Source organism: Sciurus carolinensis, chromosome 3, assembly GCF_902686445.1.
Source record: "Sciurus carolinensis chromosome 3, mSciCar1.2, whole genome shotgun sequence".
Lineage (NCBI taxonomy): Eukaryota > Metazoa > Chordata > Mammalia > Rodentia > Sciuridae > Sciurus > Sciurus carolinensis.
The window spans coordinates 90,063,621-90,135,709 of record NC_062215.1 but is presented as its reverse complement, the minus strand read 5'-3'; the positions used below and the strand labels follow the sequence as shown (position 1 = coordinate 90,135,709).

Here is a 72,089-nt window from a genome sequence, read left to right as displayed (position 1 = left end):
TGCTATTTCTTTTTTATTTTTTACTTTTGTACTTTTTCCTGCAGTGGGGACCAAATTTAGGCCCTCACACAAGCTAGGCAATTTTCTATCACTGAGCTATATTTCCAGTCCTACAACAGATTCTTAATTGACTCCACAATATCTATGAATTATATCTCAAATTCATCCGTATCCCTCTGTCTTCATTCCCAATGACCGAGGAAAAGCTACCCTCATGTCTTACCTAGACTAGTAAAATGCTTCCAGCAGGTGCCCCTATGTTCACCCTTACCTTCAATACATGGAGAAAAAAACACCAGAACTGGTTTTTATTTTTTTAAAAAAATGCAAATATGATCAAATGCAAATCTTCAAATCCTTTAATGGCATCTCACTGCCTTTATAATCACTTACAAACTCAAGACCAAGGTCTAAAAGGCACTATAGAATCAGGTCTCCTGCCCCCAGTGCCAACCCTGGTGAGTCCAGGTCTTTCTCCTTCTGGCAGTCTGAACTTCCTTCGGTCTGTTCCCAGATCACTAAAAGTTCTTCCTTTGCTCCTGCTATTTCCTCTGGTGAGAATACTCTTTCCAGATCTGTTTAGTTGACTCTTTCTTGTCACTCAGGTCTCCAGTCCAAGGACACTTGCCTGAGGGAGGCCTTTCTTGACCTACTTAACTCACTCACAGTACAAATCACTGTCTGCAAAGTAATTTTTTTCCAGGAAAACCTGACTATTGAATGAACCCAATGTAGTGTATGAAAGCAAAGAAACAACTTTCCATAAACCTTGATCTTTCAGCTCAGTATCCTCTATGCTGGATAATCCCGTAGCTCCCTTAGTTCCTTTCAGTTATTACCAATCCAGTGAAACATCTTACACTTTTCATTTCTTTGACTTGCATTATTTAAAGCATTTTAGTTCCCCCAGCTTCAGCCTACCTCCAGCTGGAAAGACTGCATTGGACTAAGAGGGCATGATCAGCTTTTTACAGCTTGGAATCCCCTCCTGACCCCATGTAGTTGTGCAGGTTCTCTGGTACTCTGTTTTCGTGTCTGGAGCAAGGGCAGAGCTAGGTGATTGTAACTTGGCATCAGGGACTTCGATGTGTTGTATGCCTAACTGCTGATTCTTTCTCAAGCTGAGGATACACCCTATGCAGTTTTCTGACACGGCTAATGCCTGTGATGTTGGCTAATGACATACTCTTGAACTCCACATCTTATGAGGTCAACTCACCCAAATATATGTCCCTGTTCCAGACTCTACATCTGAAACAGGGAAAAATCATTCAGCTTCCCACTGTCAACACAGGACATCAAGACCTTCTGATGAAACCTGCCGCAAAGGTTCCACAAAATCTGCTGAAGGCTGTCAGCCCTGAGTAAGATGTCAGACCCATGTCTTCAGACTTCTTATCTCTGAGAATCAAATTTCAGAGGAGGAAACAACCTGCTCCCTGGCACCCTTAGCTGCTCACTGACAACACTCTGTCCATCATTCTATTCCCAGGCTTGTTTGATCTGCTCTCTTTATAGCCAGGAGGTAAGTGTTAGCAATAGACAACAGAACTAATTCTCTCCAATCTTCTTGCCAGCATAGAAGATATTACACTTTGATTCAGAATTTGGGGGTACTTTATGCCTACTGTTCTCATCTTTAGTGCCTCAAAATTGTGAGAAATGGAGTGCCCTATGTAATACCTTGTTATTTATTATTTGGTTTGTGCCTCTCACTAGAATATACACTATGAAAGCTCAAATCTTGTCCTTTTGTTTCTCCAATGAATTCCCCAGTACTGTGCCCAGTTCCTGGCAGTCTGTGCTCGGTGCATATTTACTGAGTTAATTACACATATACATGTGTGTGTGTGTGTAAACTTTTTTGCTTAGTTCATACATTTATTATATTTGTTTAAACCCTAACTCTTGGGGTTAAAGAGACAAGAGCAAAAAATATGCAGCATGCAGAGAAAAGAACGGCGACTGATGCTTAGATCATAACCTTTAATTAGGATCTGAAGTTCTCAGAATCTAGTATCAGAGATTTACATCCTCTCTCTGATTCTTCATGGTGCTTTTATAATATAGTAAACTGTTTAGTACTTCTTTCTATTCCAATTCATGATAAATTCTACTCAAGTCATTCATCTCCACATCTCCTCTTCTCAGAAGAGTTGTCAACATAATGTGGGCTGCTTAGATCTGCAAGGCACCTAAAAGAGGTCCTTTCTAAGCTCAGGCAGGTGTCAGTCCCCCCAGTGTTGTCCTGCTTAGCTGACCCTCCATCCCTCCCAGAAGGTCAGAGAATCACAGTCACACTTCTTCTATCTGTCTTTGTATTAAACAGAAAAAAGAGATTTACCTGGAATTTTTTTTCTATTATTAGGCGATCGATGCTTCTTAGTTATTACAATAATTATCATTATCATGATTTTATGATATGCTGGCAAGCCTGTATGCCAGTCTTTTATGTAGTGAAAGTAATAAACCTCTTTCCTTCACTACTTTCCTTTGTTGACACATATTGATACTATACTGGTTAGATAATAAAACTGGTGTACGTTTTCATGGTCAGAACATGCAATGAATTTTGAAAAAAAAAATTTTTTTTCCCCAAAAGAAAGAAGTACCAATAAAGAACAACTGAGAATTCCATCCTGTAAGCTCAGGCACCTGGAAAAATGCATCTTGCTTTTCTGAGGGTCTCTTTATGTATCAGGGAAAGATTTTGCCAGTGTCCATTGCAGGTGAAAATGCTTTGATTGGACCCTTAGGAAAAAGTATGTGGAAAAACTAGCATGTCAAAGAGTAAAGCAAAACAAAATAAATAGCAAGTCCCTTAATTAGATGAAAACACAGTCAAATGCTGAATTTTTGTCCCCTTATTCCTCCAAAACTAGTTGGAGGGAGAAGAAAGAAATGGAGAGTTATTTCAAAGGACAGCTGTGGAGAACATCAATCTTCTTATCAAATTCAGAAAATATCAGTACTTGTTTGATACCGGTGAGATATAAAAGAAGGGTAGAAAATTGTTGTTCTCCCACACAAAAAGTGGAGTTTGTTAAAATGAAGGTCTGTGAGTTCTGGTAAGCTATCTAGATGCAAGGCAGAACTTGCAGGTCTGGAGTCATGTCCTGGACTGGACTTTTCTCCCTGAAAAATATGTGTCATTGAGACTGCGTCCCTAGAGAAGACAGTCAGGGTTTTGTTCTCACTGGTGGAAAGAGTCTCCTTGATTCACATTTCTTTCACCTTCCATTGGTTGTAGCTATGCCAAGATACCTAATTCAGTGACCATTGATGTGCATTTACGTGACTGTTGACCCACCTCGATAAATAAAAGACTGTGAGTGTACCAACAAACATTCCTAACGTATGTCTTGTACCCTATTTTGTTTTCATGATAAACTCTGAATCTCACATTTTTCTAGATGCTAGAGAACATCTCCTTGGAACTTGATTGTCCAGACCTGTATCCTGATTATACCCACACCTCCAATGGTTGCCCATATGGTAACTTTGTGCAGATTTTTAAAAGGTATACTTTTCTCAAAGGTACTTTACTTCCTTCTATCAGAAAAGTGCCATAGGACACTATTTTCAGAATAATGTACAAAATATTTCCAAAAAATTTGTCCTACTCATACTCAATATGAAAGTCTGTAATGACCACGATGGAAAAGGTTGATGGGGTAACTTTTGCAATGTCCAACAAGCAAAACCATTATTATTATTTTTGTTGTTGTTGTTGTACCAGAGAGTATTATTGTTATTATTTATTTATTTTTGGTTACCAGGGATTGAACCCAGGGCTACTTAACCACTGAGCCACATTCTTCGTCCTTTTTATTTATTTATTTTTATTTTGAGACAGAGTCTTTCTAAATTGCTTAGGGTCTTGCTAAGTTGCCGATGCTAGCTTTGAATTTGAGATTCTTATGCCTTGGCCTCCCAAACTGCTTGGATTACAGGCATGTGCTGCCACACCTGACTGGGAGTACAATTATTTAACCTGTCTCTGTTTTTGCAAAATGAAGCCAGTAATAGGATTCTGGGAATTATATAGGTTAATACATATAAAGCACTTAGGAACCTGGTAATAAGAAACATTCAGTAAATAAAAATCATAATCATTACTACTGATGAAGAAATGGAGTTCTGTTAAGAAGCTTCCCCAAGGATATCCAGTTGGGATACAAACTGGATCTGATCTCTCTCACTCAAAGTCAATCTTCTTTCCTCTGCTTCATGCCACATCTTGCTCAGGAATGTGGTCTCTGGTCAAATATCAACAATGTTTGTCCATCAACAGTGAGTTGTAACTGAATGGAAAATAGCTATGAAATAATCTGATATTAGGAGGCATGTTATAGAAATGCATGCTGTTTTTACAGATAAATAAAAAAAAATATGAACTGTGCTTTCCAGAAAATCATGCGTTTCTGCTTAGTTTGCAGTTCCTTGCTGGCATCTAACTTCCTGTAAAATGAGTGTCCCATATTCACTTCCCTGTTTGGGACCTACTGTAAGCAATTATAGTCTTTATAATTTTGAATTTTAGAACAATGATTAGTGGTCCTTTTGCAAGTTTACAGATTCTTGAATATCAGAGCCCAGAAATTTGTAAATAGCTGTGAACACTGAGGAGGGAAGGGAAGGGTGCTGGTGCCTAAGAGCCAAACCAGATCTCCTGCCTGATAGTCCAAATAAAGACAGCCTTGCGGCATCTGAAGCAGCCTCAAAGCACTAGAGGCTCTCCTCTCATTCCTCTTCTTCACTACCCTAAGTTCCTGCCATCACTGCCCTCCAATAAAATCCCATCACTACACCCCAAGGTGTTAAGCATGAGCTTGCCTTTACTTTGTATCCTGAATTTTCCTGTAGACATCTTCAGGTCTTTGGGGAGGATTAATTTGACTGCTAGAAATGACCAAAATATCATCTTGTGTGCTTGTCCATGGAGCTTGTTTACCTTGCCGCTTCCCCTCGCTCTGTTGTGTATCACGGAGTGAGGAGACAGTAAAGGAAGAAGGTTGGCTGACTTCTGAGTACTGTTTTCCAGGGACTTATGTTATGTCCACAGGCACATATCTGTGTTTGGGTTTGGCCCAGGAAGTCACTAATAGAAGATTGGAGGTCAGAGGAAAGAAGGGAGATGTTCCCATTTTTATTCGAGGGGTGGGTTTCCATCAGTGTTGTTCCTCCTCTGTGTCTCCAGCAAACCCTGCAATGACCTACATTGGTTTCAACTTTCAATAGGTGACCCCCCACCCCAGAGCACCAACAGTAACACCCCTCTCTTGCTCCTTCAGACATAAGGTGGCAGGGGCTCTCTGTGGTTGCTTATCTCTGGGTTGCCTTTCTCCGTATTCATTAAGCAGCATCTTCTGTTTACCCTATATAACTTTGGTATCGATTTTCTGTGTTTTTTTTTTTTTTTTTTTTTTTTATACACTGAGACTGGTTTTTGTTTTTCTAGTGGACCCTGCCTGGTAGAGACTGATTTTAGAAAAGGAGGAAGTGGTGGTGTCAAAATAAGTATAAACTCATGAGTACGGTGTATTGGTTCATCAACACTGAGTTTTAAATCAACAGAGAGTAACTATGAAATGATCTGATGTCAGGAGACATACATTTATGTTATGAAAATAAGCTCAGATTGAACATATTTTGATCTGAAATGTTATGGAAAAGATTTTGATTGAAAATAAGGTGTTTTTGCCTCCTAACATGCTGTACTACAGGCAGGAAGGAAGTCAGTACACACCAACTTAATGATGGGGACACATCACATCCAGGGCCTTACCACATCAAAACCACAGGCTTTCTCTCCCGCAAGAACACAGTGCTCTCTCTGAGAGTTGCTTCATGCTAGCAGGAAAGGAAAGGGCTCCTGTCAGTCAGGTAGCAGCAGACAAGAAGCCTTGTCATACTCAGAATGGGAGATCAAAACAGCCACTCGAAAGAAGTATTTCACAAGGTGACAGTGTCCATCACCATAAAGAATAACTGCTTTCTTTTTTCATTCTATAATTGATGAATGCCTGCTGTGTGTTGTGTTATTTCAGGTACCAGGGTCAGAATCATCAGCAAATAAAAAAATACCCTGTCTTCATGGAGTGTATAATATGGGGGAGGGAAGGCAGAGAAAAAGAGACAATACACAAAATAAATGGTAGCATCAATATTCAAATGGTGATATATGCTATAGAGAAAGTGAATAGTGTTTGGAAGAGAGGGTTCAAATTTTAGATGGGAAGGCCTCACTTAGAGTAGCATTTACATGAAGTCCTAAAGGTGGTGAAGGAGAGAACCTCTGAGTAAAGAACATAGAGGCAGAGATGGAAAGGGCATCGTGTTAGGGAGGAAAGTGAAAAATACAGAGAACTCCAAGGGCAGTATGAGATGTCTGGCCAGAGCCTCTGGAAGGATGGCATTCTTAGTTGGGAAAGGGCAGCAATGAAGTGGAGAAGTTTTGCTTAGGGTTGGAACTGGGAAGATTAGGAGCTTAATACTTAGACATGTAAACCGTGAAAGACTATTACATATTTAAAAGGAGATGCCACATAGGCAGCAACCTCTACGAATCTGGAGTTCAGAGGGGAGGTTAACCCTGGAGATGTCAGCAAATCAAGAATACTTACATAGCATGAAAAGCACAAAGCAGTGATAGTGAGCATAATCAGGCAAGTAAAAGGTCAAAGATTGAGTCTTTGGCCCTCCAACATGAAGAGGTCAGGGAGATGAGTGAAACCTGAAGAGAAGCCTTGGGAGTGGCAGCAAATGAGCAGCAATGAGGCAAAACATGAAGGGATAGCGGTGTCCTGAGAGTTTAGCAAAAAGCAAGTGTGAATCAGGACAGAATGTGGCAAATAGTGCAAATAATTGGAAAAAAGATGAGGACTGAGGGCTTACCATCAGACCCAAGGTCACTGGTGATGCTGACAAGACCAATGGCAATAGATTGGCATGGATAAAACATTGGGCATACTTGGGGAGAAGAAAAGCAGAAAAATGATTGACAGTGAGCACAGAAGACACTTTCCCAGAGAGTTTCTGTAAAAGGCACGAAGAAATAATAGGAAAGGAAGGAGAATTAAGAATTTTCTATGGTAGAGAAATAGACACCAAGATATTCTATTGATGAGTAAAACTTAATAGTGAAGAGAGAATTATTATTTTGGGGGGGAAGCATTAACAGCGAGGACAATGTGTTTGAGCAGACTGGAGGAGTTGATTCCCAGTGTACAATCAATGAGTTGGTTAGTTAGGAGCATGCACAGCGACCCACTGCACCAAGAAGGAAGGCAGAGCATGCAGGTGCAGATGACCTAGGTGAGTGGATGTGGTAGGAGCTTGCAGAGCCCTTTTCTGTTTGCTTTTATTTTCTAAGTAAAATATGAAGCTGAGAAGGAAGAAACAAGTCATCAACTAAGGAGGGTGGGGTACAGGTGTTGGAGGTTTAAGGAAGAACTGGAAGTATAAAATACTTCACTAGTAGAGTGAGAGAGAAATGGACATGGAAATATAATTTTCAGTTAGTGTTAGAGCCCACTTGAGATTAGTGATCACAGATTGAAAGTGAGGCCATTCATCCTGGTTTTATGCTCTTCTCCAGCCATGTTCACTTGCAGAGTGGCAGGGCGTGAAGTAGAAAAAGAGTCCCATTTAACTAGGGCTGGGTTTTTGCCTAGGATGAAGCTAAAAGATGGCAAAGAAGTCACAGATATATACAAGGGAGGGTTTTAATTACTGGCCACCAGAATTAAGGTGGGTAAAAATGAGATTGAATCTGAGATGAGTCAGAAAAAAAGAAACCATTGGTAACAGTGATAAAATGTAGGTTTTGATGGGGTCAAGGGAGATTGGAGAAGTAGTACTAGGAGTGAACCTGAAAGATGGTAGATGTTGGTCAGAGAGGATGATTCTAGAAATAGAGTATATGAAGGGGGCATAGTTCAGATAAAACAAGGTCTATGATATAATCACAGGAGCAAATGACTGAGGAATGTAGATGAGAGGAAAAGAAGGAGAAAGGAAGTCACTGACTTAGAAGCCAGAGTACTACAAAGATCATATTAGATTAGAAGGATATTAAAATCACCAGGAAGCAAGCATGATATAAAACAGTGACAGCAAGCCAGGATTAAAATCTTTAAGAATTAAGTATGAGTTGTTAACTGCAGCCAGAACAACTGTGGTGTGGAATAACCTGGCAATCTGAGATTCAAAGCTGAGTTCTTTCATAGAGAAAGGACAAAATAGGAAAGTAGCAGCAATAAGGGGCCAAAAGGACACCATGCCTCCTATCAGCCCAGCAGCCATTTTCAAAATGCAGAGGGCTGGCAGCAGCCATTTTCAAAAGCCCTGGGGACATTCTCCTCAACAGAGAACCAAGTTCTAGAACATAAGGGTTTGGGAATAGAGACATTTTTAATTCTAATGGACTGGGAGTTCTAGAAGTCACAGTGGAAGGGTTTTAGGACTTTAGAATAGTTAGCTATGATCAGAAACAGACTTTATGGAGTTTAGAGTATGATGGAGAGGCTGGCAACCAGGACTTCTTATATGTCTTCCTTTTGTTGAAACTTCAACTTTTTTTGGCTACTGACTTGTAGCACAGTCTAATTATCCAGGGACATGTTTCTCCTCACAGGGCAAGGAGCACAGAGACATATGCACTGGCCTGTATTTAAGAGACAATCTTCACTGAGCTATGATGCACGATGCCTAAGAGATAATGTATGAAAATTGGAAAGCTCAGGGTAGTGAGTTAATTTCATACTTAAAAAAATTTGCATGAAAGTGGAAGGAGTTATAAAAATGTAAAATAACAGATCTGAAATTGGGGCTGTCTTACTATTATAGGGAATGCTTTTTCCACCCTTACCCCAAGGATAAGATGTCACACCCTGGTGTTGGTATAGATTTTGAGGGCATGGGGAGGAACAAAATAGATTGAGTCCTCACAAGAATCATAGGTATATATTTTGAAAGCTGCAAAAGCAAAATTTTATTTTATTTTATTTGCAAATCAGACTAGGTGTCACTTTCAGTCTCATTCCTTCCTAATGGTTAAAAAATAATCCAGTCACTTTCAGGTTAATTCAGACAAATAAGATTGTTCATTCATTTCAAGTAAAATCACAAATGCAGAAAAACTTTCTATCTGAGCATCAATGCCCTAAGTTTGGGGTTGGGGACATCTGACCTCATTGCTGAGAGAGAACTGGTGCTTAGGTCTGATCTGTACAGCAATAGTGCTATGAAAAATTAATGTGCCAAGATCTCTGTCAGAAGTGCTAGGTAATCACTGGTACTCTTTTGCTTCCAATCCCCCTATTCAGGCAGGCCTCCGTGACTGACTGCTCCTCGTAAACATGAGATCCATTGAGGATCAGTGGCCATCTCTCCACCCTCACACAACACTCACTTGGGTGGCAGCGAGTGGAGTGGATAGGATCTTTGGAATGTCTGCTCAGAACCTCCAGCCTATAGGAACACGGCTTAGGGTGTGGTGCCCTCATGGCTCTGTCTTACAGGCTTGGCTATGCGATGTTAGGAGTAATAGTTTACCCATGGAGAATTCTCCATGCAGCCTCTGTCTCCCCAGCTTCACACAAGATGGAAGACCCACATGCACCAGATGTTGTGGGATCTTCAAATTTAAAATCGATTTGTCATGAGGACATGGGATATTCGCCAGGCACGAAGAGCAAAACATTGTTATTGAAGTCATACACTGTACCCATGAAGAAAAGCATTTTTATGCCCTTGTTCTTTGGTTCCCCATGAGGAAGAACTTTAATACCATTGGACAAAACACTTGTTATGTTTTTCCTTTTTCCTATTTTAATTTTAGTAAAAAAACTTAAGCTGACAAATGAAATAATTTGCACAGCAATTGTATTTTTTCAAAGAAAGTTGCTATGTAAGTGGAGAATAATTGTTTTACATTCCTGAGAATGAGAAAGAGAGAAAGAGCAGATGGCTCCTCATGCTTGTGTTGGCTTAGAGGCTGGTTCCAAATGGCAAAGTATTGCTGGGCAAATATTTGGAATCACAATGACCCTTTACTATTTCTTGAGAATATTTCAGTACTCTGTGTACTCTGCAAGTCATGTTCACCATTAGGAAAAGACATAAAATATGAGTGGGGGCATCAGTGATTTATTAAAGCATGAGAATGGAATTTGGGGAGAAAAAGCCAGTGAAGGAGAGGATATCCATCACCAAATGGCAAATGCTAGCAGGAAGGAAGGACTCCAAGCACATTGTGGAATTTGAGGTTAAGGTAGTGTTTTAGTCAGCTTTTTCGCTGCTATGACTAAATGACCTGACCAGCACAATTATAGAAGAGGAAAGGTTTATTTGAGGGCTCACGGTTTCAGAGGTCTTAGTTCATAGAAGGCCAGCTCCATTCCTCAGGGCTTGAGGTGAGGTTGAACATCATAGCAGAAGAGTGTGGCAGAGGGAAGCAGCTCAAATCATCAGGAAGGAGAGAGAGAGAGAGAGAGAGAGAGAGAGAGAGAGAGAGAGAGAGAGAGAGAGAGAGAGAGAGAAAGAGAGACACTCCACTCTCCAGACACAAAATATATACCCCATAGCCATGCCCCCAATAACTACTCCCTCTAGCCATGCCCCACCTGCCTCTATCTACCACTCAGTTAATCCCTATAAGGGGATTAATTCACTGATTAGGTTAAGACTCCCACAGCCCAATCATTTCTCCTCTGAATCTTCTTGCACTGTCTCACACGTGAGCTTTGGTGGGACACTTCACATCCAAACCATAACAGGTAGGCAATACTTTTATCCAGGCATGGACAAACTAAATGTGCTTGATTCTTCTAGAGATCAGAGCTAATATCAAATGAAAAGTGGATCTCAAATTATTGATTCTGTTCTCTGAAAGTCAAAGGCAACATAATTTAGCTTTTACAGAGCTATTAGTCTGATAATTCATTATTTGACTTTTAGTTAAACTCATTAATATTTTGGAATATCTTTTGACAATAAAATTAAAGTACAATGATGAATGTCTGAAAAATATCAAACTGCTTAGGCTTAAAAAGAAGAAAATTTGAAACATGCCTGGTAATTTGTAGTTAATTTCAGGGGGTGTGAACTGACTCACTCAATACTCTAGTCTTTTTGAGAGTAATAAAGAGCCAGAAGAGGTGGGGAGCTGGTATAGCTCATGTAGTCAGATGGGTCCCCAGTTTCCATTTCCACTGTGACACTTAATATCTGTTTGATAATAGGTAAGTCTTAACCTGTCTTAGGTTCTAGAGTTTATCTAAGTGTTAGTTTCTTCTGGAAAAAGAAAAGAAAAAATATATTTCATTATTTACAAGAATGAAACACATATTATGTCACTTAGCATAGTGTCTGGGATGCAGATCTAGAACTTTGTATCTAGTCCCTCCTAGTAAATTTGTTATTCAACAAATTGAACTAATATTGCCTGAACTATTTGATTTTTCTTTGAATGCATTTGGGAATAAATTTAACAGAACATGTTTGCTTTGCTTTATATCCCATAATGATTGAAAAACAACTGAAGGGCTGGTGTTGTGGCTCAGTAGTAGAGCACTTGCCTAGCATGTGTGAGGCACTGGGTTCAATTTGTAGCACTGCATGTAAATAAATGAATAAAAAATAAAGGTCTATCAACATCTAAAAAATATTTTAAAAAGAAAAAGAAAAAAGAAAAACAACTGAAAGTCCATTGTCCCATTGGAAGGAGGCTAGAAAGATCCAGATTCCTTGTTTCCTTGAAGTAAATAGATTTATTTCTTCAGCCATGCTTTGGTTGCGCCCATTCTCTCATTCCTCTTCTCTATGCAATATGTACATTGAGGTATAATTTCTATTTGTCAGGATTAGAAGTTGGCAAGTACAATTTACTCTACCCCATCCCAACTAATGCTCATTCCTGTAGTAGGAATTTATTTTTCTCTTCATGCTGTGATATATTCCAGGAAAGGGTTTTGCCTTATGGGGTGGGACAAGGGGGTCTCTAAAAACAGATGGAACTCTTCAAGATCCTGCTCAAGTGTCTCATCCATGAAATCTGTTTCTTCATGTCTCTAGTAAGAATTCATTCCCTCAAGCAGTTTCTACAGTACACTTTTGCATTCATGTCTCACTCTATCTTGAAATATAGTTGTTTCTCACATGTCAGTCTTCCTTCATACTCAGTAACATCTCTGGGTGCCAGCACCAGTCTTCTCCTTCACTGGTATCCTTCCCATTGTACTCAGCATCTGATTTTGCACACGACCAGTGTCCAAACAAGGTGAGTCCCTATCCATCAGTCACCCTGCACAGAGTCCCGAGATGACAGTTTTGGTTAACTGACAGTGTACACATAGAATTGTGTGGAAATTGGGGAATTTGTTCAGGTAACTAAAATTATCTGTAACTTTATTTTGAAGTAAGTAAGTAAGATTGAAGATGTGGAATCAGCACATCATGTAATATAGAAAGCACGTTCTGGTCCTGCTGGCTTCCAGCTCCTTGGCTGAGAAATGTCACAGACTGTTAAAGCTTGCCTCCAAGCCAAAGGCACATCTATTTACACAGTTGTGACTATTTCTGTTTCAAATTTACATCTGCTTCTCAAATGCCCCTCTTCCTTCACAGTAATATTTTCTCACTGCTCCATGTAAATTCTCCCATTTTTCACATTATTGATCAGAAGGGGATGGAAGGAGTGGCTCTTGCAGAAAGGAAAAAAAAAAATCACTTGGCATGTGTAGTTGCCTTAAATGCCTGACATTTACATCTAGTTCCCCTTCTGAAAATTAAATAATGCCCTTTTAAGGCACAAAAATGGAAATGTTATAAACTCCGATTTTAAATAGCCGTAGGTATTCTCAGCCGAATTTAAACATATTTTTCTTGATGGGAAATGATTATGTCTTACAGATCCCTCCAACACTATTTTGCTCAAGCCAGCAGACCTCTGTTCTTTCTGATTGGAAAATGTAAATCATACTTAAGAGTTGTTTCAAAAAAAAGAAGTCTCGAGCTGAGTCCTTGGACGCAAAGTTGCAGCTCACTGCAGATTCTACAGCTGAGTTACAACTCACTGAAAATCGGGGATTTAAAATGGAAGCACTGACAAACCTTCAAGCCAGGGTAGCACAAATGGCGCCTTGATAATTTATAGTCTACAGGCAGCTCTTGGGTTTATTATCACAATGACAAATGCACTGTCATTGTTAATAGGATATTTCCCAGCAAGGACTTCTTGTTATGCAAGCCAGGTTCGGTATGTCATGCAGCATGATAGCAATAAAGTCTACAAGAATTCGTAATGAACTTCAATTACTAATAGATTATGGTTAATGGGAAATATGTGCAGTAAAGATATGAGTTTTTATATGCGCCTTCTGGTATTCTATGAGGCAATGATTTATGCTACAATTTGTTAACATTTTCCACTATGAAAAGGCCCAATTTGGTAGAAAGTCACTTCATTTATAACATATATTTAAGATAATTTTGCACACAATATAAATGAAGGCATAAAATTAGATATTAATCTATTTAATTCTAGCATTTTTATTTTCATTGAAAATGAAGACCCTTTTCTTTTCCGAGTAGTGGCGTTGGTTAAAAATTCCTACTACAAAACAAAGCATGAGATATATTGTCTTTGAGTTAAATGTAACATGTTGTATGTTAATTTATTTATTTAAGTTCCTTCTGTAATTAAGGACTTGTTAGAATTTGATAGACACTGGTGTCTTGCTTATGTATTATTTTTAATTAAGAAAATCTACATGTATTCATGTTAAATTAAAAGATGAATTTATAACCCACATCATGCTTCCTCTAAATATAGAGATCCATGGCTATGGTATAAATGTGGTGTGTGTGTGTGATACACCTAGACAGACAGATAGACAGACAGACACACACACACACACACACACACACACAGTCTCTATACATACACACAGATGAAAACTGACAAAATTGAAAAATGCTTACCCTAACTCAGTAAATGCAGGCAAAAAAACAAAAACAAAAAAATTCAATTATAACAATTAAACAATTCACTTAAAGATTCTGAGTTGTTTTTATGAATTAAGAATTATGAGAATTTTAGAGCAGTCATACAGTATTGCATACCTGAAAGCAACTTTACATATATAAAGTGTGAGTATAAAATAGCTAAAATAAATCATAAAAAGTTAATTTTTAAACTAAAAAAAAAAAATCATGCTTTTATGCTTTTCCTCTTCTTCAAATTTTCAAGTTCATGTTTTTTCCCCCATGGGTGCTACATGATGTCTTCAAATGGCAAGTGCAAATATAATGAACACCTATGAACTTATTATTTTTAATACTTAATAGTCATTGAACCACAGTTTTTCTTCTTTTTTCTTTTTCTCCTCCTCCTCTTCATCATTTTGTAGTACTGAGGATTGAATCCATATGTGCTTTACAACCAAGCTACATCCCAGTTCTTTTAATGTTTTGTTTTGTTTTTCATTTTGAGATAAGATCTTGCTGAGTGGCTGAGGTTAGCCTCACACTTGTGATCCTCCTGTGTCAGCCTCCCAAGTCTCTGGTATTACAAGTATGAACCGTAACACCCAGAAAACCATGGTGTTTTCCTGAATGATGATGGCTCTAAGAATCAGAGAGGCCTTAGAATATACAGTTAAACATTTGAACTTTGAAGGGAGACAATTCCAGAATACAGCTTTATTACTTCTTAGTTTATGCTGTGTGCAAGTCTACCTAAATTTATTATACCTCAGAGTCTTCATCTAAAAAATTAGAATAATTTAAAAACTTTTTATGATGAAATTTAAGTGAAACAAAACATCAAAAATTTTGCATAGTGCCTGAAACATACTCAATTCATTATAAATAGAATTATTATTAATAGTAGTAGTGATAGTAGTATTAGTAGCATTTGAAGAAATACTGGTCTATGTAGGTCAGTAAATGATATTATTACAAAATTCATTATTATTACAAAATTCCTTATATAAGTCTCAATATCTTATAGGTTTAGTGAACCAGAAAATCACTTGGTCTATTCATAAAGTCAGATCCTAGGTTCAGACAGCACACATGGTTCAGATTTGGTATGGAATGGTGCCTTTTGCACATCTAAAAGGTCTCCCAGGTGATTCTTCAACCTACTGAAATTTAAAAAGCAGTACATGGATTCCATTTGTAGAATCTGTTAATGCTCATCTCTCTATCTTGTTGAAACAGACTAAGTCATCTGTTGGGTGGGTACTTGACATTGTGCAGATTAAACATCTAGAATCCAGGTGATTGACACCATGGAAACACTTCTCATCTTGATATTTTGGGCCTATTTGAAAAAAAAAAAAATTCCTTCAACATCTCTAGTAACCAGAGAAATGCAAATTAAAACAACTCTAAGATTTCATCTTACTCCAATTAGAATGACTTTTATCAAGAACACAAACAATAATAGATGTTGGCGTGGATGTGGGGGAAAAGGTACACTTTTACATTGCTGGTGGAGTTGCAAATTGGTGCAGCCACTCTGGGAAGCAGTATGGAGAATCCTAAGAAAACTTGGAATGGACCCACCTTTTGACCCATTATCCACTCCTCTGTTTATACCCAAAGGACCTAAAATCAGCAAACTACAGTAACACAGCCTCATCAATGTTTATAGCAGCTCAGTTCACAATAGCTAGATTGTGGAACCAAACTAGATGCCCTTCAACAGATGAATGGATAAAGAAACTCTGGTATATATACACAATGAAATACTATTCAGACATAAAGAAGAATAATATTATGATATTTGCAAATAAATGGATGGAATTGGAGAATATCATGCTAAGTGAAATAAGCCAAGCCCAAAAAACCAAAGGCCGAATGTTTTCCCTGATAAGTGGAGGATGATATATAATGGGGGTGGGGGTGGGTAATGAGAGAATAATGGGGGAACTTTAGAATATGTAGAAGAAAATGAGAGGGAGGGGGGTATGAAAAATGGTGGAATGAGACAGACATCATTACCCTATGTACATGTATGTTTACACAAATGGTATGAATCTACATTGTGTACAACCATAGAAACAAAATGATGTACCCCATTTATATACAATGAATCAAAATGCAGTCTGTAAAAAATTAAAAGCTAAATAAAAAAAAAGGCACCCATTTTCCTAGCACCAATGCAACCAGTGTTATATTTTCCAAACTATTACTCTTATCATTCTCAAAATGTTTTTGTACTTTATAGGTTAGAAAAAATATTCTGAGAAAGTTGGGGAAGACTTGGGTCAGAATAACCTAGCTATGGTAGTTAGGATATGAATATAGTTGCTATTACTACAAAAAAGTTAACATAACACATACAAGGTAGAATGTCATTTCTCATGTGGTAGTCATAGGACAGCAGCCCACACTTAAAGCTTCTCCCACATGTCCAGGGGCTTGACTTTTTCTGTCACATTGATCCATATTTTCTAGTATGTTGCTGTCTTCGTCTGTATGGTCTGAGATATCTCTCCCTACCACATCCACATTCTAGCTATCCAGGAGAAAGGGAAAAAGGAGAATGGATTTCTTCCACTATCAGTCTATCTCACAAATTGTGTTGCTGCTTCTCAGGTACTATTGCCTAGAACTTAGTTATATTCATAAACTTAAGAGAGTATGAGAAATGCATACCGGGCAGTCATGTTTCTAGAAAAGAATTAGACATTTCATTAGCAAAGAATTGTGTGGGGGGGGGTAGTACTAGTAGGAATAACAAGTCTCTGCCACTGGGCCTCACACATCTGGCCAGTTGGAGATATACAGGTTTTAATCAATTTCTTGATGAAGTCTCTTGTTATAGATACTCAGTTACTGAGGATGTTTTTGCAAGGTCAAAATAATAGATCAATTCCCTGGGATTGCCTTCCCCTACCCAAGAGGCAAGTCCAGTCACACAGGAGCTAATTTTTTAAGATAATGCATTGTTGAGCCAAAGCTGATCAAGTCAAACAGGTGCTATTTTCATATCAGAGACCCCAGCTGAGCTCAGTGCCTAGGAAATCAAATGAAAATTTGGAAGCTAGGAGATAATTCCTTTATGAATATTGAAGAGAGATAGGGACAGAGAATCAACAGCAGTACATTAAAAGCCACAAGACCCAGTGGTTATGAACATCTTTGGGGTTAATTTGTGTGGGTTGGAGCCAGAGTTCCCCAAGATTTAAGAACATGGAGAACATTATATAAGCAAACCTTGGTTTCTTTCTTTGTGAATTTGGAATAAAAATACTAACTCAATCACTCATAAACTTGTACAAGGATTAGATTATATAATGCATATAAATACTTACAGCAGTGCCTAACATCTATTAAAGCCTCAATAAATATTAACTATTGTTAATGTGGAGACCTTAAAATTCTCTATGGTCTGCTTTATTTAGCAGAGGCTCTTACTCCATGATTAACTTTTTTTGAAGCTGGAAATCAGGAAAGGCCAAGGAAAACAGGGAGAAGCAGCCAAGCAGAGGAGCCAGGATTTGCTCCATCCCTAGGACACACAGATGGGAAACTCGTGAATTGCCAAGTTTCCCAATAAATCCATCCTGCAAGTCTTCTCATGGAGTAGTAAGCCCTAGGTAGCTTCCTTTTCCAATTCAGTTTCTAGTAACTTTTAAACAATGAGAAAGAAGTCCAAACTCTTCTCCTAATCAGCCCTGAAAGAATAAAAAATAAAAATTAAAAAAATAAATAAATAAACAACTCCCAAAACTGTAAGGCATCTTCCATTAAAGTTATTGTGGGGTAGATGAAGCCTCTTAGAAATGTGCAGAATAGCAATATCTTGATAAATAAGCTATGGCTGCAATGTGCTTGTGCTGATAATAAGTAGCATGGAACAACTGCCTCTTCTACAAAACCCTGGGATTTATGTCCAGTCTGCCTGCATTGAAAACTAGAGAATTAACTCATGAAACCCATACATCAACACGTGTAGAAAAGGGAATCACAGTATAGAAATGAAATTAGCATGAAATTAGTTAGCTGTAGGACATAAATAGAGGTACTGACATCTCTGCGTCTTCTGTATCCAATGTCTTTGGAGAACTCACCAAGCCTGGACTGCAGTTGATGGCCCCTGTGATTTATTTCAACATTTTCTACCCTAGGCAGGTTGTTTGCAAAGTCCTTCAAGTATCATTAAGACGAATCAGGAAACACAGATAATTCTTCAGGAGAAGAATATGATCATGGGAAGACGCTGCTTATACAGAACATCCACAATGTGTCATTGCAGCCTCCAGAACAGGGCATCACTGTATTTATTAATCTATTGCCACAGAGATTACCACAATCTGACACAGAGCTCTAATGAATTTTTGGCACGTTTGGAAATTGTGACTCTTGTTGTCCAGGGAGCCTCATAAATCAACCCCCCTTTTACTGCAGTTGCCTTTTCATGGTGTATATCACACTGAGAAATGGATTACATGATCCGAAGCTTTAACTACCTTGCATTAGTTGATCGTGTACTATGGGTGTATATTACACAGTATATGAATCATAGGGGAGCCAGAATATGGGTGACAGATAATTTAAACATGAAATTGGTGATGCCTGCAACCTGGTTGAAATAGAGACAGAGATATAAAGGCAAAAGTCAAAGTGAATGGATGGGAGAACCCAGGTATTTGCTGCTAGCTTAACACACACTTATCAGTAAAGCGTGGTGTTCAGAAAGAGTGCTATTTCACAGTTCAAGGAGATGATTTTTCTTCATACTACTCTTTGATCCTCCGATTGCTGTTTTGTCCCTTCTGTAATCAGACCCTTTCAGTTTACTAATGGACATTTGGCAGCATAGATGATTTATTTTTATGAAGTCTTAACTCTACATCTAAGATGAAAGATGATCATAAATTTAATTTGCCCGATATATCGATGCACCGTGTGGAGTCAGAAAGCCTGGAGTCTAACTTACTTCCAGTTAACCAACTTGCTTTGAGATCTGGGCTGTTATTTAGCTTGTATCTCACCTGAAAAGCAGGATCATTAACAACTGATCTTTCTAACTCATTGAGTAAAAATCTAATGAGATTTTATATTTGCTCTAACTAGGGCATTTGGAGAGCAAGAGGTAGACACCCACATAGATCCCACCAGGGAAAGGGTATCTGTTTTCAGGAGAACCATAGATAGGAAGTGGAATGGTGAGGAGCATTCCTGAAACAACCAAAGCTCATTTCCCCTTCAAAAGTCATGTCATCTTAAACTCCTGGCATCTCTCATTCACTACACAAGACTGGTGCACTCTTGTTTAAATTGTGGCTTCCTCATATGATCCTCTTGCATGGGCCCACAGTGACCATCTGGGCTGAATCTCTAATGACCAGAGCTCAGCTGTTATAGGAAGTCACAAACCTCATTGCTGCTCTTCAGACACATCAGGCTCGTTCCCACATCAGGGCCTTATACATCTGCACTTACTTCTTCAGAGACTTTTGTTCCAACAATTGGCAGGACTTGTTCCCTTTCTGCTGCATTCAAATCTCTGCTCAGATGTCCCTTTTTAAAGAGACCTTCCTTAGCCACTCCACCTGATTCTATACACTGTAGTATTGCTTTCCCTTTATTTACTTTTATTTGATTAATATTGCCTCTTTTGACATAAATTTATTTTTATCTATTTCACCCATTATAGGTCAAGTCAATAATGTCAGAAACTTTTATTATTTTTAATAACTATCTTTTTCTTAGAATAATGACTCACATCTAAAAGGTAGTCAGCTAATATTGGAGAATGTATATTTGGTAAATAAATGAATGAATGCCTGGCTGTTCCTGATTTATAATTCCAAATTTTTAAGGGGAGAATTTAATGTATTCATTTCATATTTTTCAAAAGAGAACGCTCTAATCAATTTCTGGCTGATTTGTGAGTTGTCATTCATGGCCAGCTGCCCATCCCTTGGTCTGATTAGACAGGGTGAGATGAAGTCACTTCACATGGCAGAGTGCAGGCACATAAAACACTAGGGCTAAAGGGAGGCAGATGACTTAAGATGGACTTTGAACAGCCCAGCCCTGATGGTAGTGTGAGCTTCTTAGAGTTGCTCTGGCAGAGAGAGAGGCCATATGACTTTGACTAAGAATCACAAGGTTGGAAACTAGGTTGTCTCCTCCATGTACCAACTCCCTGTCCTGTTACAGCTTTTCTTAATATTAATTTCTTATTTGCTCTGTATTTTATATTAAACTTCTATGTGTAACTAATAATAATGATAGTATTTTTAATAGTCCTTATGAGTCTGGCACTTTATGAACATATTTATGTAGTTTAACTTTGGGAATCCTCATGGCTATCCTCTGAGGTAGGCATTATGATTCTCTTCATTTTGTGTGTGAAGAAATGTGAAAAAAAGAAAGTGTGTTGTCTGAGGTCATTTAGAGAGTGAATAATGCAACCAGGATTTGAACCCAGGAAGTCTGGTTCTATAGCTTCATCTAACTAGAATATTTTTATCCATTCATTCCACTGTGGAACTTGGCAAGAAGTCAATATTTTCTTAGAAATAACATTCTGATGAGGTAAATACATAGAAAAATATTTTCAAAATAACAAGATATTATTAAATACACATTTAAAATACATTAAATGTACATTTTGTTCTGTACAGTTTCACAGACCTAAGATCTAGTACTCTCTGATCTTCCTCTCTTTTTATGGATATATAGTGGATATTACTTAATTTGGGGGCCAAGAATGGCAGAATTGTCAATTAATGAAGTTGCCAATTTTTGTAGTAAGCAAATATCAAGACCCTAGAATACTTTATGCTTTATGCCCCATATATGCTTTCTCTTTGGATACTGGCATTACTCTTTAATGACAAATATAAAATATGACATGAGAAATAGTCCAAAATGAGTTAAAGTGCACACTAATGCTATAAGCAACATATATTCTTGCTGTGTTTGTTTCTATTTTCTTTTGCTGTCTTGGTGATTTAATCTAGGGCAACACAACATACCATGCAAGCGCTCTACCACCAAGCCACATCCCAGACCTGTGTTAGGTTCTTTGAGCTATGCTTACAATAATAACATCAACAGATAAGTGTAGGATAGATGTTTGAAAAGGGAGGAATTTATCTGTTACCTTTTTCTTATTTTTTCCTTTTGGTACTAAGGATTGAAACCAGAGGTGCTTTATACTAGCTGTACCCCCAACCCTTCTTTTAAATGATTTTTTTTTTCTCAAAATAGGGTCTTGCTAATTTGGTAGGCCCTTGGTTAGTTGCTGAGGCTGGCCTTGAACTTGTAATCCTTTGTCTCAGCCTCCTGAGTCACTAGGATTATAGGTATTTGCCACCACTCCTGGCCTATCCATTATCTTTTTCTTAGCATCTACCATATGCAAGGAACCATGGCAAACACTAAGAGATATACAAGATATACAGAACATTCTAAGTTTATGCATATGAAGGTTTTTTTTCAGAACCACAAGAAAAAAACTTGAAAAGTCAATATATGACCAGACCAAATCCTTTGTAACATCATGCGTGCAGGAACAAGCCAATAGTTCAATCCCTTGAACCTAGAGAGCTTTCAGTCACTAAAAGGGAGGTACTCATGGTCATTTTTCTCTTAAAGAAGGCTTCTGTATTCCCACTGCATTAAACTGAAATGGGTAAGAATTTATCTGTCCTTGTGTTTCTTAGGAAAGGCCCTATGATGAAAAAATAGTGATATTTATAAATGCTAATCTGTGCATTTCTATTATTTTCCACTTTTAATAGCATATTGGTTCTAGTTTTTATTTCTTCTTGCACATGTGCTTTGTACAGAAGTCCATCATTTGCTGTATAGAGTCTTGATTTCTATTCTTCTGGTGAAACTGTGCAAGGTCATCCTGCCCCATATCCATCACTCACATGTGCCTCACAGATTTCCTTTGTCAGTAGTACATATCAAGATGATTAATGGTTCAATGTTCATATTCAGAAATCTGACTAGGTAACTGTTGTTTTATTTGTTGGAATTTATAATTCAAAAAAAAACATTGATGAAGTTGTTCAAGAAAAGAGATCAATACAAGTCAGTTTTACTTATTATGAATGACACAGCTTGGTAATTTGTTAGTTTAAATAGGCTATGTGTCTGCATCCTCCCTGGGGATGAGCTTAAGGATTAAGGAGGGGTATCCACTTTTTTAAAAAAGTGACTACACTGTATCACTGAGAGGTAATGCTCCAACAGGAAAGACTGAATACCATCCTGGGCTGGAGATTTCTTTGCTGGCACAATGAGAATCTATAAGCTCTGTAATAAGACCTTACTTTTATTCTGTTATGGCAGGGAATATTAATTATTTACTTACTTTCAACTATTATTTATAAAAAAAATTAAAAATATATTATTTATCCAATATTGTTACTTAATTATTTACCTAAGGAGATGCATTGCTTATTATTAAATGACAAATGTTTATTATTAAAAATAAAACAGGGAACATCATATACATTTTTAAAAATTCCTAGAAATCTACTGTCCAAGATGATTTTGACCTTAAGAGGTATTGGAGCAATATAAAGGATTACAAAATATCCAAAAAAATTCGAGGTTTTATAGAAATTTAGTAACTGGTACAAGGCACAAGTTTTAGTAAGTTTTTTTGATGCTGTGACCAAAAGACCCGACAAGAACTTCGTAGAGGAGAAAAAGTTTATTTGGGGCTCACAGTTTCAGAGGTCTTAGTCCATAGATGGTGATTCCATTCCTCTGGGCCTGAGTAAGGCAGAACATCATGGCAGAAGGGTGTGGTAGAAGAAAGCAGCTCAGGAAATGCCAATAAAGAAGGAGAGAGAGATCTCCTCACTAGGGACAGAATATAAACCCACTCACACAAACCCAGTACCTCATCTGGCCATATACTACCTGCCTACAGTTACCACCCAGCTAATCCATTTGGGTGTATTAATGTACTGATTAGATTAAGATGGTCATAACCCAATCATTTCACTTCTAAATTTTCTCATGCATGAGTTTCTGGGTGACACTTCATATCTAAACTATAACAATGCATTTCAAGTTAATTGAGGTTTTTTTTTTTTTCCACAAATTTTGTTTACATGGTTATAATTTTAGGATAAATAGCTTGTTCTCAACCTTACTCTTAAACATATAAATTTCAAAAGTATTAATATTTTATTTTTAAAAAGTGAAACTATAAAATTACTAATATGTTACTATTTTAAAGTGTGGCAGCCAGAAATTAGAAAAGGAAAAGAAAACCCTAAATCAGGCTGAATAAAATACAAAAGTTACAACATATCAAAAAGACAAGCAAGACAGAATTAAATCATAGATAAAATTACAAGAGAAAACAAAATGGGAAGAAATGATAACATATGACAAGGAGTTAATTTTGTAATGTTCTAAAAGTGCCTACTCTTAATAATCGATAAAAAATAAGATCATAATGACAATAGAATGCACAAAAGACAAATACTTCTTCACGGGAAAAGAAAAATCTGCTTTCTTGGTGATTAAATTATCAATAAGTATTGACTTCACTAGCATTTTAAAAATCCATAGTATATATTTTATTAATATGCTAGGAAATTCCATTATAATCAACAAATAGAAAAAAATGTATCATCAATAGCCCTGTGAATCTCAGCTGTCTCATGTTCCCAGTTTATGTGACACTTAGTTAGCCTGCATGTGGTCTCTCATGGATGGATAAAGACAGAAGTATTCCACAGGATTCTGCATAGAAGTCTAAGAGTGTCTTAGAATTTTCTATATTATAGATAGGCAATCCTCTTATCTATTTTCTGGGATGTACTGGTAGTTTTCGTATGAAAATGAATGATCAACAATTGTTCAAAACATAACTTTTGAATATGCTACCATGATTGATAGTTATGCCTCAACTACAATGAAACTCAAACTATTGTTAAAAAGGACCTTCCCCTCTTTCTTAACACTAAATCCGGGTTCCTGTAGATCTTTCATAATTTCTGCTTTGAGATCTGGTGGTGCTGTTGTGTTAAAGTTGCAGGTTTCTGTCAAAAAATCCCAAAGCAGGTCTCCATTTTCATTACCATCAATAAAACAGTCAGTTATGTCCATGGTGGACAGAAGGTCATAACACTCATACTTGATTCCCAGGTTGTCCAGCATCTGGGTGAGATCAGATGATGTGACATATTGGCAGAGGTCATCTCGAGGTAGGCGGGATCCATACTTTTTCCATAGCTTGTCCCAGCCACTAGTTCCTGTGCAACAGAACAGAGTTCACACTTTCATTTATTATTTCTTTTATTTACCTACTGCCAACCAGTATACTAGATGTTTGGGGAGAGCAGTGAACAAAATAAAATTCTCATACTTTGTGGAAGTCAATTCAAGGACCACAGAGGAAGGAGAGGATTAAATAAATAAGTCAACATGTCAGATGAGGATAAGTGCTAAGTGAAAAACCTAATGAGAATAAGAGATGAGGAGGCTAATGAATTTGAAGAAATGTCATTTTATCTAGGGTGGTTACAGAGAGTCTCTTTAATAAGGTGACATTTGAGCAAAACCTGACAGCAAGCCATGAAAAATCAGAGAGATTAGTCCAGGTAGAGAGAAAAGCAACTGCAAAGTAAGTGAAGTAGGCACATGTTTGACATGTTTAAGAACTAACCAGGAAGCCAGAGCAATTGAAGTTGAGTGACCAAGGGACAGAATAGAAAGGGATGAGGTTGGATGAGTGGCAGGTGGTCTAGATGAAATGCCAGATCATATGAGGCCATATTGGAAACCACTGTAGAAACCAATAGAAGTTTCTGGACTGAAGAACATGTTCTCTGTGTTGTCCACTGTGGTAGCCTCTTACCATTTAGTTATGCAGCTCTTAAAATGTGATTAGTGTTGCTGGAGAACTAAATTTTAGAATTTTAGGTTTCATTTCATTTTAATCAATTTTAATTTCAACTTCAATAGCCAAATGTGGCTCCTATATTGGAAAGCACTATATTAAGGTGACAAATTTACATTTTAATAAGACATTCTGGCCATACAGGGATAAATAAGACTCTAGGCACATAAGAGAAGAAGCAGAACAGTGAGGAGGCTACTGAAGAGAAGTGGTTGGATATTTTTTGTATCTTATTCTCCTATATCCAATGGTGTTTGGCAACAACTTGGATATTGGGTATGAACAAATGAAGAGTCAGTGGAAACTCCAGTGATTTTTGCCTAAGCATGTGAAAAGGCAGAATTGTCATTAATGAGAGACTGGAAGAATGAGGGAAAAATGATTTTAAATGTATCAACAGTCATCCAGTTTTGGAAATGTAAAGTTGAGATACCTAATGGATATTCAGGTGGTGATATAAGGAAGGTAGTTGTTTGTATTTGTCTAGAGATCAGTGGGAGGCTCCAAGAGTAAAAAAAGAAGCAAACGGAAGGAAATAAATGATAATTTACTCAAACCAAAGGGTAACCTCATATGTCTATACACCACTTAGAAGACATTGCTGTAGACTGCCATTAATTAGGTTTGCTACAAATTTTGTACCCAACTTTAGAAGTTAATTTAGCAATATCTGTTGTGTTTAGTTGAAAATTCAACCCATCATAGAAGCTGTATCATGTAGTTTAAGCTAAAGTTCCCAGAGTTAATTCAACCTAAGAGACTATCCAAAACAGGAAATTGTAAATAATAAATACTCTAGGTAATTGATATTCTACTAATGTTTCAGATGATGGAGAGATACATGCAGGATTTGCTGTAGAAAAAGATAAGACTGGAATGAGGCAGAAAAAAAATTAATTGTAGTTGAATTTTAAAAAGGGTCATGAATATGTATTTTTAAATACTGCACACCAAAGACAGTGAATTGTCTTCTCGAAAGAGAAGCCCTGTTATCATTATTATTATTATTTTTTAACCTGGTGCACAGAAAAGAATCAAACACCAATTGCAGAAAATTTGCTGGTATCAGTGCTGTGACTCAGTGCCATTTCTGAGCTGAGCAATTATACACTCTCTGACTGATGCATTATCATAATGGCTCTCAGTGGGCACAACATATGGTGTTACTTTTCCTTTCAACAAGATATAAACCAGATTATTTCTTCCCTCAGTCTTAAAAATAACACCCCATGATTTGCCTGCTTCCTTGGGAGAAAACAGAAAACTTGGTAAACTCCTTCTATGTTATCTCCCTTGACTTTATAGGCTGTCTTTAATTTGGCAAGTCTCTCAACTGATACCTAACAATAACATCTGCAGAATGATAGTACCAGCATCATTTTCGTTGGGGATACTCGCTATTTAAAACAAAATCCAACTCTTTTGTTCTTATTTCTTCTATTTTTCCTCCTCAGATCAAATCTTTCATCTTCATAATCAGGAACTGCTGCTAGTTATCACTAAGTGTATGTTTACCGAACTGGGTTGGTTATATAAGGAATGCTTAGGAACAAAGAAAAGGTTCTTTTCCCTCAAGCACTATGTATTCTAATAAACTGACCAGTAAATGCAGTCATTTAATTTTGATTTCAATTTCTTTCTTTTCCCATTTAGTGGTACATATTTATCTTTTACTGCTTTTGTCTGGGCATTTGTGTGTGTGTGTGTGTGTGTGTGTGTGTGTGTGTGTGTGTTATTGAGCCTTTCTAGTGACTGACAGTACAAGTTCAAAAAAACTGAACAAACCAAATTCAAACATTAACTATGCCATGCAACAAATATGGAACTGAGATATATTTTGAACACTGCTGATCACATACAGTATCTTAGTCCAACTAAATGTTCTGCATGAATAAATGGCTCCACATTTCATTACTTTAAAATCTAATAAATTTTAAACGTAAGGGTCCACATGATGCTTAAATAATGGTAATTTGGTATATTCAATGAAAGAATTCATCCCACTGGGAATAGATTAACATCTGACTGAGCTGGGCATATAAGAACTTGGGCTACATGACTTACTTAGGATGATCCTTTAGAGCAAGATGATTCTTCAGACACATCATTGATCTACCTAGATAATGTCTTGGCTAGATGAGTACTCTCAGGAATTTAACTTAGTGAATAAGATCTAAGCAGTTCTGAGTCTACCAACAATGAGCACTCTACTTTCTTCATTACAAAGAAGATGTGGATGAAAAAATTATCCTAAAACAAAGGAAATATATACAGAAACACCTTTGATGTTTGTTAAGTGACTTCCATTTAGAAAGTAACCATAAGAATCTTAATAAAAATGGAGTGCAGTGTGAACCCTTTCAGATTAGGTGTTCCAGGATTCAAGTTTAAGAGCTGCTTGTTTCTTTTTGATTGTTTTATTTATTTATTGGGTTAGGGATTAAATGCAGGGCTTTGTACATGCTAAATATGTACTCTAGCACTGAGCTACACCCCCAGCCAGATTAAATGTTTTAATCTGACAAGTGGATGGAGAATGGAGTTTCAAGAATATGTTTGGTTTCCAAGGGAGGCTAGGGCAATGCTTCCTACAACAGTAGGAGGGATGTAGATGGAGCACCTCAGTCTGGGACAAGTTCTTAACATGTCTTTTATCCACAGACTAGTCTAGCAGAGATGGATTTGAGGTTTTTATTATGAAATGACTAGTAGGAATGTGGATTATTCCAGTAAATGTTTACTGATATAAAAATATCTGGTAAGAAATTTTTGTGGCTAAATTTGTTTCCAATGTTGAGAACTAAGCTTGATCTATTTTTAAAAACAATGAACCATATTTGTTTTGGGTGTAATGATACAACCAAGTAAATATTGCCGTTTTTAAAAAGGAAACCAGACAATGTGGAGGCAACAGAACTTAGCTCAGAAAATGTGTTGTTGTAAGGCAGGCTGGTGGGTGCATGGGTTTATCTTGGTGATAGAGGTAAAGCAAAAGGAACTTAAACTATGCCATGTAAAAAGAGAATTTGAATAGGGAAATAGGGAGCTGGCATCTTAGCACTGAGCTAAAAGGATATAGGGGAGGTTGAAAGAAGTTGTGAGAACAGGTCCAAGAGAGATAGGCCCTGAGTAAGCAAGAGGAAGGCCAAAAAGAGACTGACTGTAGGACTTTAATGCTGAATTCTGTTCTCTGCTCTTCTTCCTACCTTCAAGTCTCAAATAATAATGCTCTGGAGAAGGAGGGAGGTAGGACCATGTCCATCCTTGTACATGGTGAAATGAGATGAGAAAGGGTGGGTGCAGCACATGCAAGGTCTAGAAAGAAAGAATTGAAAGTTGAACGAGGAGCAGAAATTTGGAAAAACAGAGACTGGCAACCATCAGGATCATGTAAGCCTGACACCTCATGAGTACAAAAATGATGAGGAGGGAAGACAGACTATCCCAGTAACTTAGAATGAAAGTTTCAGTCATTTACTCAGTAATTATAAGCATTAAGTGTGAGCCCATAGGACTAGGGCATCTGGAGACTTTCCAGTTAGACTCAGTCAATGAACGTGTTCAACATATTTAACAGTTCCTTTTCCTTTTTCAGATGGAATGTGTTCTTTAACTGTAAAGAAAATTTTATTGGGAAGGATTTTTTTTTTAATTTTAACATTTTTAATTAATTTAACACTTTTGATAAAAGCAAAAAAAAGTTGAGATATTTCAGCATTAGAAGAAAGAGAATTGAAGAATTCAAAATAAAAGATCTAAGTCTATTTTCTCCTTTTCTTCAGTGGTTCTTCTTTCAAGAAAAAATGAATGTGATATTTCTTCCATGGCAAGGTAGAACTCTTCTAAGAAGTGACTGTGGGAAGGGAACAAGGAAATCAGCCCTAGCACCATAGTCTGACTTCTCTTACTTTTTGCATTCTTATGTTTAGGAATGATGTCTATTAGCAATGTTTTTGTCTTTAGGACACCCATCTCCTATGCCATAGCACTAATTAAAAAAATGTGAACTGCATATTGAGAAAGTGAATAAATATTTCCACTATCCAAACTACATTGATTAACTTTTTCCTCAAAATACTTTTCTGAGGCATGTCTGAGGCCCTGAGTTTGATCCCCAACACCACAATCAACTAACCAATCAATCAATCATTAAAAAAAAAAAAAAGCTAGCTTGTTTTTCAGTCTTTACTTCCTTTCCTTTGATTTTTTTATCCCTTGAGTGCATATTTACATATGAATCACATATATGGCTAGATATAATATGGGTCTGATTATCCAGAAATAGCCCTTGAGCTCTCTAAGGCTCAGAGACCAAGTTTACAGAAGTACCAAGTGCCTTAATTTTCTTGTCCCCCATGCCTTTGTGCCCCATATGTCATTATTCACTAGGCCTATTATGGTTTTCACTTTCATTTTTCTCTCTCACTCTCTTTATTTTTTTGGAGGCGGGGAATGGTTATAGGGATGGAACTCAGGAATTTGTGCATCTTAGGCAAGCATTTTACCACTGAGCTACATCTCCAGCCCTGGTTTTCACATTTCTTATCGATGATAAACCATGTATTGTAGTAACTCATTCAAAACATGGCCAGCAGAACACTGTATTTATGAGGACACTTGGTCAGTTCTCAGTTGCATAGAAAACTCATGACATTTTCTAAATCTGGCTTTTTAAAATTAGTACATATTCATATACTATGGCACTCTAATATTTAACTTCTAAAAAATATTTTAGAATAAACCAAATATAAATAGGAGAGTGAATTTGCTACTGATATGAAATATATTCTAAAATCAAACCATATTATTTCTGGATAAATTGCTATTTCTGTATGCAAGACTTTTTCTGGTCCACTGATGCAGACCATCTAGAACAGACTATTGACAATGTCAATAACTAAGTTTACTTTTGCATTCCTAAATGCAACACAAAGTATTTTAGTCCAGTGTCCTAATTTAGAGAGAGGTTAGTAGAAAGGATCCTGTTTATATGATCTCTTTCAAAATCCCTTTCCCATATAAATGAATACTTTTAACTAACTAGAGGTAAAAATAGTATATTGAAATGTTCCCATGGGGAGCAGGTTGTGTATAGGAGGTCTCATTGCCAAACTCTCACATTAGTTCAAGTACAGGATTACAAGCAACAACTATATTTGCCATCTTTAAAGTTATTTGTTATATTTAAGAAAAAGTTAATTTTATGACATAGGGGTTGAGTATGGCATCTGCTATGTGCTGAGGAAGATAGGGACCTTTGTGTATTTCAAACCAACACATCTATCACTAGGTGGGCAATCCACCAAGACTGCTGGAAGAAAGGAATACTGTAATGAATAAATGACCTCAATGATGTTGACATTTCATTTTCTAAGAACATTTACTTCTGTTCTCTACTTGGCACTCTGTATCTCTGGAAACCACATGGTATGATCAAATGCTTTCTTTGAAAAATACATCATCACAAAACAAATCATGTGGGCCATTTTTGATAGGTATTTGATAAAAGCTACAAGTTGCTGATGGCTTAGAAATGCAAATTAATCAAATGTGATAGCACCTGAAATATTTTAACCTTTATTTGTTAATTTCAGAAGCGAAGGGATACTCAAGTGACACAAAGTAAATAAATATAAATATTCACTACTCTTGGGCTCACTTAAAAATTCCTATCACTTGAATTTCCTCTATTGTATAAAGAATTCATAAAAGAAGACAAAGACCTTTACCCCCCCAAAAAAAGAAAATAGATGTTTAATTCCTTTACATCCCCTAATTGAGAACTGTGGTGAAGGACTTTCTTAATAGTACAAAAATCAATTGTGTGCAATCAGAAACTAAGGCAAGAATTTTATAACAATGAAAAAATATACTAACTTTCTTCAAACACATGAATCCATATGTACATGCACAATTGCCATTTTAAAATTCAGGCTGAATGAAAATAACTTACCTGACACAAGAATAATGAGAATTTTAGCATTGTTAGCTAAGAGACTATGGAAGAATTTCAGGGTAGCTGGGATGTCTTTTACATAATACAGCATCTAGAGAGGAGGGAAAAGAGAAATGAGACACTGCTCTGTGTTGGAGTCTTTGTTGCTTGATCCAGAAGGTTTGATTTTCAAGTTCAGTGGATTTTTATCTAACAAAACACTTAAGACATTTAAAGATTAAAGATGTTACATGGAGAGAGAGAACAATAGTATAAGAAAATATTTGGGAAAATGGAAAACTATGACACTTGCTCAATTAAAACCAAATTGTTTTAAATTTACTTTCTGGCTTCTATAACACAGACATTTTGATTCCATTCCACATGGGGACATCAATCCTCTGCCTATCCTATATTTTGTAAACTGCAGTTCTTTTGGGAGAAAATGGTGCTGGCACCGTAAAATCAGACCCCATTTCATGGAACGTTGCTCTAAAATTAAGTCCTCTGTATTAGCTTCTCCATATGCTCACAGATGCCTTTAAAAAAAAATCACAGAAAAATGCGACAAGTTCTGATGTCTAGGACATTGACCTGAAAGAAGGAAGTTATTATGCTTGTTCATGGAGTATTAGGGGGTCAACCCAGCCTCTTTTAGTGAAGTGCAGGTCTTTCCAGCCAACCCACAGAGTGTGGTATTATTCATTGGGAGTGGGGAATTTTCCCTAATGATATGCATGCTCAAGGGGTTAACCACCCCGCAGACACTTCTTATAGCTCACCTTCATCTCTCTTGAACAAGAATTCAATATTCCATATAGCATGCCCATAATAGAATTCTTTGCACAAAGGGAATACAACTTAAGTTTTAGACAGACTCTTGCACATGAATGGATGAAATAAAATGAAGCTGCTTGTGGCCCATGCTACCTCAGTGGCTGTGTTTAGTGTCAGGTCACTCCACCTGGTCCACCACAGGGAGCACAGACAGGCACCAACAGCTGATCCACAAGATGGCTAAAGACTATGACATGCTCTGAATGAAAAAGAGGCAGGGCCACAGCAGATGTCCTGAATTGTTTTCTAAGACACCGGAAGATCTCTGGGCTGACTGTGAATGTCATGAGAGTGTTAGGATTGAAGTAGCAGTAAAGAGACAGAGCTCAGAAAAATGTAGAGTAGATAAGGAGAGAGAGATGCTATGGGAACAAAAGAACAAACATGGAAGTCTGGGGGAAAAGAGGAGAAAGAAGCTGATGCCTAAAACCACAGTATTTTAGAACAGGGTAAATAATGGGAATCAGAGTGTAAGTGGGAAAACTGACTTTTGGTAAGAGGGGGCTTTTGCAATAAGACAGAAGGAGATGATGGGTACAAATGCAGCTGTTTGCAAGTATAGAGGGTGACAGATGAATTTTCATCTGATGATTTATATTGTTTCCACACAATAAGAAGTGAGGTCATCAGGTGGGAATTAATGGCAGCGGGGTGGTTGCAGGAGAAGTAAGGAGAAAAGGGAGTTATGAAACAGTTACGTGAGCAGGTGGGAAAGCAAGTGTAATAGACAAATACCTAAGGCTTGCTTACTAACGTTAAGTACTCCTTCATGGACAAAAGGTTTATCAACTAAGGGAGCAGAAATGTAGAATTACCTAAATATGTCAACCTTGGAGTCACTTCTTTTGGTTTCTTAGTGAGTTTATTCCTTTGGTGTAACTGTGGCTGTGGACTACAGGAAGGAAGAGTGTTCTGCTATTCACCAAGTGATAAATCTAAAATATGCATGTCTGCTGGTAGTAGCCAACTCCCAAACCCTAGACATTCTTCATGCTATCAAGAAATATCCATGGTGGCTGGAAATTCAGCCTTATGCCATCTATTCAAGAGTTATCATTCATTAGGCTGTTGGTGCTAGACACAGAAATAAAGTCCTACTTAAAGACTGGCTGATATCAGTAAAACTTTATTGACTGAAGGAATCATAAAACTTGTCCCTCCTGCATTATCCAGAGTAGACAGGCCATTTATTAAAGGCAAAAGCAAGAAGATTCAGAAAAACTCTGGGACATTAGACATTCTACACCATTAGGGCCATTGGAAAACTAGCCAGGACATATATCTACTCTACTGTGTATTCTGTCTACTCTGTTTGAATCTGTGTGTTTCCCACTGCAGAAAACTAATCAAGTCAACATATAAAAAAAGAAAAATAAAAAGTGATGACTATGGAATAAAGAAAATTCACGTTTTGGGATGTTAAAGGGAATTTTATCAATACTTGTATTTGGATAGATAATGCTCACTTATCAAATGAGAAATCACAAAATTTTCATTTAAAAAAACATTAAAATGTTATACATTCTTGACACATATTTTTGAAAAATCTCCCTTCTGATAGTATAATATAATAAATATTTCTTACCTGAATCATATGAATAAAGTCCCACTTTTGAATCTCTTTTTTCTCCATCATTCTATTTTGATATTCAGATGATGTCTCCTTATGCCAAGCAAACTTTATGTTCTCGAGGTTTGATGTCTTGGCTACAAGCTCTAAAATACAGAAAAGAGGTGGCACACCATCAATTTTAATTGCAAATGTGGATCCCATTTCCATTTAGAATTTTAATGCAATCAATGTTATATACATAACAGATATAAAACACTTTTCTTCTTTTTTTATGCAACTATGGGAAACCTCAAGATTCATTCTGATTTTTTCCCAGTATTAAATGAAATTAGAGGTGAAAGAAAGAGTCAATAGGAAATAATTATGAGAATATGGTTAGACATAGATTACATTATCTTAGTATTAAGGGGAATCAACTAGTGAATTTTATTAATGTAAAGTTGATATGAAACAGTTATATGACTGAGTAACCCAGGAAGAGGCAGAGCACAGCCCAGGCCTATATCTGGTCTACCACAAGCTAAAAACATTTATTGTTCTATTTCCTGACTTCTTGTCTCTGTCATTCATGTTTCATGCAATTACATTATAAAGTAACAGGAAAAATCAAAAGAAGGATAAAATTTCATACTTTGTGAAATGATATGGAATTCAAATGTTGGCATTTATAAATAAAGTTTTACTGAAACATACTAACACTCAATTTACATGTCCATGGCAGCCTTTGTGCCAAAACAGCAGAGTCAATTAGCTGTGACAGAGACTGGGTGACCTTCTGAGTCTTAAACATTTACTACTTGTTCCTTTTTATTAAAAAAAAAAAAAAAAAAGAGTCAATTCCTGCTGAAACCCATTAAAGATAAACTATTTAAGGGCAGGAATTCTGTAATATTCTGAATCAATGAATGACTCTGACCCTAAGAATAAAAATTAAAACTAATAGTTGATGACGACATGGAAATGGATGGAGAGTCAATAAGAGTCTAATTATTCACTGTTCACAGGCTGAAGTGTTCAGTCATGCCTTTAAGAATTAATTAGGTTCTTCTCCCAATAAGCTTATACAGAGCATACCACAGTTACTCTGTTATTAATCATTCAAGGCAAAAATATGAGATGATAAGCCTTTGTGGACAAGATCTGGCATACAGCACCATGGGCTACAGGTACCTCTGTATTTGGTGATTTGTTCTGCACTCGGTTCAACAACTTCATTGTTGATATGAACTCCTGGGTATTGAGCCTGCACTTTGGAGAGAATTTGAAGATCAATTTCACCTAGAAGATAAATATACAGAACAGATTACACCACTCCAAAAAGAAGTGATTAAGAACAATTTGAGTTGATTTATTATCTGTCTTACTTTTACAAGAAAAGACTAGCAGAAAGAATAATGCTGAACTGTTTCACTGCCACAATGCCTGTGATGCAGAAAACCTAGGTTTTCAGTAGGAATAATAATATAATTTGAGGGGGAATGTACATGCCATTCATCCATTCATTCACACACATAATCTTCATTTAATATCTATCACTGAGTGTCATTAAGGCAAAGATGTTATTGATTATAGGAGACAACAATCCTTATTTTTGTTTTACCAAGTCAGGAAAAAACACTGTTAGATATAATTTTAAGATTTTTATCAACTGAACAGAGACATTAAAATGAGGATAAAATAGCTTAGAGTGAATAAACTTGTCTAGGCTAGGAGAATGGAAAAAGAAGATTAAAAAAAGACAAAAACATATGTTAGGTAAAAATAAAGGATACAAAATATGTCAGACATCTGCCTTCAAAAATACCACTGCCTAGTGGAAGGGACAGATATGGCAACAATCCTGGCTGTGGTACGAGGGGAGGAATCCGTGAAGGAAAAAAGGTGAGAGAAGTTAGAATAAGCAGAGCTTCTTTGAAAGAGACCACTCTTGAGCTCTGTCTCTCTCCAGGCAAAGGAGGTGACCCAGAAACTATGGGAACTTCTAGAAAGTGAAGGATTGCAGGCAGAGGGAACAGGAAAATAGAGGCATAAAGACAGGAAATAGCAGAGTACCTATGAATCCTTGTAATATTGGGCAAGGCAGAGCTTCTAAGCAAGAAGAAATCCAAGAGGTAAATGGAGAGAAATATCTGAACAGAAAAGATACTTTTCCATTAATTAATTCATCAACTACTAATTGTGCCAACAACTGCACTAGGCTACAGCAAATACTAATAAGACCAGGTGGATTCCTGCCCTGATGGAAACTCAGCCTGAAAGTGATGGCACAGGAGAAGGTGGTATGGCTGATGGACTTGCATTTCAAACAGGTGTTCTCCATGTAGTGGGTGTATATGATCTTGTCAATTTGCTTTACCTCTCTAAACTTCATTTTCCTCATCAGAAAAAACATAAAGAGTAAGAATACTGAATTTATTAGTTGTGAGGGTTAAATGTGTTAATGCATATAGAATACAGTGCAAAATAGAATTGGCACTGAATAAATGTTAGCTATTAATTATTTTTATTGTTGCCATTGAGTCCCTGTCTTTAAAACTATTCCTTCTCTTCCTATTACTGATGCCTCCAAATTAAGTTTTGCACTTTTATTCGATTAGGTTATGATGTTGACCTTCATTAAAATGGAAATACCTCTTGGCAAGATTAGCATATGAAAATTATGTTAGACTTTAATGTTTTGGCATAAGTGACATTAACAGAACCTTTCCAAGGTTAGACATCACAGGCAGAAAAACAGGTCATAAGACTGGGAGATCTGGAATAAAGTAAATGAGAAAGATAAACCAGGAATAGAAGATACTAGACTAGGAAAAGAGGATAGTCAATATCATAATGGTAGTCCCAAGAAACACCAATAGGACTTGTATTCTAGAGATGGTGCATATGTACAGGAAGGCAGGGGTATGAGAAAGAAGCTGAAATGGGTGATGAAAAACTTATTTTACTCCAAAACTGGCACTACCACATAAAATCTCTTATTCCTTTCCTAACAATTCTAGCTACAATTTATTGGCCAATTATTTTCCAAACACTGTGCTAGACCCTTTACTTGGAAACTCTCATGTGCTACTGAGGGAAAACTACCTAGTATTTGAACCAGATAAGATGATTTGAGTATTTTTAATAATATTTTCATTATTTAGTACATTATATTTATACCTAATAGTGGGTTCATTTTGAAATATTTCTAAATGCATATAAAATAGTTTCCCCAGCATCCTCTTTGCCTCCCCTCTTCCATACCCCTGGTTCCTTTCCTCTACTTTATTGGACTTCCTTCTATTTAATTATTTATTTACATTTTTAGGAGCATTATAGTTATATATAAAATTGAAATGCATTGTGATATATTCATACGAGCACATAGCATAATTTTGTTAACTTCACTCAGAAGATACTGATATATCTGAAGTTTAAGGCACATCTGTTAAAATCTATAGTGTTTTTGGTCTTCTAACTTCTTCATACTAAGAAACAGGAACATACTGAATACTGAAAGTACATAAAAAGTATTTTATTCTTCTCTAGAGTAAATATTTTTATTCTTCTCTAGAGTAACTATTTTTGAAGGAGAAAAATAAGGCAAATGGCTGATAAGAAAAGCTATAGGCTAATGAGAAAGAGATTCCAGCTTGACCCAAAGGACTGGAAGATGAAATTACTCTTCTTGTTACTGTCATCCCAGCCACTAACTTCAATTTAAGAAAATCAGTTATGAAGATTTCAAAGTCAACGTTTTGAAAGAAATAACGGAAATGTCATCATTTCTCCCTCTGAGACTTGATAAGATCCCCTTCTCCTAAAATAGATCCAGACCTGCTCGAATGGCAGATCATATCCAGCAACAGGCTCAGACAGGTTCAGAGCCAGTAGTCCCTCCTCCTGAGACACTGATAGAAGATGCAATGCTAGAATAATAACTGAAATAAGGAAACCATGAGTCTGGGTAGCAACCTCTAGAGTGCAAGCCCATGTGTGTTACATCCCTAGTAAAAGTGAACAAATAACAAGAGGAGGTAATGAAGTTGTTTCTTCAGGAGTAAGAACATGGAATCTATTTCTGATTTTACAAGCAGGGTAACTACTATGGTTTGGATATTAAATATCCCCCCAAATCTCTTGTTGTTGAACACTTACTTGGTCCTCAACACTGTTAAGAGATGGTGGAAACTTTAGGGGTGGAGTCTAGTTGGAGGAAGTAGGTCACTGGGGGTTTGCCCTGGTATGTTGAAATCCAGACCTCTTTCTCTGCTTCCTGGCTGCCATGAAGTGAGAAACTTTCCTCTGCCACATGCTTCTGCTACAATGTATTGCCTTGCTACAGGCCTAAAAGAAACTAGGCTAAGTGAACATGGACTGAAACCATAAGCCAAAATAAACATTCTCCCCTTTTAAATTGTGTATCTCAGGTATTTTGTCACAGCAATAGAAAGTTGATTTATACTGTAACCATACTGCCTGTTTGCCAAGGACAGCTCCATTCTATGCCTGTTGTCCTAGTGACCCATCTGGTTTTGTTTTGGTGATTCAAATTTTTCCCTTTTAACAAAACAATCTTCTTCGTATTTTATTTTATAAACAAAAAATTTAAAAGGATTTATTTCATAAATTGACCAGTATAATAAAGAAAACTGGAAGAATTGAATAAGACATAAATATTTCAAAAATTATGATAATTTTAACTCCTTTTACCTACTCTCCCCAACTCTATCAAAATGATTTTAGGTTGGATATCTTCTTCATAGATGGCATCACTTAGGTGTCTTCATGTAGTGTAAGGGCTAGCTGATGACACTTTGATAAGCTCACTAATCCCATTCACAAAGGTAGAGCCCTCATGCCTGATAACTCCTTAAAGGTCTTATCTCCTAATACTACTGAATTGGGGATTCAGTTTCAACATGAGATTGGGAGGAATATAGACACTCAAACCATAGTAACATGAAAAGTGAAACAATATAAACTATGAATTTGGGATACTATGATTTGTCCTTGAATGTTGAATTTTAATAAATGTACAACTTTGTTAGGGAATATTGATAATAGGGAGGCTAAACATGTAGAAAGGGGCATCAGGGTAATTCTTTTACCTTCCTCCAATTTTGCTGTATATTATGGTTTGGATCTGAGGTGTCCTCCAAAAGCTCAAGTGTGAGACAATTTAAGAAGGTTTAGAGGAGAAATGATTGGGTTATGAGAGTCTTAACCTATCAGTGAATTAATCCCCTAGTGGAATTAACAGAATGGTAACTGAAGGTGGGTAGGGTATGGAGGAGCTGGATCCCTCAAGGTGTGCCTTTAGGGTATATATTTTGTAATTGGAGGGTAGAGTCTCTCTCTCTGCTCCCTGATCATCACATGAGCTGCTTCCCTCTGCCAAACTCTTCTGTCATGTTTTTCTGCCTTACCTGGAGCCCTGAGGAATGGAGCCAGATGTCTATGGACTGAGACCCCTAAAACTCTGAGTTCCCAAATAAACTTTTCTTCCCCTACAGTTGTTCTGGTTGGGTCTTTGTGTCAAGCAGTGAAAAAGCTGACCAAAACACTGTAAATTTAAAATTTCTCCAAAAATAGTTTTAAAACAAACATATTATTCCACAATAAAGCATGTCAGGAGATAGTTGAGGCTTTCTTTTGTATTAGTCTTGTCTAATGATTTAACATTTGATTACAAATATTTTCTTGAAATTTTCACTTATGCTGTTCAGTCACATAAGCTTTATTCTTTCCTTTATCCTCCTTGCCTGGCCATTACATAGTTTTCCTACTAAAAGATTCTTTGCTTTCTCTTTTGTGTCAGTAATAGCAATGCTCTTGTCCAAGCCCAAATAGTCCAACTCTAATTTAAACACCACAATAATATCTTAAAAGGTCATCCTACCTTTCTCTGTTCTTGTCTCCTGCAAAGCTATCACCATGACAACCATTTAAAACTCTATGCTAAATGAGCCCATTACTTACCTGCTTAAAATTCCCTAATGACTTTGACCAACTGGGTTAGGGTCAAGCACCTTGACTAAACATAGTTCAGCCTGCCTACTTCCTTATTCTCATCTCACAATTTCACGTTTTGAAACTTTTGTCTTCAGGAACCCCATATCACTTCATCCTCCCAGTCCATCCCCATGGACCATGTTCTTCATGTGTTTTTCTTCTGCCCATGCTTTCTCTTGTGTCTAGAATACTATTCCTCACTTCCTTACTTCATCTAGCTAACATTTATGTGTCTTGAACTCTGCCATACATGACTAATTATCCTGGTGGTGTCCCCACAGTGCCTAGAAGCAGTCTCCAAATCCTCCAGGATTGGCAACGCAGATAAAACCTTCTTGTCTTTCTTGATCTAAAGTACTGCTTCTCTTCACTCATTTAATTCACTAACGAAGGCCTGACTCCAGTAAGTTTGTTAAAAAGAATCAAGGGCTCCAAAATGCTACATTTAACAACTGAACTGGTTTAATTGTCAATCACTGAAAAGCATACCAGGGGTTATCAGACCCTATGGTACCATGATCCAGCAGTTGAAGAGATACAAAAAAAAAAAAAAAAGGAAAGAAAGAAAGAAAGGAGGGAGGGAGGGAGGGAGGGAAGGCAGCAAGGAAGGAAGGAAGAACATTTGTTCTTCCTCAGTTGAATCCTTCTGTGCAAAAATGTTATGAACATGTTCCAATATTCGGTATTAAGTACCCTTATTACAAATGCTTTTAGTGAGCACATAAGCCAAACTCATGTGTCAAAGAGATGGCAGAAACTAAGCTAGGCCTGAATCCATCAAATTAATTCAGAAATTCTCATCACCTTCAGAAATACATGAAAGATATAGAGAGCTAGGAGTCTGTTCTAAGGGAAGTGAGATGATACATGCTCAGTTAATAGTCTCCTTTCACATGTGAGCTCCCATTAGGCATTATTTGATCATAACAATGACAACTGTAGGTTACTTATTTTTGACATCATAATTCTTAAGATATATAAACACCAACAGTTGTGTGGGTTACTACCTAAAGCCTTAAGAAATGTCATTAAGCCAGTAGCACACACCTGTAATCCCAGTGACTAGGGAGGCTGAGGCAAGATTGCAAGTTCAAGATCAGTTTTAGCAACTTACCAAAGTCCAAAGAAATTTAGCAAAATTCTGTCTCAAAATAAAAAATAAAAAGGGCTGGGGATGTAGCTCAGTTGTAAAGCACCCCTGGATTCAATCCCCAGTACCAAAAACAAAAAACAAAAAACAAAAACAAAAAAAAAATGACATTAAATATTTCACTCTTTAAAAAAATCTGCAAAATTTCCAATAGAAAATAATGATTAAATAGCTCTATTCCTGTGTATTAGCCTTCTTTCCCTTTTCTTTTTTCCCTTCTCTCCCTTTTGTGAATAGCAAAGCAAATTAATGGGTTTGGAGTCTGAGCATGTTATGATGATTTAACAACTGATTTTGTCCATTGATCAATATGTGGAATTTGAGCAGTTAGGCAAATCCAAACATATGTCAGCATAAATCAATAAGTTATAGAACACTTTGTTTCAATACACAGTGCCTAGAAAGACATGAACTGAATTATAATCAGTGGTTATCTCAGGATGGTGGAATTTTAGGTTACTTTTAATCCTTTTTTTGTTTCTTATCTATAATTTTAAAATTGTTCCCACAAAACTTCAGTTGGAATTAATTATGTTAAAGTGTTTATCTTTCAATTCAAAAACCTCTGGATGGTTAATTTCATGTGTCAACTCTATTGAGCCATGCGGTGCCCATATTTTTTGCTGGACAATATTCTAAATGTGTCTCTGAGGGTGTTTCTGGATGAGAAAACATTAACATTTCAACCTGTGGACTAAGTAAAGCAGATTGCCTCCCTAAGGAGGGTGGGTTTCATCCAATCAATTGAAGACCAGAATCGAAACCCAGAGCTGGGACACTGACCCTTTCTGGTCCTCAGACTCAATGAAATTTTAGGTTCCTTTGCATCTCCTGGATGCCAGATTTCAAATTGGAACTTACACTACCACTTCCCCTGGGTCTTCAGGCTACAGACCACAGACATTGGGATATCTCTGCCTCCATAATCATGTAAACGAATTTCATATATATATATATTATATATATATGATTATATATATATTATATATATATTATATATATATTTTATATATATATATAATCATATATATATATTATATATAAAATATATATATTTTGGTTGTTTCTATGGAGAACCCTATTATACCTTATCATCCCACTAAATAAACAACTCTGCAATAAAATAGGCACAGGTCTGAATTGATTATGGCTATAATTTTATATTTGAATGACTATCCTAAGGCATCTATAACAAATATGGAACAACTCACATTAGCCACAATTTGGCATTGAGCTTAATATCATTATTTAACCTCTCTATAATAATTACTGTTTGACATTAGTACCATTTTTATTACTGTTTCTAATTAGATATACTTAAATAAGGAATCCTTTATAGTGCATTCACTGTTCTCTCACATACTGGATGGATATTTGATTTTACAAAAACACAAAAATTTGATTTTATAAGATATGGCTACATTATCATAAATGATAGTATATGGAAGATGTGACCATCCCTTAAATCATGTATGATCTTCATCTGGTGACTCAAAGGACTGGTCCTCTGAATAAGAATCTTTCTGTTCGTAGTTAATGTGCTAATAAAGGAGACAACAAAATGGAACTTTGCCTAAAAATATGCTTGTTTTATTGATGGATGAACATGTCTGCTGTTGGAGAGCCAAAGGCAATCCAGGGACAGAGTTAGAGTGGTTTTGTAAGTTCCTAATCCTTGGTTATTTGGCTCCCTGGGTCTGCCTCTAGTGCATACCCAGACTTCTGCATAATTTTAAAAGGTATTTAAACCTCTTCTGACCTCATTTCTTCATTCATGAAATGGGAAAATATGATGTATATTTACTCCCTTATGCCATTGGGCAACATTTTTAAAATTCATTTTTGTAGATTGGTTTCATTTAATTTTTCTATGTTAAACTTATAAAAATCTTTGACCACAAAGCAGGGCAATGAGTTAATATACTTAATTCACTCAAAAACTGGTTACAAAAGTTATCATTGAGATCTTGAAATAACAAAAGAAAATACCATAAATTATTTAATGAGAACCAGAGACTAATTTGGGATTTTTGCATCCCAGAAAGCCTTTCCTTCAACTGTTCATCTGCTAAAGATCTAATATATATCATGAAATATCTAAAGTATTGACTAGCTAAAGATAATTTTTATAAGTTAATAAGCACATTGACAATTATACCAACTCATTAAAAATCAGAAAGATGAAAATTGAAATGGCAACGCAATATCACTTCATGCTTATTGAACTTATAAAAAATTCAGAAAGCTGGAGAGTGCTAAGTGCTGTCAAGAATATTCAGACAGAGGAGAGTTTACTGAGGCTGGTAAGAATATAGATTATCATGGCCTTAATGGGGACTAATTTGATAATATTGATTCAAATTAAATATATGCACAACCCATGACTCACATACTCTTAATTTGGGATATAATACAAACCAAAGAAATTCTCTCACAGGTTGATGAAGAGATACTGTACCATGATGTTTGCCACAGTGCCATTTGTGATAGAATGAGGTTGACAGCAAACCAGAAAAAAACTGGATAGAAAAATTGAATAGAATAAGGCATACATACAACACTCAGTGTTCTGTAACAACCAGAATCTACAGATTAGACCTGTACCTAGCAATGTATGTGAGTGTTCAAAATGCAGTACTCAGTGGAAGAGAAGAATGAAAATGGATGTGTCACACTGACATATGCCTTTCAACATAAAAATTATCTTTGAACTAAAGGCAATTAAGTAGCACCAGAAGAAAGAAAAATTTTCCCTATCCTTGTCTTTATACCTAAAGGCAGGATACAAATTCTCTTATTGAATGTAGTTCTAGATTCTTCTCAGTCCAGAGACAGCAGCAGAGTTACCTGTAAACAAAACTTACTCTTAGTTTCTGTCCATATATATTCACCTTCCCATATATTTCCTGCCCTTGGATGCTAAAACTGCTTTCTTTTGTCTAGTCATTTCCCCAGAAATTTATTGTTTTCTTCTTGAAGGTGCTCTATAAACCAGACTTCTGAGCCACTGCTTTGAGTTACTTTTCAAGAAGTTTTCTCTCCCATCATGAGCACTGCCCATTAGTAAACATGCTGGTTTTTCTCTTGTTAATCAGTCTCACTAAAGGGAGCCATCCTAAGTAGGACACTCATAAACATTGACAAAGAAAAGTACTTTTCATCCTGGACAATGTACATAGTACAAAATATAAAATAGAAGAATTTTTTAAAAAGCATAGATTGGTAATGGGAGATATGTAACACATAAGTGCAATAAGTTATTACAATGCCCTATGGAATTCTGTCAGGAAAGCAATGAAAGGAAAATGGTGGAGTTATTGGCTGTAATGAGGAAGGGGGAAAAGAGCCCAGTGAGGAGGGGAGAGAACCTTTGTGGAGGATTGAGCCAGTCAGCGAGTCTACTGTTAGCTCTCCTCCAGGTTTTAGACCACTTACTTTAGACTCTAGACTTTCTCTATAATTATGTGTAACTGGAATGTTCTACAGGTTTCATGATATAAGGGAGAAACTATGGAATTTAGGAAAAACTAGACCTGAGATTGGCTCTCAACTCTACCACCTACTACCTGATCAGAAGTCCTCTGAGCTTCCCATCATCTGGACATTAGTGTCTTCAATTCAGTGAAACCTCACAGAGTTGCTAAGAGAACAAAATGTGATAACACATGAAACACCTAGTAATATACCCAGAAAAGACTAGGCCTGCAGTAGAACTTAACTCATCTGGGATTCCTCTTCTAAAATGTACAAGGCAGGTTATGTTATTATAGCAGATAAAGGGGGAGAAAACAATTTTTATTACAGCTATTGATTGGTGAATTTTGGGGAAGCTACATGGCCATAATTTACTTCAAAAGTTAATAAATTTTAGCTGTTTTCTTATAGGTTGGGTTGTAGATTTTTATCTGTTCTTTTCACTCTTGTGATACTTTCTATCAAATAAATGATGCTGACTTTTTGTTTGGGAAATTGAATGAACACTAAGAAAATTCCTTTTCTGCAAACCTCTATCCCTTATACTACATGTTTCCTAAAATTGTCACAACTCTAGAATGAATTCGCATGTCTCCTTTCTGGGCTATGTTGAGCATTTTACTAAGGTCACATATTTCTGTAGTTGTCAAATCTTGCTTTCATACAAGCCATATTTTAAATGCATTGTGACTACATTTAATGAGAGACACTTAATTGAGATCCTTTATAGTGGTATTTAAAAGAAATCCAAAAATTAGGAAAAGAGGGGTATCAGTGTCTCATTTTCTAGACAATTTTTCTCTATTACCTGAACTACAAGGATACATTTAATATGACGGCAGAGGAATGTTGCATTTTTGTTTAAAATTCAAGTTCATTTAATTAAAAATGAGGGGAAACTATGAAAAGAAAAAAAGTAGGAGGTTATACAAAGACAAAATTGAGCTCTAATTCAGTATTTGCCACAATTATACACATTTGCTAATCTCCCTTACTTTTATATTATATGTCTATACATTAGGAATAATCTGGTCTATGTTAAAGGGTCACTGTGTTAGAGAAATTATATGGAGACAGTTTGCCATAGTTCATGATGTTCAGTAAGTGTTCAATAAATTGAAGCTATTATTTATTAATTCAACCAACATTTTAAGGCACCTATTAAATACCAGGTTCTAGTCATTGGGTGCAATGAATAAAACAAACACAAACATCCAACATTTATGGATGGCAACAAATCCCATGGAGAAAACCAAAGCAGCAAAAACTGAGGTGAAGGCTATGTAATTTTCAATGAGTAGTCAAGTAAGCTTTCCTGGAAAAGGTGACATTTAAAAGAAGCCTAAAGGAGAATAGGTACAAAGGGAATGATGATTTGCCTTTCTAATTGGGCAGCTCCATAATAAAATGACAACTTGGAAGAGTCTTCATCATTTATTTGTGATGTCTGGCTTGTCCCACTGTTTGATCCTTCAGAAAATGGAACTCAAATCCCCTCCTGAAAACCCTGGGGCTTTCCCAAATGAGAAAATCTGCAGGTCAAGAAAATGGAGGATTAAAGACTGTGATATTTCCTGCCATTTGATTTCAGTCTATTCTTGCTTCATTTCTCATATCAAAATATATGTGAATACTTGAGATTATCAACAGGAAAAAAGTTATTCCATTACATATTGCAAGAAGATTATTATCGTCCTTGTTCCCTCTCCTAAAATATTAGGGAAAACTTGTTTCTAGGAGGAAAGATTGTTGAGATAACTTCATGCTTAGTGATAAAAAAATCATTTCAGCTAGGAGTTTGCAACTAGAGCAAGAACAATCTGACTGTGAGCTGCCATGTGGAAGATAGAAGATTCTTGACAAGATCCTCTCTTCTCTTTCCTCGTTATTTTCTCTCTCTCTCTCTCTCTCTCTCTCTCTCTCTCTCTTGCATGTGCGCACACGCACACTCAAAGAGAAAGCATATTAGTATTGAAGCAGTTCTGTCAGTATGGAAGAATGAGAGTCAAATATTAAAATAGCTGCAGGGTCTTAGGAAGGGGATTATAAATATAAATTCTGAGTCAAAAGGGCATTGCCATTTGCTTTCAGGTGACTTCCAGCCCTTGGCCCAGGAGATCTACTGCCTGTATGCTTTTCAAGTGCTGGATACTTAAGAAAAGTCAGTTAGCCAAAATATTCTATGAAATATAAACTTAAAGAAAATGTTCCATGAAGTATTACTTTTCTTGGGACTCTGACCTGGTTACTGAAGCATAGTTTCCCAAAAAGGAAAGAAAGAAAGGAGGAAAGAAAGAAAATGTTCCAAAGGTTATAAAACACTGAAGTTAGAGATATTTGATAAACAACTTAGAAAAGACTGAGTTGTGCCTTAACTTTTAGTTTATGAATTTTAAGTAGATAATTCAATTCTACTTCAGCATACATAAAGAGGCAAATTCTATACATGCACTATTGTAATGTTTGGAAGTTATATTCAGTCACACTTAATGGAGTACTTCCTTCTATCATCTTTACTTCCAAAAACATGATTTGTAAAATGAAACTACTTATACTGGCAAGAGTAGTCCCAGTCAACCAGGAGGCTGCAACTTCATCTATCCAGTGCTTGCTCTCCTGCACCGTCTCTCACTGAGCTTCACTCCATTAGCCTGTGGCCATTAGTGGTGGTTAAAACACAAAACTTCCTGAAGAGAATTATCAGTCATTTATACTCTAGAGTGAGGAGAGTCTGAGAGTCTGCTGTCCTATGGAGTAAAAAGGAGGAAATCATCCACAGAAAACACCCAGCATCTCACAGATCAGAGGACAAGCCCCACACTGTCAATCACCACCACCTTTACCTGTCCCAGGCCTAATTATAATGGCTAATATGCTCTTCTGTCAGACAGACAAGAAACTCCGGACTCTAAAGAAAAGCCCTGGTAAACTACAAGGTAGCTGGAGATGCTCTTAAAGTATTTGTACAGGTACAATACAGTTACAGGTGAATCAAAGTCAGACAAAGGAGAACTGTCAAGGAAACATATGTTGGGACAGTGCTGTGGGCTTCTACTACTTAGCAGAAGAAGAAAGAAGAGAAATCAGATAGTTCAGCCCTTATATCATGTCTCAAGTATAAAATCAAGTTTTCGTTAGGTTTATTTTTTCCCATCCCTAGCTAAAAAATACACAGAAAATTCAAGGCATAGATGGTACAAAGTAGAAAGAAAAAAAAAAAAAAAAAAAAACCTCATTGCTAGAGAAAGCAAAAGTTATTGTTTTGGTTTTCTTCTTCCTAAGCTTTTTTGTTTCCTTCAAACAAATAATTTTCTTTAGCCTACCCAGGTGAAATCATTATGTGTATGAATGATTCTGCTTTTCTTAGTAGACAGTCAAACCATGAATATATCAAAATGCATCTGGATGTTACTTGCAGTGGATACACTATATTCTCTTCCATGGGTATGTGGGATAAATGATTTAATTATTAATCATTTATTTATATAAAATATAAATCAATTAAAAGTGCATGTATACATTTTATGTATGCTTATATATGGAAATATGCTTTATTTATATTTATGTTTAGAAATATAATTTATATCATTTGTTTAATAAGCTAAACGTACAGTCATAGACCACATAACAATGCTTCAGTCAATAATAGACTGCATATATGATAAGATGACATGGCCTAGTGATGTCATAGTTGTTTCAGCCTGCCTATGTACAACCCATGCGATTTGCACAACAAAATCACCTAATAATGCATTTCTCAGAATGTATTCTCATTGTTCAATCATGCATGACTGTTCTGTGTGTGGAGTGGCAGTAACTGATGAACTGGGGCTGCGGGGGTAGCACAGTGGTAAAGTGTAGTCCTAGCAGGTTTGAGGCTCTGAGTTCAACACCCAGCACCACAAAAAGACAAAACAAAACAAAACTAACCATGTATAGTTAATTATATACAGTTTCAGGTATTTTGCTAGTATGAAGACCTCATCAATGAACCACAAATTTTTATGCAAAAATCTTAATGTTTTCGGGTTAATTCTGAGAACTAGAATTAATGGTTAGAATGAGACTCTTAATTTGTGTTAATATTGAAAATAACAACAACAACAACAAAAAGAGGTTAAAAAAAAAAAAAAAACCCTGAGGACAAGGATGCAAAGCTGCTCAGAAAAGAAGTGACGGTATCCGTCAGTGGCCCTCCTGAATGGGCACCACCAGTCCACTTGCTGGAACCCTGGACATGGGGAGCAGAGAAATGGGGTGAGGCATCCAGGAGATGCTGAAGCAACATGTGGGGCTGTGGTGGGATAGCAGGGGAATGGCTACTTAATATCAACATTTGAACACCCGGTATGGTCAGACAGTGTATATTAGATGAAAATCAGAAGTGTTCTTGACACCAAATGCCAATTTACTTTCAGAAGACTTTAACTTCTTTTCATTTCCTTTCTTCTGTACATGAAAGATTCTACATAGTAATAGCAATTGGCTTCTTCAATCTTGAATTGTTCTCAGTGAAGTTTGAACTTTCCTTCCAATAAGTTTTTTGCATTTTATATTAAATATGTAATTAGACATCTAGCCAATTTTTTCCCCAATATTTCTCTGTTTGTTATTGTTAATAGAGATAAAGTTCAAAGACACCCAGGGTATCGATCCCAATCTCTGTAGCTCTCAAATACCTTGCGGCACATATTATTAGGCTTCCCATCATAAAATGAAGATAAGAACAGACTCCCTACATCAGAGATGCATGTGCTGACATTAAATGGCTTAAATTGCAAAGATTTATGCAGTAGTGAAAGTCAAGCAGGAATCTATTCACTAATTAAGAGACCATATCCCAAACTAGCTCAAAACCCAGCAAGTAACACATGCAGTCCTTCAGGAAAACTACAATAATTACATAACATGGACTTTCAAGCAGATTGTAAATAATCCATACTGAATGAAAAATGCTCAAATACTGATGACAACAACAAAAAGACCAAGGTTTTACCACAGGACAGAGTTTTCTCTACCAATATTACCTGTATCAGGCCATTGCTGCTTTCTTATTAATTCTAAGGCTTTACAATTGAGTTTATTTGCTCTTCTAAGTATACAGTCATTTAATCTGCAAACAATGATAGTTTTGTCTCCGCTCTGCTCATTATCCCTTGTTTTTCTGTTTCAAGCCTTATTAAATTAGCCAAAACAATCTCATTCGCTCTGCTTTTAATGACAATGACTCCAATGTTGTACCATTATGTTCCATTCTCTCAAGTCTGTAATGTATTTGTTTTTAAACAATACTTTCATATTCACTGAAAGTTTTAAATACAACACAATGACACAAAGTCTTTTGGTAAAATTACATGTGGAGAATTGTTTTTTAATCACTTAGTTATGAATGTATTTAATAATACTTTGACCCCAAGATGTGATTATCTAACACAGTCCTATATATATATATATATATATATATATATATATAATGTAGTATCACTATAGTTTATATCCTTCTAATAATGGAATAATTGCTATCATCCTGTATATGAGTAAAACAGTTCCTACTCATTTAAAGTTAGAAGCAATTAGAACAGGACTAAAACTTGCTTGCATATCTAGACACCCCAGTAAAATTTCACTTCCTCAATAAAAACAAACATGGTGATATGACAGGACAAAGGTCTACCTCTTTCCTGAAATGCTTCTCATAAAACCATGATTTTCAGGACACAAAGTATCTTTAGTAGTCCAAACACCCAAGGCATTAATATCCAAGTTCATTCCATAACATGTCTGACAGGTACTTTTTCAATTATGCTGACACTCTTAAAGTGACAGATGACACTATGGCCTAAGATGTGCTACCATTTCTGGACATGTTTGATCATTAGCATCTTCTTATACTGAGCCAAGAAACCACCTTCTGGGACTTTGAATCATTGGCCTTTTGGGTGCAAGTACTTTGCAGTTTATTCAACAGGAAATATTTAGAGAGGGCAATAAGTGCATTCAAATCATTTTTTCTAGAGAAAAATTTTTTTAAAAAAAGAAAAATCCCAAGTTCTCTTTATTTCCCTAATCATTCCTGATTTGTTGCTCTAGACTCTTGACTTACACTAGATCACTGGAAAACATTAACCTTTGCTTCCTGCCACCTCCTGGTTTCTAAACCTGACACACCAGCTCTTCTAGTTCTTGCTCTAGTTACGTTCATTCTACTGCTATACAACTAGGTTAAAGTTATAAACTTCTGTGTCACTTTAACATGTCATGTTTGAAAGGAGACAAGACTAAAAGAATCTGATAAGATTAGATTTTCAAATAGTTGGTCATTCCTGAGTACCTAATCCCTCCTTTGCCAGGTTAATAATTATTTTTTATATCTGTTTGGTCAATTTGTTGGACTAGACTAAAGAGACCTGGGTCTTATTCTAATTTAATGGTTCTCAGGCTTCTTTTTTGTAAAGTGAGTGTTTTGATAGTCTCCAAATTCTATTTTTTAACCTGTTTAGGTATGCTGGCATTTACATGTTACAGAGCAAGAAAAACACCTAACCCAACTGTTCTCAATAGATATCAGTAAAATTATCACCAAAAAGATATAAAATACCACCTGTATTTCACATGTGAGTTGCTTAAATGGATTAACAAATTATCAATAAACATACATGCAATGATATTGTGTATGGTATGGCAATTGAGTTTGTATACTATAGGTTAATGAAAATAGAAAGAAAAACTGGATAAAATGAGATGATTGAATATTAGTTATATCTAACCCTTATACAGCTTCCTGACATTTGAACATAAGAACTGAACAGTGGGACAGATAAAATGATTCTCACTTAAGAAAAACCCAGAGCAAGGAGAGCCTGCTGCCCATTATTGCCTTCCAGAATGTTTTTCCAGGCATAAATGTATGCACTGTAAATTAATAGCATTCCCTTTTACCAAAAGGAATATGGGCTTATTTTTTTTCCATGTACCATCTAGCATAAATATAATACTCATTAAAGAATGAATAATAATGAAGCTCCACTGGGTGGTTTGATTTTAGGAAACATTAATGTTAAAGATGGACCAAAAAGCAGATTCTATGAGATTTAGAATTCAGTACAATTACTCCTAAACCTAAAAACAATTGCTGAAATTAATATGATATGAATACATAGAGACCCTGAAAAAACAATCCTAGCTGCTCCTTATGTTTGATTAAGGCACACAAACTCATGCATATATACACACACAGCTTCTCAGTTTGGGTTCTCTGAAAGCTATGTGGTCTCTGATTCATGATTTGTTTTCCTCCACTTTCTTTTGGGAGGTTCATATAGTATTTATCTCACACATTTTCCTAACACTAAAGCATATAATCTATGGATAACAGTGCTGCTTATCAGTTGTATTTTTACTGATGTGAAAGATTATTGAAATCCTACACCAAAGAGTTTTCCATCAATATCCTTTCTTTTGAACTGCTTAGAGCCCTGATAATTGCTTGGCTTTTGAACTGAAGTGCCAAACACCTTTTTTAAATACCTTACATTTTTCATAAACTACAGGAACTCTCTCCACACAAACACCAGCCTCTAAAGAAGAGAGACTAATAGATAGAAAATGCACCCTCCTTGCTCATGTTTCTGAAAAGAAAATCAAATAAACTCCAAAGAACATGAGCACTAAGTGGTATAAAAGCAGCACTTTCCCTTAAAAAGATTTCTAGTTTGTGGCTTTGGGTATGTTTTTCAATTGTGCTGGAAGAAATGGTAGCGCCATTACAAATGCAGAGATGATTTGTGCCACAGATATGTAGAAAACACCTGCAGTTGTCTGGACAATCAAGAAGAGAACATTGAGGCAGTGAAACCAGAGAGGCTGGTAAGCCAAGACTACAGTGGGACCCCACCACTGTACTATGGGAACTGAGCACAAAGTACCAGAGAAGGTCAATGGCCTCATTTGCCAAGCTTAGAGTTAAGTGGTTTGATTTGGAGAGATAATCAAGCCACAGGATAATGTACAATCTCAGGCACACTGTAGCTCATAGAATATATGGGGAAACCATTTCTCTAGACAGGGATAGGCAGTTCCTCCATGCAGGTGCTTGCAGTTAGGCAAAGAAACTGTTAGATAACTGACACCCAGTGACTAGAAGAGCAATGAAACTAACTGCAGCATTCCTTCCCCTCAAAATGCTGTTTTCTCATGACAAGGATACCTAGGGATTTTAAATGCATTGCTTTTGATTTCAGGTAGCTCACTTAGGTAGTAAAAGCTAAGAACCTATAACCTGAATTTCTTTTGGATTTCTTCTTATGTTTCTGATCAGTTTCATATGAAGAGTGACCCTAAAGGGCATTCATATTCTTTCCAAGGCGAGCCTGTTATTACCACAATGTTCAACTTCTGTCAGAACTCGAAGTGTTGTTCCCTTTATTTTGGTAAGTTCTCTATATTAGCTCCTAGGTGTACCTTGATGTAAGGAAACACTGTGCAGGCCAAATGTTCCTTTCTCTAGATAGCTCATAAGCACCTGGATAAATTTGCATTTGAAATTCAATTAACTTTTTATTAAAAGGTCAATTAACTGGGTCATAATAGAGATTGTTTTTAATTACTTTTTCTTTTAGGGCTTCTCTTTTTGTCCAAGCACAAGTGACACTATCAAATCATAGTCTCCTTGCTTGTTGGTTGCCTGAAATTCATATGCAAAATATACTGGAAATGACTGTCTTGGTTAAATTAATTAATAGGACACTCTTTGGGCAATTCATCAGGCTTACAATATCATATAATCCTTCCGGCTTATAGTATCAGTAAGCAATAATAGAATATTTTAGCTTAAACACTTTCTACAGTATTATCCATGACTATATCCTTCATTATTTGTCCTTGTTGGTTTCTGTTTTCTTGGTAAAAGATAAAATGATTTTAAGGATTTATCCTTATTAGATTATATCACAGTGCATTTTATGAAAAATGAGCCAATAATGTCATCAAAACCTTTGCAACAGGGCTCTTATCTTCTTTGTGTTAATATAGGCCAAAATTCAACTCATTGATGTGGCACTGGAACCCGTGTACTTAGACTCAGGAGATTACCACTTAATAGTAACAATTGTCAGTATAGTATCCATGTTACCAATTTGGTAACCATTACTAAGCAAGTGCTCAAACAAAAGAAAGCAATATTTAAATAAATATTTAAATAATTAAATATTTAAAAGATATATAAATAATACATTCACATATTTTTATATTAACATGTTAACTCAAACTTTCATACAACTAGTAACTTACAAATACAGGAAACACTATTTGGGAATTTGTAAGAGGCAAATAATGGGAATAAATTTGTTTTATTTTTTGCAGAGGGGAACAGCCCTTGCCTTGCAGGAACAACAATGTGCTAAGCACTTTATAAACATTTTAACTATACTATTCTCATTACAATTCTATGAGATAAAATCCATTATCCTCATTTTACTGATGAGTAAACTGAAGCTTATATCTCAGCCTAGATCATACAAATCATTAGTGGCCATTAGAAATGACACCCACATCCATCTGCCTTTCCAGAATTCACATTTTTCCCCTAGGATAAAAGAACAAGCCCAAGTATAGTGGAACCATAGTATTTATTTAAAAGGTTTGGGGACTGTTTTGAATCTTGGAAGGCAGTTTTGATGTCAGGCACGGTGGTGATACAAGCCTGTAATCCCAGCAGCTCAGGAGGCTAAGGCAGGAGGTTTGGGAGTTCAAAGCCAGCCTCAGCAAAAGTGAGGTGCTAGATAATTCAGTGAGACCCTGTCTCTAAATAAAATACAAAACAGGACTGGGGATGTGGCTCAGTGGTTGAATGCCTCTGAGTTCAATCCATAGTATCACCCAAAAAAAGAAGGCGGTTTTAAAACTCAACCAGAGGAAGGGAGTGGTTTAGGTCAATGCAACTTGAAGAGTTGCAACTTGAAGAGCAGGGTCACAACAGTGTAAATGAACTACACCATCGAGCACTTTTTCCTCCAAGTGAGGCTTTCTGAAGCCTCAACTCTCCAACTGTACATCAACAGTCCTTCTGTTGAACAATTCTAATTGACTCCTGGACCAACAACAGCTCATATACCAGTAATCAGTGCATGGCCAGGCTACAAGTGTACAAGTTTAAGAAACTTCTTATGAACTTTTTCTTTTCTGTGAAATCATTTCGGATAAAAGTAAACCTCCAAATAATTCTGCTTTCCCACTTATAAAAAGAAAGAGTCACATCACTTTCCACATGACACATAGTAATGAAGGTTAATGTCCTAAACTATAAATCTACAGAGGCATTAATCTTAGTTGAAGTGATATTGCTAATTTTAATGTGCTGATCGTTTCCAAAAACAAAGGCAGTTTTTCTAAAGAATAAAAAGTATAGCCATCAAATAGCATGATATTTGCAGCAAAATACAAACTTTTAAAAATTATTATTCATACCTGCACCTCCGCCTATGCTCAGAATCTTAATTTCTGATTTTGCATCTCCGATCCTGAAAAAAAAAGTGCAGTTTAAGAGAGATGTTGCTAGGTGCTTTATAAAATCTGATTACCAAGTCTATTTGAAGAGAACAGACTAAAAATACAATAAACAGAAACTAGGCTAACATGCAAGGTCCCAATTATTTCAGTGTTAATAGTGCCCTCTTTAGAGTATCTTTGTAAACATACAGATTCCACTCATAAACAGTTTTGAACTGGAAGACTTAAACATAGCACTAGGAACATCTCAGAGGTGTGAAATACCATTTGCTTGAAGATTGTTTAGAGATCAAGAAAAAAATACATGTGGACCTTTGAGTTTGGTGAGGTGATCAACCCTTTAGGTTAGACAGGGGAAAGGTCAAGGAATTTCACCCTATGTCTATGGTGTCTGCTATCTTCCCTTCCTTCTTCCCACCTTTGGAAGGTTTGTTTTGTTTTTGGTATCAGGGATTTAACCACTGAGCCACATCCCCAGTCCATTGTATTCTTTATTTTGAGACAGGGGTCTTGCTAAGTTCCTTAGGACCTTGCTAAATTGCTGAGGATGGCTTTGGATTTGGGATCCTCCTGCTTCAACTTCCCAAGATGATGATATTACAGGCATGCACAACCACATCCAGTTTCCTACCTTTCCTTCAATAAACTAATGTCTATTATGCATTTATTATGTACTAGCCTAGGTACTGAGGATCACAAATGAGTAAGATACTACTTGGCTCTCAGTTTGAAATGTGAGATAACAAAGCCCTGAATTATGGTTTGAGCTCTAGAAATAGAGAAGAATAGATGGACTGGGAAATAAGTTAGCACTTGCTTATAGGTGGATATAAAGGGGTCAGGAAAAAAAAATGAGTGTACAATGACTGTCACGTTTCCATGGATTAAGGGTGACAGAGGATATAGTGTGACAGCAAGTTTACCTTTTGTCAGCTCTTTATTTTTGAGGAAATTTGAATTCAGAAGACACCTGGACATGCAAAATTAACTGGGTAGGAGAGGGTCAGGATCAATGATATATTCTGAAAAATTATCACCATAAAGTAATGACCAAAGCAGAAGAATACAGCCCATCACCCCAAACAAAATGGTACCAATATAGAAGAGCAGAGGGAAAATGATGCAGCACCCACTTTTAACGGTCACTGAATTATGAGGAATACTCAATGGAGATATGGAAGAAGAGTGACAAAGTTCAGAGGTGCTGGGAGAATGAGACAGAGACAGCCACCAGCAGCATCAAAGGCAGCAGAATAGACTACTAAGAAATAGAAAAGGAAAACCCCTCCACTGGATTTGGCAATATGAATGGGTTTGATAACAACAGGCTTAAAAGAAGGTTGCGGCCAGATGTCAGATTAAAGAGTGAGAAGAGAGGAGGTGACAGGTAGAAGGAAAACATGCACTGAAGACTGCTGTTTGTGTTAGTGTAACAGTGGTCCACTTTATGCTTTGAATATTGCTCTTGCTGCTCTGCCACTGAGACTTATTTTTTAAATGGACCTTTTTCTTCTCTTCTTTTTCTCTTCCTCTCTTCCTGCTCTTTCCTAATCTCTCCCCCTCTCTAATTTCAGGGGAAACAGGATTACCTTTCTTCCCCATCCTAGGCAGATTTATCTGTCCCTGAGTGCACACCCACCTTCAGAATGAAGAAATTCCAGACTTTGGGAATGGTACCTAAAGATCTCAGAAATGACTATCTTCCAAATTAACAAGTGAATTTCAACTCTAACAGAGAACATGTGGAATGTAGTCTTTGAATCATCTCTTTAAAAGCCCCCTGTTCCTATTGAGGGACAGAATCACAGTCTCTGGGACAGGAGTCCCCACTGTTTCTCCTTTGATAGCAAAGCAATAAACCTTCTTTTTCCTTTTTCTCAAAATTGTGTCCTCGTTATTGGATTGGCATTGGGTGGGGACAAGGACTGAGCTTTCAACAACATTTGGACTGTGGGATGATGAAAAATCCTGTGACACAGCTCAAGGGAAAGAGTCTGCATGGAGCAGCAGAATGAGACAAGGTGGACCCTGGTTCTGGAAGAAGCCGGGAAGACTAGAGAAAAAGGCAGTTCTGATCACCTTCCAAGTTATAATCATGAGGTTTAGCATACCCATCCTCATAGCTATATCTTGTGCTCCTTTTTAAAAATCCTTTTATCTGTGGATAGCACAGGGGGACTATGGAGCAGGGAATCCTGGTTGAAATCCCAGTTCACTGACATGTTATCATGAGCAAGTTATTTGACCTCTCTATAAAACAGGGTAATAATACCACCTACCTTACAGGGTTGTTAATAATTGTATCTAAGTCATAGAGAAGTAGTATTAAATTACTTAAGTCATCTAAATCTCTTAGAAATACATTTCTGTATTTCTATGGCAAGCACTCAACATTTGCTAGCAATTATTGTGATTCTAGCAAAGTGATTTACATGAATTAACTTTTGGAATTCTCACAACTCCTCCCTGAGTTAGATACAATATTGTCCCATTTCATATATTAAAATGGTAACAGATATTATTGAACACTTACTACTTTTGAGGCAAAGATCCAGATGCTTTAAACAACAATAACAAATTTAACTACTGACAGTTAAACACTACAACCAACCCCTCAGTCATATTCCACTCTCACTTCAGATAAGAAATTGAACATTTACTCTCTGGAGAAACAATAATCTCAGTAGTAAACTTACATGTATCTGAGAGTCTCCCAGGAAAGAGCTGAGTCTATATTCAATTACCATTATGAGTCACTCACTCAATAAACCCTGCCCTTACAGACACAAATAGGATCCTAACTACTTTTTAGCACCTTATTATTATTGATTATATATACAACCAAGACTTATCAGGGGCTAGGGTGTTGGCTCAGTGTTTGGGCACTTGGCTCACATGTGAGAAGCACTGGGTTTGACCCTCAGCACCACATAAAAATAAATAAAACAATGGTATTGTGTCCATCTACAACTAAAAAAACAATATTAAGAAAAGGATATATTTAAAGAAAAAAAACTTATCAGGTAGTTGGATATCTCCCTAAACATGAGAAACAGAAACTAAATTTGGGATACAAAATCATTTTCAGTAGAGTTTTATACCCAGTAAAACTATCTAAAAAGAATAAAAAGAGAGTGAAGGCATTTGTAAACATAAAATTTTCAAAAAGTTTACCTCTCATTTACCATTAAAGTTCTTACAGCATTAGCTCAAAAACAACAACAACAAAAAAAAAACAGAACTGAAGAAATCAAGAAAGAAAGGTATGAGATCCACTGTCAGGGAATCAAACACTGAAGAGAAGAAAAATTTCTGGAACATTAAATACATTCTCTCATCAATAGCTGTATAGCCTGCCAAAAGCAAATCTCCCCAGACTGCAGAAAAGAACAGAGAGCTCCAGAAAAGAAGTTTCCATAGGAAAACTAAACAGATTATTTGATATATTAGTAATTGCTGCTTAGGCATCATTGTAGTGATAGGAACCTAAAAAACTAAAATTCAGCAAACATAGTCAATTATAGGCAAAACACAAAGATAGACATGAAATGTAATTATAGTATAAATATTGTTCAATTATGAATGATATGTACATATTATGAATAATATGTAAGTTTGCAAAGTGGATCCAGTCAGTCATTTCTTCCCAGTTTTCCATCATTATTTTCTGAAGCAGAGGGTGGTAGCAATTCATCCCCAGATAGGTGATTTTATTATCTTTAGAATGTGGAATCTGTTACTCTCATAGACACTCATATTATTTAACCAAAGAATTTGACATGAGACATGGAAAATGTATGTTTATTTAGATATTTTAGTAGAAAAAATTAAGAAATTAAAGAATTCTATGTATTTTAGATTATGAAAAAAAATTCATCAGAAACAAAAGACTTTGAGGTTTGAAAATGATTAGTTCTGGAGAGTGAGAAGCACAGGAGACTACGATTTTTTTGTTATTATAAACTTTTTAGAACCATTTGACTTTTTAAAATATGAATATGTCTTGTTCTAATAAGAATGTTAAATAGGCTGAGTCCACACCCAATTAACAGCCACCTAGCAAACCCTGCCCTTATATACACAGTGAGATTCTGAACTACTTTTTAGTGCCTCATAACTTATAAACAACTTCAAGCAAAAACTTTAAAAGCCCTTCAACTAAAGTCAAATTTCAAACATTACTTTCAGGAAAAATTTACTTTCTTAATAAACAACATTTGGATTCAGGTTTTCCTAATTCTATATTGCCATTATAATGCAAATTTAATCCTAACTTTGAAAATTCACAAACTTAACTTTCAACATTTCAGTTAGATTTGGATATTCTTTGAAGACAGGGAAGGGACATCCATCATTGATTATGTTATATTGATCCAAGTTGTGTGGCTGAAGAGAGCCAATGATCTGGATAAGCTACAGAAATGAATATGTTCTTTTAGGACTCGAAAAGAAGACAGAGATTAACTCATTATCTTTAAATTTAGAAGTGAGCAAAAAGACCTAAAGAAGTAATACACAAATAGTTCCTTGATAAGAAGTTATCTGTCTTTGCTATTTACTTTGATTTTTATATCACTACTACATTACATATTAATTTTTTTTAAAAAAATTTAATTGTCCATGGACCTTTATTTTATTTATTTATATGTGGTACTGAGGATCAAACCCAGGACCTCACACATGCCAGGCAAGCACTCTACCACTGAGCCACAACTCCAGTCCTACATATTAATTTTAATACATTATGAAATACTGTTTTTTTAGAAGCAGCATTTAAAAGGCAAACTATGTCATGAAAATGGAACAAAAATTTCCAACAAAATGGAATAGTAGAATTCCATATACACCCAACAATGTCTGTTCTGGTCAGACTGTTACTGCTGTGATGAGAGAATTTTAGGCCTATCATAGAGAAATTAGAAAACGATAAAATATCACATTTCTTTGCTGTTTGCAAAGTGGATCCAGTCAGTCATTTCTTCCCAGTTTTCCATCATTATTTCCTAAAGCAGAGGGAGTTGTAGCAATTCATCCTCAGATAGGTGATTTGATTATCTTTAGCATGTGGAATCTGTTACTCTCATAATGCTTATCAGCTCTGGCACAAATTGAACACATTAATCACACACCAAAAAAAAAAAAAAAAAAAAAGAGTCTGGAAGAAGGAAAACTAGTGAGTTTCACTGATAATGAGAAAATGCTCTTTTTCAAGGGCCACATTGCTAACATTAAGTTGAAAGGAAAAGACAATTTTTGAAGACTGATAGGGGAAAAAGGAAAATGAATTTAAAGGCATATTATGAGAACTGAGAGGTACTCATTTCTCAGGAGCCAACAGTATTTTGCAATTATTCGTATTTGATTCTGATGAAAAGAATCTCAATCTCATTTGGGACTTCTTTGCAGTGTAAAATTTGGAGGAGGGCTGAAAAATCTGAGTACAAAGATTTGTATCTTATGTATTCCCAAATGAACATGGATTTGTGCCTTCAAAGGGTTAACACTTATCTCTGTGCAGCTGGAAATACAGCACAAATCGGAGCCTGTGAGTGTTTAAAGCAAAGAGAATGTCTAACCCAAGCACTGCAGGAGACAGGCAGGAGAGGGCAGCGAGGAGAGGCAGAGGAGGAGCTGCTAGGAGCTGCTATCAGCAACTTCCCTTACCCCCACGCCCAGCCTGCCGGGCTGGGCTCAACCCATCCATCACTGGCGCACAGCAATCCGAGGCTTGTCCCTTTGACAAAAACGTCCCTTTTTGTTACCTTGCTATTATGCCTGGCAGCTTCTTGTCCATGAATTCCTGCATGCACTGGTGTTCCGTGGAATTGTCGAGAAACCTCCGAAAAGATTCAACATATCTGCTGTGGTCAGAGAACAAGCTCCTCATGGAAGATGCCATATTGGGTTTTCTAAGGAAGATAGGGAGGGAAGCAAGGTTTAACTTCCTCTCCTTCTCTTCCCAGTTCCCTCTTTCTCTCCCCACCCCCAGTGTTTCCTTTCCAAAAAAAGAAAAACTAAGCACATTGCATTAAATCAACATTTGTGCCAGTAATTTAACCCCTACAGGGTTGCACAAATGTTTCATAAGAAATAGAGGGAGTAAAGCAAGGCAGTTTTGACAACCAACGACTAAAACTTGTTTTAAAACTCCTGAAGTCCCGAAACCCATAAAAGCAGATTGCATTCAAATCACTTCCTGTTTTGTTAGCAGCTGCCACAAGCTCCAAGTGGGAAAGTGGCTGGGTAAGGCAACAAAACACAGGGATAAACAGGACAGCTACAAGACTAGACACCACTTTTAGAAATCTAGGGCTGCTGAAACTTTTGACAAAAGATTTTCATCTGTCTCTGCTTTTATTCACAGGGGAGTTTCATGCCTTCACATCCCTAACACTTCAACCTTAAGTCCACCTGCTGCCTTTCTTAAAATGTTGATTAATTCTGTGTAACTATGTAAGTCTCTTGAGTCAGGAGGACAATGAGAACTATTAACTAGATGGTAATCTGAAACCTTCCATTTTTCTCTCAAAAAGCATTTGTTCTGGTAATTTCTGAGCCACTTGCAACTTTGAAAGCTTTTATCCCTGCATTATGGTTGTTTAATATATTGGCCTTTAACTTCCAGGCTCATTCCCAATATGACTGGAAGCTCATAGAGAAAGGAACTGAGTCACACCTACTCTCCTTTAGGTTACCCAGTAAGCTTTCCATTTATTTTTTCTATTTATTTAGATTGGTGCATTATAGTTGTGCATGATGGTGGGATTCATTGTTGCATATTCATATCTATACACAATACAGCAACTGTTTTAGTCAGCTTTTTCGCTGCTGTGACGAAATGATCCAACCAGCACAACTGTAGAAGAGGAAAAGTTTATTTAAGGGCTCACAATTTCAGAGATCTTAGTCCATAGAAGGCTGGCTCCATTCCTCAGGGTCCACAGTGAGGCAGAACATCATGTCAGAAGAGTAAGGCAGAGGGAAACAGCTCGCATCAGGATCAGAAAGCAGAGAATGCAATGCCACTCACCAGATGCAAATATATACCCCAAACCAACACCCGAAATACCCCACCTCCTCCTGTTACCACTCAGTTAATTCCATCTGGGGATTAATTCACTGATTGGGTCAAGGCTCTCACAACCCAATCATTTCTTCTCTGAACTTTCTTGCATTGTCTCACATGTGAGCTTTGGGGGGACACCTAATATCCGAAACATAACAGCAACATAATGTTCCCCAGGATTTCTCCCTTCACCTCCTCACTCCCCCTACCTTCCTTTCCTCTACTCTATTGATATCCCTTTGATTTTCATGAAATTAATTAAATTAATTTACTCAATCAATTCAATTTATTAAATTAATCCAACTGACCTGATTTTAATTTAATTTTTAATTAAATTAAAAATCATTTAATTTTTTTGAAAGGTTAAAAATATGCTTTTATAATTTCACTATTTAGCTTTTTTTTTACTGTCAGATGTTCTCCATTCTTTTCATTTTAGGGTAGCTTCACATGTTACTAGTAGTGCTAATAATTCCACTTATTGAGTTCTTACTGGCATTTGTGTGTGATTCTTTTCAAACTTAGCTTGAGATGTATTCTTTTCAGTGCCTCCATGAACTTCCCTACAGTACAGATATGAAGACTGGGTTTCTAAGAGGATGAGTGATTTGCTCAAGGATACCTAGCTAAGAAGTGTCAGGGTTGATGTATAATTCCAGACTGTTAAGCCCTGGTACAAGTACTTACAGAAATCTTTATATTTAGCCAGAATCTGCCTGTATGTAACTTCCAGATAGTACTCCTATTTCTGGTTGCTTAAGGAACCATATAACACTCATTGAAAAATTTGCAATTGATTTTTAGAACAACCTCATTCCCAGTTGTCTCTCCCAGAGTTTGTAATTCTTTCTTTTAGGAAAGTATACCTTTATGGAATTCATTACTTTGTTTCCATCTTTGAAAAATTTCTAGTTTGTATGGGTTCCTTTAAAAAACAATGGCATTTGTAAATAAACACAATGTGGCAAAGGCTGCCTAACCAATAGAGGCTATTATCCTCTGGGCTTAGTCTGTTGTGTTCCAATGTTCTGCCCAATCCAATTTCTTTAAGACTTTATTAGGTAGTTTGCAAAAAATGGGTTACATGATCAAATAATTTAGAAAGCACTATATCAAGTAGTTTCCTCTGGGTATTCAAAATAGCATTAGTATATTAAAAATTCATGTCACCTTTGTCACATGCCCTTGAAGAGATACACTATTTGTCTATCGCATTCTCTGATTAGAATTCTCTTAGAGCTCTTCCCAAAAATTTGAAAAAGAGGAGGGCTTGTTGTTTTCAGCATGACATCAGCATTTGATTAAGCTCCAGTTTCAGTGATCACAATTTCCTTAAAAATTTTCATATAGAGTATCTATTTCATAACCTATAAACCATTTAGAATTTTTGGGGGGACTAAAACATCTGACTGGTTGGAATTACCAAATCTTGAGAATCCTCCTTTCCCTCCCTTTTGAAAATTGGAGCAATAAGCTTGCAATTCCTGCATTTGCCATGACTTCTCAAAGATTACTACTACTTTTTCAAGTTTTTCCAGCACATAGGGATGAATTATTCCAAATTTAATATATTGTCTAACATAAAGTCTTATTTATTTTCTTACTTATTGGGGGCTTCCATCCCCTGTAACATACCATGTATTAAGTTGTTATACATTATCTCATTTAATACTCCTAACCCTCTGGGGTTGGAACTACTAATACATCAAGTGAGACTTAGAGCAGATAAGTTGCACAAAATCCATGACTCCTAAGAGCAACATATGAACCCAAATTCATGTTTGAGTACAGGTTCACTACTCTGAATCTTTCCAATATAAAGATTAATTTTCTTGTTAAATAAGGCGGGAGCAAAGAAAAGTGGAGTAATTCTTTATTCTTCCTATCACCTATTAATAGGATAACATCTGTGCTAGATCAAAGCAAACAAACAAAACAAAGGGTTCCCCTTATTTATTCCTGTTCTGGGTGTGCTATGCTAAAAAATAAATTAATTAACAAAAGAGAAGAAAAAAAAAACAATAACAAAATCTTCAGGAATCATTTTATTGTACACAGCATCATTCAGAGATCTCCATTCACCTTTAGGCTTCTGAACACTGTTTTTATTTTTCTGGATTCTTAAACTTAGTTATATGTTCATCTTCTAAATAGTATTAGCATTAGGTTTAGGGTTAGGTTTAGGGTTAGGGATAAGGAGAGCGGTAAGAATGAAGGAAAGAAGGACTGTATAGAGGGGAAAGAGGGGTGGGAGGGGTGGGGGGGAAGGAAAAAAATAATCAAACAGCATTGCCCTATGTAAACGTATGATTACACAAATGGTATGCCTTGACTCTATGTACAAATAGAGAAACAACATGTATGCCATTTGTATACAATAAAAATAAATAAATAAATAAATAGTATAACACCCATCTGTCTACCTTCTATATCAATTCAGCTATCTATCCATTCACCTATCTTCTATCCATTTGCCTGTCTAGAAAAAAATGGCAAAATTATTAAATTATCTTCATGAAATAATTCAAAGAACCCAATTTTCATTTTTATTGACAAGAATGGAGGAGGGAGATATTTTAAACAAATTGACTGCTTTCCTTGATCTGGTGGTTTATTTGAAATTTAAGAGGAAGGTTGACCCAAATTTGGTCTTAAAGGGAGATTTGAAATCATGATACATACTATTTTAGAGCTGAAACATCACAGGGTACCTAATGAACATGTAAAATTTTTGTGTGTATCAGTCAACATTAAAATTTTTAAAATGTACTAAAAATAATTTTAGAGCTGGATTAAACTGGCAATTTCAGGCAAATGGGATAGACTTCAGCAATCTTTCCCCAGCCTCCAACATTTGGCTAAGTTTCTCATAGTGTAGAAAAAGGTCAAGAAGCAAGGAGCCATAAAGAGAAGGGCCACATTGCCATTACATTTTTTAAAAAAAATGCAAAGAGCCTGGATGCTATTCAAGCTTAGCTTCTTACACTGATGTCAATGATATAACTGTTCCATGCTTCCTTTGTTTGTTTCCATAAACAAAAAATTAGAAAGAATGTAGGCTAGACAATCTTTGAGACTCCTTAAAGTTCTAATTAAATGCCTTCGCGTTTTAAAAATGATAGACTATTGTGGGCCAGTGAAATAAAAAGTGGGTGTGTACATATCCATAGCTGATAGAGTCATTGTAACCAAAGACTATCAGTAAATTATAAATATTAACCTGAAGGTAGTTTCTGGGTGAGCAGCCCTTTAGTTTTACATAAAATGTTATTAGCCCAGTTTTACCAATGTGAATTGCTGAAGGTCATGCAGTTGGTAATAATGCCATGTATCTTGTTATTTTTAATGACATAGTTGTTTCAATTTCACTTTATTAATGTAGAATTTATAATGGTATTGTTTTAATTAACTCAAAATGCAAAAAGAAAAAGGCCCCAGATACCCAATCAGGGACAAATCAAACCAAATAATTTGGAAGAAATATTTGTGGGATAATTAGTTGAGAAAGAAAAGAGTGGCAAGGTGAACAGATGTGTTAAGGCTATATCAGAGTAAGTAGTGGTATTCTAATGGCCGAAAGCTAAAATGTGAAATGTTTAAGAATGGAAACAAGGAAGGAACAAGGATGGAGACAAGAAATAATCTGAGAACTAAGCTCCTATTTCATAAGTAAAAACTCTGGAAAGGTCTAGATTCCCTTCCAGGTTGGAAAGTATTTAGATCCTGGATGTTGTTGGAACTGAACAACTATCAAAACAAAACAAAATGAAATAATAATAATTCACTGAACAAGCTAAGCCTAGGAGTAAAAGTACATGTTACAAACCATGCAAACTTCTCACCCTAAGACTGCCTTAAGAAGTAGCTCTAATGGTATACTGGGGATCTGTTGCAAGGAAAGGACTCCTGAGAGGAATTTTTAAAGACAGATAATGTAAGCAGACTTCCATGTTACTTGGTGAAAAGCATGTGCTCAAGTACATGCTGGGTGAGAACTCTTTTCTACTGGGGAGGCTTTGCCTATGCATGACCCAAGACTAGAAAGAATACACACATCCACAGAGCCCAGAGAGAACTGTGTTTTTAAAAGATCACACAGATTAAATAGAATAAAGACACAAGTCTCAATATACACATTGAGGAAGTTTGGATGTATGAATATATCCATATAAACACCACTCAGATCAAAATGTGAAGTACTTCCAGTCTTCTAGAAGGTTAATTCTTCCTTTTAATCTTAAGTCCCCTACCCACTTCACAGATAATCAGAATTTTTACTTTTATTCCTATAGGTTAATTTTGTCCGTTTTTGAACTTCACATAAAAGGGACATAAGAAAGGTACTCTTTTGGAATTTATTCTTTTTTGGTATATCAGCAGTTTGTTTTTTAACAATGTACATTATTTCATTATATAAATATTCCACAATTTTTTAAATCGTTTTTCACTTAATAGACATTTGAGCTAAGAAATTTAGCTCTTGTAAATAAAGTTGGTAGAAATATTCTTGCATATATCTTTCAATGGAAAGTCATGGTGAAAATATTTATATCATGGAAATTGGCATGTTGTATGGATCAGGCTTCTTTTTCTCTGCCTGAATAACAGGTTGTTCAACAATTAGCAGCACACCATTGCTGTTAGCCCTGTGAGTATTTGCAAAGAAACTGTGGGGAACTTCAGTTGCTTTTTATTTTTTTTTAATTTATTTTTTTTTATTGTAAACAAATGGGATACATGCTGTTTCTCTGTTTGTACATGGCGTAAAGGCATACCATTTGTGTAATCATAAATTTACATAGGGTAATGTTGTTTGATTCATTCTGCCATTTTTTCCCTTCCCCCCCTCCCCTCCCACCCTTCCCCTCCATCTATACAGTCCTTCCTTCCTCCATTCCTGCCCCCCTCCCTAAACCCAACTCCAACCCCAACACTAAACCTTCCCACCACCCATTATGTGTCATCATCCACTTATTAGCGATATCATTCTTCCTTTGGTTTTTTGAGATTGGCTTATCTCACTTAGCATGATATTCTCCAGTTTCATCCATTTGCCTGCAAATGCCATAATTTTATCATTCTTTATGGCTGAGTAATATTCCATTGTATATATATACCACTTTTTCTTTATCCATTCATCAATTGAAGGACATCTAGGTTGGTTCCACAATCTGGCTATTGTGAACTGAGCAGCTATGAACATTGATGTGGCTGTATCTCTGTAATATGCTGATTTTAAGTCCTTTGGGTATAGGCCAAGGAGTGGGATAGCTGGGTCAAATGATGTTTCCATTCCAAGTTTTCTAAGGAATCTCCACACTGCTTTCCAGAGTGGCTGCACTAATTTGCAGCCCCACCAGCAATGTAAGAGTGTACCTTTCTCCCCACATCCTCGCCAACACCTGTTGTTGCTTGTATTCTTGATAATTGCCATTCTAATTGGGGTGAGATGGAATCTTAGGGTGGTTTTGATTTGCATTTCTCTTATTACTAGAGATGTTGAACATTTTTCCATGTTTGTTGATTGCTTGTATATCTTCTTCTGTGAAGTGACTATTCATTTCCTTAGCCCATTTGTCAGTTGGATTATTTACATTCTTGGTGTAGAGTTTTTTGAGTTCTTTATAGATTCTGGAGATTAGCGCTCTATCTGAAGTATGATTGGCAAAGATTTTCTCCCACTCTGTAGGCTCTTTCTTTGCATTGCTGATAGTTTCCTTTGCTGAGAGAAAACTTTTTAGTTTGAATCTATCCCAGTTATTAATTCTTGCTTTTATTTCTTGTGCTATGGGAGTCCTGTTGAGGAAGTCTGGTCCTAAGCCGACATGTTGAAGCTCTGGACCTACTTTTTCTTCTATAAGATGCAAGGTCTCTGGTCTGATTCCGAGATCCTTAATCCATTTTGAGTTTAGTTTCATGCATGGTGAGAGATATGGGTTTAGTTTCATTCTGTTGCATATGGATTTCCAATTCTCCCAGCACCATTTGTTGAAGAGGCTATCTTTTCTCCATTGCATATTTTTGGCCCCTTTGTCTAGTATGAGAAAATTGTATTTATTTGGGTTTGTGTCCGTGTCCTCTATTCTGTACCATTGATCCACCTTTCTATTTTGGTACCAATACCATGCCGTTTTTGTTACTATTGCTTTGTAGTAGAGTTGAAGATCTGGTATTGCGATACCCCCTGCTTCACTCTTTCTGCCAAGGATTGCTTTAGCTATTCTGGGTTTTTTATTCTTCCAGATGAATTTCATAATTGCTTGCTCTATTTCTGTAAGGTACGTTTTTGGGATTTTAATTGGAATTGCATTGAATCTGTATAGCACTTTTGGTAGTATGGCCATTTTGACAATATTAATTCTTCCTATCCAAAAACATGGGAGATCTTTCCATCTTCTAAGGTTTTCTTGAATTTCTTTCTTTAGTGTTCTGTAGTTCTCATTGTAGAGGTCTTTCACCTCTTTTGTGAGATTGATTCCCAAATACTTTATTTTTTTCGAAGCTATTGTGAATGGGGTAGTTTTCCTAATTTCTCTTTCTGAAGATTCATCGCTTATATATAAAAATGCCTTCGATTTATGTGCATTGATCTTATATCCCGCTACTTTACTGAATTCACTTATGAGATCTAAAAGTTTTCTGGTGGAATTTCTTGGTTCCTCTAAGTATACCATCATATCATCAGCAAATAGGGATAGTTTGAGTTCTTCTTTTCCTATTCGTATCCCTTTAATTTCTTTGGTCTGTCTAATTGCTCTGGCTAGAGTTTCAAGGACGATATTGAATAGAAGTGGTGAAAGAGGGCATCCCTGCCTTGTTCCAGTTTTTAGAGGGAATGCTTTCAGTTTTTCACCATTTAGAATGATATTAGCCATGGGTTTAGCGTAGATGGCCTTTACAATGTTAAGGAATGTTCCCACTATCCCTATTTTTTCTAGTGTTTTGAGCATGAAGGGGTGCTGTATTTTATCAAATGCTTTTTCTGCATCTATCGAAATAATCATGTGATTCTTGACTTTAAGTCTATTGATATGATGAATGACATTTATTGATTTCCTGATGTTGAACCAACCTTGCATCCCTGGGATGAAACCCACTTGATCATGGTGCACTATCTTTTTAATATGTTTTTGTATGCGATTTGCTAAAATTTTGTTTAGAATTTTTGCGTCGATGTTCATTAAGGATATTGGTCTGAAATTTTCTTTCCTCGATGTGTCTCTGTCTGGTTTAGGAATCAGGGTAATATTGGCTTCATAGAATGAGTTTGGGAGAGTTCCCTCCTCTTCTATTTTCTGGAATACTTTGAGAAGTATTGGAATGAGTTATTCTTTAAAAGTTTTGTAGAACTCGGCTGAGAACCCATCTGGTCCTGGACTTTTCTTTGTTGGAAGGCTTTTGATGACTTCTTCTATTTCATTACTTGAAATTGGTCTATTTAAATTGTGTATGTCCTCCTCGTTCAGTTTAGGCAATTCATATGTCTCTAGAAACCTGTTGATGTCTTCAAAATTTTCTATTTTGTTGGAGTATAGATTTTCAAAATAGCTTCTAATTATGTTTTGTATTTTGGTCGTGTCTGTTGTGATATTTCCTTGTTCATTACGAATTTTAGTGATTTGGGTTTTCTCTCGTCTTCTCTTTGTTAGTGTGGCTAAAGGTTTATCAATTTTGTTTATTTTCTCAAAGAACCAACTATTTATTTTGTAAATTTTTTGTATTGTTTCTTTCGTTTCAATTTCGTTGATTTCAGCTCTCAGTTTAACTATTTCCTGTCTTCTACTACTTTTGGTGTTGGTCTGTTCTTCTTTTTCTAGGGCTTTGAGCTGTAGTGTTAGGTCATTTATTTGTTGAGTTTTACTTCTTTTATTAAATGCGCTCCATGAAATAAATCTTCCTCTAAGTACCGCTTTCATAGTGTCCCAGAGATTTTGATATGATGTTTCTTTGTTCTCGTTTACCTCTAAGAATTTTTAAATTTCCTTCCTAATATCTTCTGTTATCCATTCATCATATAGTAGCATATTGTTTAATCTCCAGGTGTTGGAGTAGTTTCTGTTTTTTACTCTTTCATTAATTTGTAACTTCAATCCATTATGATCTGATAGAATACAAGGTAGTGTCTCTATCTTCTTGTATTTGCTGACATTAGCTTTGTGGCATAATATATGGTCTATTTTAGAGAAGGATCCATGTGCTGCTGAGAAGAAAGTGTATTCGCTCTTGGTTGGATGGTATATTCTATAAATGTCTGTTAAGTCTAAATTATTGATTGTGTTATTGAGATCTATGGTTTCTTTGTTCAAGTTTTGTTTGGAAGATCTGTCCAGTGGTGAAAGAGGCGTGTTAAAATCACCTAGTATTATTGTGTTATGGTCTATTTGGTTTCTAAAATTGAGAAGGATTTGTTTAACATACATGGATGAGCCACTGTTTGGGGCATAGATGTTTATGATTGTTATATCTTGCTGATTTATGCTTCCCTTAAGCAGTATGAAATGTCCTTCTTTATCCCTTCTAACTAACATTGGCTTGAAGTCCACATTATCTGAAATGAGGATGGATACTCCAGCTTTTTTGCTGAGCCCATGTGCATGGTTTGTTTTTCCCCATCCTTTCACCTTTAGTCTATGGGTATCTCTTTCTATGAGGTGAGTCTCTTGCAGGCAACATATTGTTGGATCTTTCTTTTTAATCCAATCTGCCAGTCTATGTCTTTTGATTGATGAATTCAGGCCATTAACATTCAGGGTTATTATTGAGATATGATTTGTATTCCCAGTCATTTGGTTCATATTTAAAATTTTTGACACATCTTGGTTCCTCCTTTATTTGACAGTTCCTTTAGGATAATTCCTCCCTTTGCTGATTTGCTTCTTTGTTTTTTATCTCTTCCTCATGAAATATTTTGCTGAGAATGTTCTGTAATGCTGGTTTCTTTTTGTAAATTCTTTTAGCTTTTGTTTATCATGGAATGATCTTATTTCATCGTCAAATTTGAAGGTAATTTTTGCTGGGTATAAGATTCTTGGTTGGCATCCATTTTCTTTCAGAGCTTGAAAAATGTTGTTCCAGGCCCTTCTAGCTTTTAGGGTCTGGATTGAAAAATCTGCTGATATCTGTATTGGCTTCCCCCTGAATGTAATTTGGTTCTTTTCTCTCACAGCCTTTAAAATTCTGTCTTTATTTTGTATGTTACGTATTTTCATTATAATGTGCCTTGGTGTGGATCTGTTGTAATTTTGTGTATTTGGAGTCCTATAAGCCTCTTGGACTTGATTTTCCATTTCATTCTTCAGATTTGGGAAATTTTCTGATATTATTTCTTCAAATAGATTGTTCATTCCTTTGGTTTGTTTCTCTAAGCCTTCCTCAATCCCAATAATTCTCAAATTTGGCCTTTTCATGATATCCCATAATTCTTGGAGATTCTGTTCATGATTTCTCACCATCTTCTCTGTTTGTTCAACTTTGTTTTCGAGGTTAAGTATTTTGTCTTCAATATCTGAAGTTCTGTCTTCCAGCTGTTCTATCCTATTGGTTATGCTTTCTATGGAATTCTTAATTTGGTTTATTGTTTCCTTCATTTCAAGGATTTCTGTTTGGTTTTTTTTCAATATCTCTAACTCTTTATTGAAATGATCTTTTGCTTCCTGAATTTGCTCTGTTAACTGTCGATTGGTGCGATCGTTCAATGCCTGCATTTGCTCTTTCATCTCATCGTTTGCTTCCCTAATCATTTTAATTATGTACATTCTGAACTCCCTTTCTGTCATTTCTTCGGCCATGCTGTCGTTGGATTTTATTGATGTAACATCTAGATTTGTTTGGGGCATTTTCTTCCCTTGTTTTCTCATATTGTTCAGGAATCAGTGGGTCATTAAGATATTGCAGATTTCCTCTATCAACTTATAATGTCCCTGAAGATTGCTAGTATATCCCCTCTTATCCTTCAGTAGCCTGAAGTCTTGGAGGAGGTTGATAATGCAGAGCTCCACGAAGAAGCTGCCTCTCTAGGTGTGGTAACCCTCAGGTGGCGTATATTCCCTGCTAGTGGGCAGAGGTGCCTCCACTTGTTGACCAATGGTCATCCAATGGGGAACTAGACTGCGGGCTGAGGCAAGGCCTGTTTGTGCCTATGTCTCTGGCTTTACCGTCCCTGTGGGAAAACCTCCCCCGGCCGGGAAGAGTCACTCGGTGGGGACGTCTCGCTGGTCAGTTGCCCTCCTAGAGGTTCCCCTCAATCTACAACTACCACCTGGGCTGGGCTGTCTTCCTCTGCAACGATCCCAGGGGCCCGGACCTACGTCCTGGGCCTGGGAGCCTCACCCTTCACAGGCGAGTCTCCTTAGGCTGCCTCTCCCAGAGAATCTGCCCGCCGCCCTGGAAACTTCGCTCCGCCCCTAGGCGTGTCTCTGTGCGGCTCTTCCAGCAAGAAGCCACCTAGCTCCTGGGACCCTGCTCTGCACCAATCGCCTGGCTATGCAGCCCCTCCCCTGAGCCACCACCTGGAGCCCCGTACAATAGCTCCGAGACCCAGAGACCCGCCACACACCTCCTCCTCCGGACAGCCGGCCGGTTTCCGACACAGTCACTAGGAGTCCAAACAACTCACTTCGGGTCTCCTCCTTCCGCCAACCACCCGTA

The 72,089-nt window shown here is 36.5% G+C and overlaps 1 protein-coding gene across 1 annotated transcript; it reads right to left on the bottom strand.

The window, feature by feature from the left end:
• Positions 1 to 23,022: 23,022 nt before the first annotated feature.
• On the bottom strand, positions 23,023 to 60,364 carry Hnmt (histamine N-methyltransferase). The gene is made up of 6 exons (XM_047545550.1): positions 60,139 to 60,364; positions 54,335 to 54,387; positions 34,423 to 34,530; positions 33,265 to 33,395; positions 30,861 to 30,954; positions 23,023 to 24,260 (listed from the first exon to the last, which is right to left on the bottom strand). Exons 1-6 carry the CDS (start codon positions 60,273 to 60,275, stop codon positions 23,905 to 23,907), a joined length of 879 nt encoding a protein of 292 aa, XP_047401506.1. The 5' UTR covers positions 60,276 to 60,364; the 3' UTR covers positions 23,023 to 23,904.
• Positions 60,365 to 72,089: the final 11,725 nt, after the last annotated feature.

Bases quoted from the DNA above. Each gene is read 5' to 3' on its own strand.
- Hnmt (XM_047545550.1), bottom strand. From the start codon at position 60,275: ATGGCATCTTCCATGAGGAGCTTGTTCTCTGACCACAGCAGATATGTT. The intron at 34,531-54,334 runs GTATGAATAATA...TTTATCTTCTAG, and splicing joins GAGCATAGGCGGAGGTGCAG to GTGAAATTGATCTTCAAATT. The intron at 33,396-34,422 runs GTACCTGTAGCC...TCTGTATTTTAG, and splicing joins ACAAATCACCAAATACAGAG to AGCTTGTAGCCAAGACATCA.